The sequence below is a fragment of the Thamnophis sirtalis genome, unplaced genomic scaffold, assembly GCF_051295495.1.
Source record: "Thamnophis sirtalis isolate CommonGarterSnake01/CBP01778 unplaced genomic scaffold, rThaSir2_p1.2 scaffold_5, whole genome shotgun sequence".
Lineage (NCBI taxonomy): Eukaryota > Metazoa > Chordata > Lepidosauria > Squamata > Natricidae > Thamnophis > Thamnophis sirtalis.
In genome coordinates this window covers 127,479,781-127,551,869 of record NW_028261385.1, presented here as the reverse complement: position 1 = coordinate 127,551,869, position 72,089 = coordinate 127,479,781, and positions in this window count along the sequence as shown.

Below are 72,089 nucleotides of genomic sequence, written 5' to 3'. Positions count from 1 at the left end.
ACAACACTTCAATCTGTCCAAAGAGAGGGTCTGTCTAAGAATTAGCAGTTAAAAAAATGCCTCTATTATTTTTATTAACTTAGGCAGGAAGAGGTTGATTATTTTCTCTCATTTTATTCACTTTCCAGAACGAAGAAAGATTTCCTCTTTATGAGAAGTTGCTTCTTTCTGGCCTTCAGTCTGTTTTAAGTAAATGTAGCATTTCAACTTTCTAGTTATTTAAAAATATGTTTTAGGTATAGATATAGGATCAAACCAACGCCCTAAACTGCACTGAGACACTCTCTCAAATTAATTACCCAGGTTGCAGCTGCATGATCTTTCTCAAGAAGTGACTAATAATTTTGTTTAATATTAAATGACTGATGTCTGAAAAATGCTTCCCTGCCTCTGGTATAAATCAGGCGAATGGGAACATGCTTTGGATACAGAGGGAAAGTTCCATAATGGCAAGAAAGAAAATGATTCACACAATCAGGTTGTTGTGTATATATAAGGCAGGCGGGTGGGAAGGTATTACAATGAATTTAATAATGAAATTAGTTGTAATAGAAAGGCTTATTTAGGCTGTCAGCATTTAGAAAATACACATCATTCATGTGGTTAAAAAAAGGTATGAGGATAGAAGTTTTCAAATATTGTGCTGAAGGTTCCTATAATAATCAATAAATTGTTGTCTCCTTGCCCATCTCAATAAATTAACCAGTATGCTTGATACCATATTGGAATATTTCCATATTTTCTCTGTATCCAGAATCTGACATGACCTTGGTTAACTGATGGGGATCCCTTCCCAAAAGGAAGAAATAATAGGGGTGAAAAAAAAGAAAATTTAGGCAAAAATCTCTTCACCGTGACAAAGATTACAGCAGTGGTGGGATTCAATTTTTTTTTATTACTAGTTCTTTGGGCTTGGCATGGCTTGGTGGACGTGGCTTGGTGAGTGTGGCATGGCTTGGTGGGTGTGGCAGGGGAAGGATACTGCAAAATCCCCATTTCTACCCCATCCCACCAACCTGCTTTCCAGCTCTGTTCTCCTGTGCAGGGCAACAGAAGAAGACCCAGCCAATCAGCTGGGACTCGGGAGGCAGTGAATAGATGGGGGTGGAGTCAGCCAGAGGTGGTATGTGCCGGTACTCTGAACTACTCAAAATTTCTGCCAGCGATTCACCAGAACCGGTCAGAACTGGCTGAATACCACCTCTGGATTACAGGATCACTTCTTCTACCATCCTCTACATCTATCTGCATCTATTATTATCTCTATTACCATTATGATATTTAGAGCCAAGGTGGCGCAATGGTTAAATGCAGCATTGCAGGCTACTTCAGCTGACTGCAGTTCTGCAGTTCGGCTGTTCAAATCTCACCGGCTCAGGGTTGACTCAGCCTTCCATCCTTCCGAGGTGGGTAAAATGAGAACCCAGATTGTTGTTGGGGGCAATATGCTGACTCTATAAACTGCTCAGAGAGGGCTGAAAGCCCTATGAAGCGGTATAAGTCTAACTGCTATTGCTATTGCTATACCTTAAATAGATTGATTTAAAGCTGTGACTCGCAAAACAGAGTCAGTACAATGGAATTCTGGCAGTTTAATGGCCTTTGGAAACCATCCGTGGGACCTTATATTTGCTAATTGTTTTCTTGCTGTCCGTGCACTTTGCTTTGCGTGACTCCCTCATGGTGAGTAACACGTCTTTCACCAGACCATGCCATTATTCCCTTCTTATCTCTTACTTGTCACAGATGCGTGCCTAGTGATGTGAAGCAGCTCTCACTTTCCAGTAAGGACGTTGTTGTTACTGAACACACTTGACTCAGAACTCTGTGGCTTCATTATAAAAACTTGGCTGTAAAAGTGCTGACAGAAGAATAAACCACAGATATTTAAACCATCTAAGAGAGACATCTGTAGTATGATGCCATGTGAAATCACCCAATGGAATTGGAGAAGGCTGTGGTTCTGATGTAGTGATATTAGGATGCTCAAAAGTTTTCCTCTCAGACCAGCTCCAACTGAAGACTCAGGTAAGCATCTCGGCTTTGAGTAAACAGAGTGGGTGGGACTGAATCAAGTCAACCAATCTAGTCTGCTCCAGTTATCCCAATGGGATCTCAAATGAAATTGCAGGGCCAGCTGATCTAAGATGTAACCAAGCACTGTCTCTTTCTTTCACTGTCACTCTCTCCTGAATATAAAATGACTTGTACAAATGCTGAATTATCAGATGAAGGACAGGATGAGCCCGAGCAAAGAATCCCTGAGGAGAAGAAGACAACCTGTAAGTTTGTCACACAGCATTTAGTCTATCCTAAATGGAGTTGCAGAGATTCTCCAGCTGAACAGACATAGGGGATGAAGTGAATTCCAAAGAGCCTCACATGAACCCTGTCTGATAAACCAATTCCGAGATCCTTTTTGGATCAGAACGCCCCCTGGAAAGGGGGGGGGCAAGAAGGGGCAGCATCTCATCAGATCCAGAGGAAGGCAACAGGTTCCTCGCAGGTCAGAGATTTGCTTTCTGAATCGGAGTCGGGGTGGCAGCATGGCAATATGGCTGCACAAGAAGCTGGCTTCCAGCCAAAGCAACTGAACAGGAATGTCCAGGACGAGATAAAATACTGGTAAGAAAACCCAATTAACCCATAGTCATAAATCAAGCTTGGAAAAGGCAAAGAATCTTGAGAGTATAAATAATATTAATGGACAGCTCTGGATTTTGGCAAAAAGAAAGAAAGAAAGGGAAAAATGGAGAGTTGAAATCAGTAGCCCCCCCCCCAAAAGCCATTTGTTTGAAACAATTTGGACTGAAAGGAGAAAATAGAGAAGTGACAAACCCACTCAAATACAAACTCTAAATCTGGTTTTGGATTTGAAATAGAAACCAAACATACCGAGGAAGTTTGCTTCATCCAAATCTCTTCTAACTAATATATCTTAAGCAACTCCAATTAATGAGAGGTGGAATGTAACAAGGGAAAAAAATCAAGAAAAAAGCACTATTTTCTCATTGATAACTGATAACCTAATCTTGCCTGTGCGGGAAGATTTAATTAATCAACTGCCATAAATCAGAACTTGGAAAAGCAGGAGGCGAAGAGAAACATAACTGAGTTTGGCTGTATGCAAGTTTGTTCCAATTAATATATTTTGAGGAACTATAGCCAAGAAGAGGTGGAAGGTAACAAGGGAAAAAATAAAATAAAATCAAGAATTGTGAAAATACAAAGTTTTTTTTCTCCGCAAAAGATCAAGATGGTTCCTTCTCTTCCATTTCACTTTAGCTGAATTAGCTAAATTTAAAGTGGACCAGAACTTTGAAATAATAACTGTATAATTAACTGCAATTTTGGAACTGGGTATTAAGGAGGAACAAAAGACTAAGATGGTTCCCAAGGCTCCTCTTCTCCACATCAGTTGAACTAGTTAAATGTAAGGTGAACCAGAACTCTGGAATAAAAACTATATAATTAACTGTAACTTTGGACGTTATGGAAAGGTGGGAATTTAAAGAACTACGTGAAATTATAAAAAATATGCATAAATCATTAAAATCAAGTCTAAATAGAATTCTGAACTCAGAAAAGCAGGAACTGAAGGAAGAAATGAAGGAAGAAGAGGGAAGGATAATGAAGGGGTAGAAACGGTGGGAAATAAAAAGCAGACAAAAAACTTCATTGGGTTCGACAATGGAACAGGGAAAATTGAAAAGGGGGGATGTATCCCAACAAAAGAAAATAAAAAGCAGACAAAAGACTTTATGGAGGTTGACAGTGGCATTGGAAAAACTGAAGAAGGGAGTTACGCCCCAACAAAGGGAATTATAAAAGATTTCTTTGGGTTTGACAGTGGTTTGAGGAAAATTGAAGAGGGTGGACATGTCAAAACAAAGAAAAGAGGGAAGACAGGAATAGAGAAGTGGGACAAAAGATTTACTAGGAAAAAAATCAGACAATTAGAAATATAAACCTGAGATATGTGGTTTACTCCTAAACATGACAATAAAATCAAGTTGCTAACTCTTTGAATAGGATAATGGAAAGATAATTAAATAAAGGTTAAAACATATGGAATATGGACAGATATGAAACTGTTATGGGGAGATTGTAAAGCAGAGGTCTGTGATTCTCTTTTATACATGATAATTAAATTGAGTTGCTAATTGATTGAATATGACAATGGAAGGACAACTAAGCATGGGTTAAAATATACGAAACATGAACATATATAGAAATTTTAAGATGATGAACAAAGTGAGATGTGTACCACTTGTTATTCTATATAATAGATTAAGGAAATTGTAATGAACATTGAACAGTAAGGATTTTTATTTAAAGACAATTAAGAGTAACCTAATCTAAGATATGGAAAAATGGAGAGGGAACATGAAATATACTTGCAATGGGAAATTATAGAGATTTAAAGACAGAATCACAAATTTGGGGCAGGTAAGGATGCATAATTATATAAATAAAATGATGAGAATAGCTGGGAATTGTAACCAGGTCTACTTCTCGCCCAAAAATAGGCTGGTGTGCGTGTGTGTTTAAAAATACAATTAATATATATATGTATACTTTTTTCTTTTAAAAAAAGGAGGAGGAAGATATATGTTAAAATTAAATACATATATTAAAAAGGAATTATAAATACCATCAGCATAAAATGGAGCTCGCTCAGAAGCTGAAATACACCAGGTAAATGAGATGAAGAGTGTGAAATAGAGGAGAGAGGTAAGGGAAGAAGAGAGGGATAGGAGAGAGGATGGCGGGGGGAAGAGGAGGAGAAAAAGAAGGAGAGGAAAGGGAAGAGAGAAGGAGAGAGGAGGGGGAAGTAGAGAAGAGAAGGATGACAGAGGGAAGAAAGGAGGTGGAGAGGAGAAGGAGAGAAGGAGAAGAAAGTGATGGATAAGGTACAAATATGACGTATGGAGAGCAGAACAGCCAATAATTGTTTAATTGTTTTCGGGAGTTGGTGGTAAGACAAATTGATGTAAACATTTAATAATATAAAACAATGTTGGCTATGTAATAGTATGCATGTGATTATATGTTATGAAATGAAAAAATAAAAAAAACCTTATAAAAAAATTAAAAAATGGAGTTGCAGAGAAGAAACCAGTCCTGGGGTGGCCTTGAATCCATATTTGCAACTTGGTAGGCATCAGCAGCAACCTCTTTGCTAGAGGGATAAACTAACCATGGTTATTCATGCTTCCAGTAAAACCTGAGATTGATTGCAGTTGGGGAAAGAAACTGGTAGTTTTCTAAATATTATTTAACTACCCATTTCATCAGATTCAATCAGTGTTGCCAGTGATGCTCAACAACACCTGAAGAGCTGCAAGTTCCTTAGCATGGATTACATTTGTGTATTATAATATTTTTCCTCTTGGGGTATCTGTGAGTCTGTAACTATATTGAAGGGGTAGCGTTAGCCAGCGCAACATCACCACCATGTATGTAATTGCTTTGCACATGCTTGGAATGCATATATGCATAATATTGTGTTAAATTCCTTTCAGGGCTGGGTTCCAGCAGGCACTACTGCTGGTTCACTTGTGTGCGTGCTGTGTGCGCACGCTTTGCGTGTGCTTATATGCGTGCATGTGCAGTGCAATTAAAATTGTTAAATTGAATTAAAAATTGAAATTGAAAAAAGATGGCGGTACCGATGGTGTTGACTGGGGAACTGGTTCAGGGCATGGCAGGCCTGGGTGGCTGCTGGTTCCAATGACCTAGGCCGCCAATCCATTACCGGTTCGGCCGAACTGGTGCAAACCTGTAGGAACCCACCACTGATTCCTTCATGTTAACAACTATTACTTCACTGAAAAAAATCCTCAGTCCCTCATGTAACTCTCATTTCAGCTAGTGTTAGAGTTTAGGCTTGGCATTTTCTCTCCCCTGCCCCTCTGACATTCTGAGCTCCTGCAAGAAAAGGAGGGAAGGAAGCCTTTTCATAGTATTCAGTACTTCTGCTGATTGCAACTGGGCCAATACAGTTGTCCACAGAAACAGGATATTCTCTGTGTCTGTCTTCTCCCAAGAAAACATTGAGTTGTGTTCCCTTTATACAACTTATGTTCTTCATTTTTGCAAGGACTGCAGGTTAGGCACAAGGCCAACAGGCATCGTTCTGCCCTTTTCTCCTTGATATAAACACACCATGAACATCTGCACATAATCAAAACAGTTTGCATGGGAACAATTATTTAGTCCAAATTCTCAGATAAGATGAAACCTGGGGATTTCCCAATTTAATGTTTACTCTCATGGCTACTTATGCTACATAATGTTGCCCATTCTCTTCTGCACATGTTGCATATTTTATGCTAGCAAATGAAAGTACATTTATTGGTTATGGCCTGTACAGATCTTTAGTCAGACCCTTTCAAATGGGTCCCATGCATAAAGGAACATGTAATGCCAAAGACACATCTAATAACTCATCATAGTTTAATAAATGTAACGGCTACCTAGAAAACGGAGATGAGTTAGTATGTCTCATTTGCATGTTTTGCCTCGAGGGAAAACATTCTGCTGTATTAAATAGAAAGTTGCCTCAATGTAATATGCATACATACTATATGTACATCTGTACACACATAAACAAGCATAGGGCTACAAGCAACTTAAAGGAGAAGTTGGTTACTTTTGAACAGTTGTACATATTAAAGGAAGCAGGTGTAGGGGACGTGGGATTTATTTTGAAATTCTGACTCTTGATAACATCCGCATGGCTCAAAACCCACATATTTAAGCTATTTGAATTATATGAAGTTTCTTCATGGGAACTGTAGGATCTCATTCACCTCAACGCTGCAAAATGTGCAGATTGGCCATTTGCAAGTTGAGTTTCACCAATAGCACTTCCTGCTAAATCTGAACTTGTTTGGAAAATTCTTCCAAGTACCATTGTTGGAAGGCCCTAAAATCTGCTGGTACCCTTAAGTGAACATCTGGAATGCAACCCTCCCTAATGTAAGCCCACTGAATGGCTGGGAATTTAGGGGGTTATAGTTCTAAGACATTTGGAGGGCATTTTTATATCAGCAGCAGAAGGATGACTGATTCTATTAAAAACAAAACACAAAACTTCAAGGCCTCAGCTTCTTTGGAAATGTATAATGTTCCATATTAATTCCTCTTTTCTCTGTTGGGAAACAATAGAAACATTTTCTCTTCAACTTGACTTCAAGAAATCATGTGGTTCTTGGAGTACCACACCCATGTACATTCTTCCCTTTTCAGAAAATAGAGTTTAAAAGCTTCATCCATGAAGCATGTGTTAGATTATTGAATGGCTCATTGTTGGAAACCCAATGTTTTGATTTAGCGGGGCTTTATAATTAATGTATGCTTAATGCAACCATTCAGCGTATCTGTAGATGCCATCCCAGCCCCAGTTAAAAACAATTCTCTTGTCATGCGAGAAATAAATGAATTGCAGTTATTCTGAAGAGGGCTGTTACTGCCTTTTAGGTACGTATCAGCAGAATGTATTTTGATCTTTTCCAAAACTGTGGCACAGTTTCGGTCCCTCCCCCTATATACCCAAGAAGCTAGAATGGTTTTGAGGGAGAGATGCCTTGCAAGGCCCATGGTTTGCTCTGCTCCAGGCCATGTTTCATATTCTGTAGTTGGTTCCTTTGGGAAAATATAATTTATTGGAAGAGAACTGTGTATCAGGCCTGCAGCCAGTTCCTTTTGGGATCTTTAGCCTGCCACACTAATATTCTATCCTACTATGCTGTTTCATTAGTGGGGAATTGGGAGGGGAAATAGTAAGGAGTAGAATGTTATGTTGTCAAAATAAAATTCCTTTCTAGAATCCAAGATCATTATTTCTCTCTACACCTCTGCACCTGACTGGAACTGGATGGGTGGAACTGCCAACATGGCAGTGGAAGATTGGACCATGTGATGTACTTGTGGGTGTGGGGGCAAGATCATGAATTCTCAACTGGGTGGGGAAAACCCAGGAAGCTCAGATTCGGGTTTTCCCAGATGTGCCAACATGACTCTCTTAATAATTTGGAACTTAGAGCAATACTTTACCTTGGACTCTGATTTAATTTTGGATGTTATTTGGAACCCTGATACTGAGATTAAAGCAAATAATTCCAGGGCTAATTCCTAACAGTTTCACTCTAATAATACCTTGGGTACTGGGTCTCAAAGAAGATCTGGGAGAAGGATCTCGGTATCCTAGTGGATCATCACTTAAGTATGAACTAGCAGCATGCTGCAGCTGCAAAAATTCCAATCAATGGAGGGATAGCATTAAGATCACAAGAAATGATAGGACTGTTTTATGCTGCATTAGTGAGGCCATACTTAGAACATTGCACCAGTTCTAGTCACCATGATACAAAGAGTTGCTGCGACCCTGAAAACAGCACAGAGAAGAGCAACAAAGATGATTTGGGGTCTGGAGGTTAAAGTATAGGATGGCTGGTTGAGGGAGCTAGATATGTCTAGCCTACTGAAGAGAAGTTTTAGGGAGGGCCATCAAATGAGGACCAATATTTCCAATACTTGAGGGGTTATCACAGAAAAGAGGGGATTGACTTATTTTCCAAAGCACCTGAGGGCAGGACAAGAAGTAACAGTTGGAAGATCATTAAAGAGAGATCCAACCTGGTACTAAGGAGAAATTTTTTGACAGTGAAACAATTAATCAGAGGAACAACTTGCCTCTTGGAGCTGTGGGTGTTTCATCACTAGAGAGTTTCAAGAATTGGACAACCATTTGACCAAGGTGATATAAATCTCCTGCCTTGAGCAGAGAGGAGACTTCCAAGGTCTCTTCCACCCCCATGGTTCTATGTTCTTCTGGGAGCCCAACATGTCCTGAATTCAGATTATTGTGTAAAAATATAGTAGGGTAATATGATTAAATAAGCTGTGTACACAAGGAGGTGGCACATTTATGAGATGCTCAAACCCATCTGATTGTAGCAATTCACCATTTTAGCCAGGCACAGAACTCCTAAGTATATTTTAGCAACATTAAGATCTCACCATGCTGGGTGGGGGAACTTTGGGAGTTGAAGTCCACAAGGCTTAAAGTTGCCAAAGTTGGATATCCATGTTTTAGAGCTTTCTCAGTTTATGAGTGCTGCAGAACAGCTATGCAATGTTGGGTTCGATATGGGCTAATGGCATGTTGTTCTGCCACAGGACAGCCTCAGAAGTCTTGCTTTGAATTTTCTTTGAAAGTGAGTCTCTGGCTGATCGTGACAGCAGGACCAACAGCCCAGGTAGCAGCAGGAACAATTCAGAGCAATTCAGGCTTTACTTGAAAATTGAACTTCAAAAACCTTTAGAAGGATCGTTTGTTCTAATCCTCTGTGTGTGGCCATCTTCGCTTTAGTTTTTCAGCTTTTCCCAAAATAATAATAGTAATAGCTTCCTGAATTAATCTGGAATTGACCTTTCCCATCCCCCAAGATGGTCATCATTTGACTTTGTGTGCCGCTAGTGCTTCTGCTACTGTACTTCAGGATCTTATCTCCGATCTTCTTTTTCCTGATTAGATCTCTGTAGAGACATTAATCAGTGTCATCCAAACGGCAACGCCCTGCCTCAAAGCACATCCCACTCAGTATCTACTGGGAAGTTGGCACAGCCCCATTCAGCTGTAAGGTCAGGCTTACATGTGAAGCATAAATGCCATATGTTACGAATTTACTCTTGGCATGCCTTCTCCTACATACACATGTGTCAGGAGAGCAAAACTCCAAGGTTCAGGTTGTTACGCTTTGGGAAGATTGAAACTAGAGTTACAGACAGTTGCCTGCAGTAGATTCAGCTTCCTTTGTCTTTTTACTTTATTTGTTTAATTTAACTGCTCATGTTGCCTTCATAGAAATGAAGATAGACTTAGATTTAAAATAGCTTTATTGTCACTGAATGTACACTAATCGGCATACATTATAATGAAATTTCATTGTCTACAGCTCTTGTTCTGACCTAAGCTTCCCAAGAGCATGAAGCAAACTCTTTGCCCCAACAAAAACCCCTTTTATTAATTTACTGTGAATTCTGCTCATTCACATGCAGCCTTTCAAGGGAGGATTTACAGTCACAGATCTTATCTGGCTTGGAGAGCTGACAGACTGATATCTGCAAAACTTGGCAAGGAGTCTCAGAGAGCCATCAACCAATTAAGCGAACTAATTGTCTCCTGCAAATTCCACTCCCCTTTGGCTCCTCTTTTATTGCCTTTGGGAGGAGCTATTCATCACCCACCTGTGGCCTTACTCCCAAGTTGATCCCTGTACTTTAGCTGTTCCCTTCATCTGGCAACTCTCCGCATGCTCACACTGAGAACAGGTTCCAGCTGTTCATCTGCCTCACTGATGTCTGACTCTGAAGGCAGCTGATAACTGGCATGTGGCTCTGGCCCCCACTCTGCCTCCAACACATTGACTTATATACTGCCTCATAGTTGCTACAACTCTCTCTAAGAGGCTTTACAGAGTCAACCCTCAACAATCTGGGTTCTCATTTTACCAACCTCAGAAGGATGGAAGGCTGAGTCAACCTTGAGCTGATCAGTATCGAATTCCTGGAGTGAGCAGTGAGCAGTGAGCAGTGAGCACAGATCAAATAACTATCTTGTCAGGGTACCAGGTCTGACATACCTTGGTCAAAGCCTGTTGTGATGTATAGAACAATTCTGGAATCCTAGAGTTCTGGCAGCCATTTGTAAGGGCTTATTTACTACCATTCAAATTCTTCCTTGTTTATCAGGTTACTTTTTGAAGTCATTTCTTGTAGAAATGTATAATTTCCAGTGCAAATAATCGATATTATTTCTACTGGAAACTATGAAGCATTTCATTTGGGTTACCAGGAGTCTTTGACTGCACAGTATGTGCTATATTATTTTTCTTGTTTTCATGTATTGTAGAAAAGCTTGTAATTAGACTCTGTGGGTTCTACATAGAACAAATATTTTTTATCGCTAAGCTACGGTGCATAACTGTGTCTTCTTCAGAATACATTACAGCTTTATCACTCTATCGAAGATTGCTTTCAAGAACAATGCCGTTTTGATATCTTGCCATCATTTCTAGAGGAAATGTACAAATCTGATTATGGATCTAAATGAGAAGTATTTTTTTTTAATGTCGGTGAAAAGGAAAGATACTGGTAAATCTACTCTGTGCATCCAATCCCTATAACCAGTGACAATCAGAAGGACTGAACTCCACACGGGATTCTGTTTATTGATTACCCTAAAGTAGGAATAGACAACCTGTTGCTCTCTAAAGTGTAGGACTTTGATTCCCATCAGTCATGGACTTCATGGCCGGTGTCCAGGACTCAAGGTATTATAGTGTAAAACATCTGAAGGACACCAGGTTGCTTGCTAGTGAACTACAATGAGTGATGGAATATAGGGTATATGTGCATGGTTTCTGGTTCTCCTAGAAGGAATGCTCCACATATGATAACTTATCACAGGACCTACAGCATAGCAGGTCAGAGCAAGAGACTCTGTACGCCAGTGGTGGGTTTCAAATTTTTTTAGAACCTCTTCTGTAGGTGTGGCCTGCTTTGTGGGAGTGGCTTGCCAGCCATGTGACTGGGTGGGAGTGGCTTGCCGGCCATGTGACTGGGTGGGCATGGCCAACTTGTAAAATGTGGTGAGACTCACTTAACAACGCTCTTGCTTAGCTACCAAAATGTTGGCTCAGGAACTCTGGCATTGACATGTGCAAGTCTTAAAGCTATTAAGTTACAAGATCCTTGCATCCCTAACCCTTTAGAAAAAAAACCCCAGGGGTGTTCAAACTTGACAGCTTTAAGACTTGTGGACTTCAACTCCCAGAATTCCTCCTTTCGCTCTTCATCTTGATGATGTGCGGACGGGCAGGGGGGAGGGAGCCGGAACCGGTTCTAAACACCACTGTAGAACTGTAGAACTGTAGCACTGGCAGGAACACACCCCTGCTGTACACCCAACAAAAAAAGGGCTGAATGTGGATTTTGGGAAGCCAATTAATTATCAGCTCGGCTCCTGTCTTTGTTCTAGTGAAAATGCTTTGGAGATAGTTTCGCAGCATTTCCTCTGGAGATACAGAATTTGCAATTGGTAAGAACTCCAGCTTTATCCTACTCGCTGACTTCTCCTTTCCTTCTGCAGTCAAAGTGTTGGGATGGTTTGCCACCATCTCTACAACATACAGAGAGCTGAGGTGGTGCAGTGGTTAGAGTGCAGGCTACTTCAGCTGACTGCTAGGTTCAACCTTAAGTCAACCAGCTCAAGGTTGATTCAGCCTTCCATCCTTCTGAGGTGGATAAAATGAGGACCCTGATTGTTGGGGGCAATAGGTTGACTCTGTAAAACGCTTAGAGAGGGCTGTAAAAGGACTGTGAAGCGGTATATAAGTCTATTGCTATACCCAATTGACCTGAAGAGTAGTTTTCTCCTTACCACTACTTTGACTGGTTGAGATTTTATTAAACTTGAGAGACCGCCTCCTGCCAATTACCTCCCTTCGACCTATTAGATCGCACAGATTAGGCCTCCTCTGAGTTCCATCCACCAGTCAGTGCCGACTGGCGACTACGCGGAGGAGAGCCTTTTCAGTAGTAGCTCCGACCCTTTGGAACGATCTCCCCGTGGAGATTCGCACCCTCACCACCGTCCAGACCTTCCGCACAGCCCTTAAGATCTGGCTATCCCGTCAGGCCTGGGGATAAAGATTTTAATCCGCCCCACCCGAAGGTTGAATGAAAGTTGTGTTTTATTGTTTATTTTTGGGAAAGCACCTTTGTGAATGTTTTTTTAAAAACTTTTCTTTTCTTTTCTTGCAATGAAAACTAAATATTGTGCATTGAAGGAAGAGCAAGACAGGAAGATACCAATTGGCTGCTACTGGAGCCTTCTTGTTGACCAGTTTCAGAAACATAGAGAGATGGAACACAACAACCTTGCTTGCACTGCATAACTAGTAAAGAGAGTAAGAGGGGAATAACAATGGTTGCGTTAGTGAAAGTGCCCTAATTATATTTACTTATTAACAGAAGTGTGACAGCTGATGAAAGAAGTGTTGCAATGCAAATGTATCTGTCATACTTGTGAGTGACTTTGTGACACAAGAAGAAAGAGCAGAGTCTCACGATGCAGATTTCATCAGGTTGGTATTATTTAGGCTATTTGTGGTGGCTTACACATAACTCACTAGAACCATGTATACATTTAAAGTAATGCTCAGCTAAAAGTTGTGTTTATTTAATGGAGTCAGGGAGTTCGTGGCCATAATAAATCTGCTGTGATGTGGTGATGGTGCTGAATACTGATAAACATAATGATGAAACTGTCAACAGCAGAACATTCGCACCAGTTATGCAGAGTGAGCAGAGCCATGCTATGTATGTAACCTCTCAATTAGACAAAGTCAAGCACCCACCTCAGGCCTCAGATCAGGTGGGTGGATTGTAGCAGGACTGCAATTAGCACTCTAGTCACTGCTGGTAAAGAGGAGCTGTTTTTGCCACAGGCAGCAAAATATCTTGCAGTATTTCAATGTAAAGAAAAGGGACCTGTGAACAAGTCGCCTCTTAAATCAGGATTTTTGAAACAATGGCATATAGTCTACTAGTGGCCTGTAGAGGTCCACAAGGTGGTACATTGCAGCCACACAATTGCAATCTGCTTGCCAGACCTTGATCTGCCATTCAGTTCCCACTTCCCTAAATTGACCACCAGTCATCTAACAATGACCAGTCCCTGAAAATTAGTTCGCTGAAATGTACAGAGCCGAGGTGGCATGGTAGTTAGAGTGCAGTACTGCAGGCTACTTCTCCTGCCTACCTGCTGCCTGCAATTTGGCAGTTCAAATCTCACCAGGCTCAAGGCTGACTCAGCCTTCCATCCAGAGGTGGGTTGCTCCCAGTTTGGCCCAGATCGGGCAAACTGGTAGTAGTGGTGGCAGCAGGCTCCGCCCATCCACCCGGATGCTTCTGCACAAGCGCGCATGCGTGTGCCCAAACCAGAAGTAAAAACATTGGCAACCCACCACCGCTTCCATGGTGGGTAAAATGACGACCCAAATTGTAGGGGGCAATAGACTGATTCTGTAAACTGCTTAGAGAGGGCTGTAAAGCACTGTGAAGTGGTATATAAGTCTAAGTGCTATTGCTACAGATGGCAAAGCAAGTAGCAACGGGTGTACCAAAATTCAGAAAAAGAACAATGATGAACAGATCTTGTGTGCCATCACTGGTTACAAGTCTGCTAAGCATCTCACACAAGCAACACAAAACGGAACACCATACTAGGAAAGGTGATGATGAAAAGCTAAAAGTGGGGTTTTATTAGGCTGGAGATAGTTGCTTCGGTTGTTGTAGCCAGAGTGCTGTATAAGAAAGTTCTTGACCAGCAAATTTGTGATAAGAGTGATTATCATGTATAAGATGCATACCATGATTGAATAAACATTTACTTCTGAAGTTATTCAATTTTGGTGCAAAAATTAGTTTTAGAAGGCCTTTAAATATGGGTTCCACCACAAATGCGCGCACAACAAAAGCGCGCCTGACTAAACCGCGGTGTCTAAAGCGCGGTGACAAAACCGTGCGACGAATGAGCGACTAATTAGCCCTGAAGCGCGCCGACAAAAGCGCGCCGACAGAAGCGCGCTGTAATGTAACCCTCAACCTAACCCTCAACCTAACCCTCAACCTAACCCTAAACCTAACCCTAAACCTAACCCTAAACCTAACCCTAAACCTAACCCTAAACCTAACCCTAAACCTAACCCTAAACCTAACCCTAAACCTAACCCTAAACCTAACCCTTAACCTAACTGTAAATCTTACCTTAAATGAAATCACGCTTCTGTCGGCGCGCTGTAGTTGGCGCGCTGTTGTCGGCGCGCTTTTGAAATCGCGGTTTTAGCGCCGCGGTGTTGTCGGTGCGCTTATGACGTTCGTGCTTTTGACGGGTCACGTAAATATGAAGGGCTAGGAAGGCAAAAAGAAAAATGCTGGGAAAGAGTATTTATGTTATGGAGTAGTTTCTGGACTTCCTGAACACATATTTAATGTCAGCAATTGCAGAAAGTTAGATAAACACTCATTTAAGTACAGGTGACGCTTGAAGAATTTGGAAAGAAATGAATTCTGTTTCCCACTTCTACCAAGAGGATGGTGAAACTTTATTAGTTGTATTGTGATGATGTTGGCCTACATGGAGGACAGGACAAAGAAAAACCAGGAATGTGTGGAGTTATTCTCTACTCTGAGACTGCATGCGTTGGCTCAACATTATGTTATTTATTTCCCTTCACTACATAATAGCAAGTGAAGAAGGATATAATGTATTCAGTGTAAAAGCTTTGCATCTAGACACTTATTGAAAGCAATGTCAATTGCTCATTAATCTGAAGATGCATTACTATTGATTTTATACCATGCTTCTTTCTGGACATCCATCATATATCCATTAAACAACAACCTAGATGCAGACTGTAATGTTTTACCTACTTAACTAGAAATTCACTAAGGAGCAAGCCTCTACATCTGAGTAGACATGCTCAGCAAGTTATGAAGTAAGTTGACCCCATTTTGATGAGAATTCTGGCACTTCTGCTTGTTCTTCTGGCATGCTATCTGTTGTCACCAGCATCCTCTTCTTTCTGCCCAGACCGCTCCATCTGATTCAATTCCTGACACCTTCTTGAGCTGCAGCTTTGGTTCACTTGGGAAGCTGCCAGTGAATGACAGGGAAAATCAATTCCCAACTAGTCATGATCAGAGCAACCTAAGAATAAAGGGGAATTGCCACATCCAGTGCAGGGCCAATTGCTGTACTGACAGAAATGTGGACCTCCAAAACAAGGCTAGTAGTAAGGGAGACCAGCAGCACTATTAACTTCATTCCTACGGGACATTCAGACGAATACTGGTGGAGACAGCAGTTTTGGAAACGACAAGGATCTCAAGCACATCCTTAGGGTTGTATGTATGAGCTCTTACTGAATGACCAGATTCTACGGATATGTCTGCCTTTGAATGATTCATAATTCTTTCTGACTACAATCTGGAAGGGCCAGGTTTCACTAAAATCCTGATGGAAAAATTCTGAAATTTGCTCAATGTTCTTTTACTTCACAAACTACCCCTCAACCTAAATCAACTAGTAACTTGTTTTCTTCTAAGAAGAACTGATTTTTTAAAAAAATAATATGTTTCTTCCCTAAAACTTGTGGGTGTTGCAAAATTATCCTTAGGTCATTGCTGCCAATTTATTTTTTTGATGTTTGCTTGGTGGATAGTCTTATCCCATTTTTTCCCTGTCCTCAGTTTTTAATTATTTTTATTGCAAGTGATCAAATGTGGAAAGTAAAAAAAAAAGATAATTACAGACACCAAAATTTCTAACTGTCTCCAATTATAAAGTTTGAGTACACATGCATCTAATTCATAATCAGACATGATGTTTCCTACTGTTTGACTTCAGTAGATTTATTCAGATGTACAAAATCCTTAGCTCTGTTCTTTGACTCCCCAGCCTTTAGATTTTCAAAGCAATCTGATTGTCTAAGTTAGTAGCCAACAGTGATAATGATAATGAGATTTGATTTGATCTAGTTAATTTAATTAACTAAATGAATAAATTTGGTCTTATCTGCTCTTAGTAATATCAACATAGAATGAAATCAGATTAGCCATATTTGTGATCATAACAAATGTGGATTTCTTGATTAACTGTAATTACTTCAGATAAGCAAGTGGAAAAATTCAGGGTTGGAATAATGCAACAAATGTCAGAAAAACAACTGAAACAGTGAAGCCACAAAGAGTTCAAAAAAGTCTGCTTCAAAAATACATATTCCAGTAACATCATAATGAGCATAGCACCAAAGGATATATTATATTAGGACAGAGGAAGGGAAGGGAGGATTGCTTTTACATCAAAAAGGAAACCTGGAACATTTACCTCAATGCTGACCTGGCCCTCAACCAACTCATGAAATTCCTTGAATATCTTTCAGTTTTTCTCAGTGTAAATAAAACCCTAGACCTGTCAAATCAAACACTGATCTAATGTGCATTTTATTTTTCTTGTTCTATCCCGATCTTTTCCAACCAGAATTTGCAATAGGACCCCATCTGATATGAAGTATGATTGAATTTTAATTTAAGGAGCCTCATCAAAAAGGTAGAAAGCAAAATAAAATTATTTCCTGAATTCCCCATTGACTCTTTCGGCCAAACACAACTTGCTAGGATAGATATTTAGAAAGAGAACCTAGATGCCTAAGAAATAGACATGTCTAGTGAAATGAAGCATATATGAATTGGAAGAATTTTTGAGGAATTTGTCACTGAAAATTATGTTTCTTTTTGCAAAATAAAAAGGCAATTCTTGAGATCAACATTAACAAAGGAGCTGCCGTCACTGTTTTCTTTAGAATAGATTTCTGAATGCTACTGGGTGATTTGCTATGATAGCCTGTATTGTTAACTACCTGAATGATCTTAAATAATAACTGGCACCATTTTCTTGTGCCTAATAATTCCTGATATTACACAGTGTTGATATAATAATGCCTAGAGGAGACTCAGCATGGTATTTCAATAACATACTACTATTGAGTTTTGCAACACTTTCTTCCAGCAGATTTGGCTGCTCATGCAGACACTGAGAACAACATAGATCAAGATAGACCAAAGCTGTGTGTGTGTGTGTGTGTGTGTGTGTGAAATTTGTTTAATTTTTAAATTTATTTTATTATTTATTATTGTTTTTTATTATTATATATTATAGTTTTATTTATATTGATCGTTTCCTGATTGCTTATTTGTACCCTATGACTATCATTAAGTGTTGTACCTTATGATTCTTGACAAATGTATCTTGTCTTTTTATGTACCCTGGGAGCATACGCACCAAATACAAATTCCTTGTGTGTCCAATCACACTTGGCCAATAAATGATTCTATTCTATTCTATTCTATTCTATTCTATTCTATTCTATTCTATTCTATTCTATTCTATTCTATTCTATTCTATTCTAAGCTAGGAAAAGAACTGTTATATCCACTCCACCCCCAATCCCTCATCTACAAATACAGAACTGGATGCAGTTTTGTCCTTAGTTAGTAATATCTTAGTAAGAATACTGCATCCAGTTCTGGTCACCACAATATAAAAAAGATGTTGAGACTCTGGAAAGAGTGTAGAGAAGAGCAATAAGAATGATTAGGAGGCTGGAGGCTAAAGCATGTGAAGAACAGTTACAGGAATTGGGTATGTCTAATCCAGGGGGATCAAACTCAAGGGTCAGGGGCCAGATCTGGCCCACGGGGTGCTTAGAATTGACCCTTGGGGCCTCCCTGGAAAAAACAAAGGATTGGCCCATGGTGCCTCTACCATTGAAAATGGAGCTCACAAGGGCCCCGCATGTCCCCCCCATCCTGAGCTCCATTTTTTTGCTGTCACAGGGTTTCAGAAGGCTGCAGCAGCAAAAAATGGAGCTTGGAAGCCCATTTTTACAGGCCGAGTGCTTGTGCCATTCCAGACGCCCCCCAAGTGATAACACGAGTGATATCCTGCTGGCCACACCTCTTGGCCATGCCCCCTCTGAGGTCAAAAACAACCCTGATGTGGCCCTCAGTGAAATTGAGTTTTACACCCTTGGTTTAATCTAATGAAAAGAAGGACTATGGGAGACATGATACCAGTGTTTCGATATTTGAGGAGCAACTACAAAGATGAGAAGGTCAAACTATTTTCCGAAGGACCAAAAGGCAAAACAAGAAACAATGACTGGAAACTAACCAAGGAGAGAAGCAAACTAGAACTAAGGAGAAATTTCCTAATAGTGAAGGCAATCAACCAAGGGAATAGCTCCATCATTGGTGCTTATTAAAAAGTGACTGGATGACCATTTGTCTGAAATGGTATAAGGGCAGTGAACCCTTTTTCACCTCGTGTGCCAAAAGCACAAGTGTGCATGCTATTGCACTTACTCACGTGCCCACCCCATAACAATGCCTCCCACGCATGCCCCTTGCATATGTGCCCATGACACACATACACCCCGCTGTCCCGCACATGCACACACAGCTTTCTAGGAGCTTGGGGAGGGTGAAAAAGGCCTTCCCCACCCTCAGAGGCCTCCCAGAGGCTGGAAATGCTCTGTTTTCTGATTTCCGGTTTGTGTGTTGGGCCGTTTTTCGCCCTCCGGAGCTTTCAGGGAAGCTTCTGGAGGGCAAAAAATGGCCAAAAATGAAGGCAGAAATCAGCTGGCCAGATCGTGTATACACGCTGGAACTGACGGGGAAACGCCTCACGTGCCCTAGGAAATGGCTCTGTGTGCCACCTGTGGCAAGCCTGTCATAGGTTTGCCATCACTGGTATAGGGCCTCCTGTTTGAGCGGGGGCTGGACTAGAAGACCTCTGAAGTCCCTTCCAACTCTATTACTCTATGTTCTATGTTTAGTGTTTTTTTTTAAAAGCTTGTAATCAAACACACATGGAAGCTATTCAGAGAAACAGAGGACCAAAGGACCACTTCACCTTCATTCCTCCCAAAAGGCAAGTTTGCACTAATTTTGCTCTGATTTTCATTTTTGGAATTGAATTCATAAAACGCTAGTCATGTGTGTGCTCTCAATAGTTTGTTTACTGTGGCTTTGCATGAGAACCAGAGATAATTCATTCAAAGGGCTATGTGAAATGTTACATTTGCTTTGAATGCTTATTTTGGCTTCCCAGAGTAAACTGATGGCAAAATCCTGTGTACAAGCCCCGCCTTAGTTATATTTGTGGAATTTCAATATTTAACCACAAAATATTCTACGATTATACCCATGCTATGTTGTTTTATTGTCAACAAACACATCAACAAAACTCAGCTTTGGTGGGTAGCTTGAAACAAGACATTGGTTTCACAGAGTCTTCTAGCTTTTCTGTATAATCAACTGGCAGTGAGGCTGGTTGGGTGTTTAGTGCCTGAAACAAAGCAGTCGGTGTGTTCTTCCTACTTCCTCTCTTTGATAGTTAGTGGTTGGCTTGTTGATGGATTGAATCATATAAATGTATATGCTTTGTTTATGCTTTTCCCTCTTCTGCATTCTTAACCACAGGCTGACTGTCCTAAGCATGCAATGGGTTGACAACTAAAGTAGAACTAGAAACAGTAGTGAATGCACAAGAGGGATACTATTTATTAAATTGTGTAGCAGATCTAATGGATATATTGCTGTTTAAAAAAACAGAAGATGGGCCATACATCTTCAAAGAATGGTTTGTGTTGATAGTTGAAAGATTTCTGCATATTCATTTCCTACTAAATTGGACCTAAAATTGTAAGTCTCACTTTCTTGGGTCAATTCTGGTTTTTTGTGTGTGTGTGTGCACCTGACCCACTGCCCACACAGTTTCAGGAAACATGAAATCATAAATCACAGTTTTTCCACTGTTAAAACAATGAAAATTGCAAACATCTGAAAAACAAAAAAGTAAAAAGAGCTGAAAATAATTAAGTTTACTTTCTCCAAATGTCAACAGGAGAATAGAAAATATACTATACTATTCCAAACTGGATAGTGACACGGGCAACATATTCCAATATCTTAAGAGAACATCTCTTAAAATATTTTGTTTATTATATCTGTATTCTGTCTTTTCTTGGGAACTCAAGTCAACACACGCAGAAATCTCATTTCACCTGCAAACAGGATGATTTATTAATATAAAATAGGACTGAAAGGTATTAGTTGGTGCAGAAAGGTTCATGATCTAGTAGGAATTTGAATTTGTCTAATTATTCCATCAGACACACAGAAGGCGGCTAATGTGGAACATACATTAGCCGCCTTCTGCAATTTGCAAAGTAAAGATTCCATTGACAACTTTCCACAATAACCAAGATAGGGGTGAAAAGAGCTTAATAAATGGTGTTGTGGAAGGCGTGAAGTTCCCATGATCTAAAAGAAAAAGGAAAGCATCCCTCCCAGGAAATTGACCTCTGCTGATTACGTCTAGCTTAAGGAAATTAACCAACTAAACTGGAAAGGATCAAGTGATTAAAATTGGGAAATTGCCACTGGACTGGGGTGTATGCTCCAAGATATCTCCAACCACATGGCAATTGCAGGATAGGAAGCAATTGCTCCAGAATTTGTCCTTATTTCTCTGTTTAATTTTGGCTGAGACAGAGCAGAGGCTAACAACAAGCCCCTGACTGAGGAATACACCAAGTACCTTTGTATCAAACTTGATAATGTCAGAGAGCCCCTTAGCAGTCTGAACACCAAAAGCCACGCAAGGCAGATGACTGTCACAAGGAAAAGCAGCCTTTGCCTCTTCAGGTTCTGATGACTTTTGATTGACTTTTGAAGAGATTTGCTCCCCTGGTTTCCTGTGTATTTTTGTTGGTTTCTGGAGCCTATGTATTGTCATTCTTTTGTAAAGAGACCAGATTTAAAATTTATCAATAAACAAGCAAGCTAATTGGATGGCTTGTTAATTTACAGCCTTATATTTACCATAAACAAGAAGATGGCATCATTGTTTTAGAAAATCGCATGCATTTTAGTAAAACAGACAATCAAGTGACAGAAAATATATTTGTGTGCCACAAAATAAAATCCTTTGTGTTGGTTCAGCACTCTAAACTAGGTTTATATGGCTCTCATTCACCATTTTATTTTATTGCCTACTCATTCATTTTTTTATGATATCTTTTCTGAGATTATCACAGTTTTTTCCTGGGATTTTGAATATATATATAATGTATAATTTGCTGTTATCCTTAGACTTGGGGATCATAGAGATGTCCATCCATTCTATGCTTATGAATAAATTAAATAGTTTCAATTTTAATATAGACCCTTTGGGGATCTATAGCTTTACTGCCCCTCATTATTAAAACTATTTCTATCATCTGTTCCAAAATTATTCCTGCTCTAAATGCTTGCTTAGGTGTCTTGCCCAAGGGTAGAATATCTAAAGCAGAAATCTAACTGGATGAAACATAGTATTAGCAAATCTTGAGGCTATATGTAGCTTTAGGCAAAAGTCACCTTATAGGTGTTGGTTAATCCTGAAGATTGCTTACAGTTAGGTGGCTGGTCATATTCATACAATTGGATCTTGAATTCTTTTGATTGAATTTAAATTCAAGTCCCAAGAAGCCCCTAGAATTACCATAAATATATTGCTTGCTTGTTTGATTTCACCATGTAACAAAAACAAAAATGCTTTCTCCTCTTTTTATTAAATATATTTATTATATATTTAGAGACCATTACGAAACTGACTTCTAAGCCAATTATTGGTTTTGACCAATATTGTTGATAGTGAACTGCAGTGGCTGTTCAGGGTTTCATCTTGAGCTTTAGACAAATCTTCAGATGTTCATACATCCAGGATGTCCTGGCTGATGAAACAACAAGTTGGTTAGTCTTTGTAAAGTTATAACATATAGCAAATGCTATCACTGGCTATACCATTTCAAACTGTAGTATGGGAGGAATACCAAGACAAAAACTTTTCTACTATTAAGGTCATCAAGAAAGCCACTTGGTTTCCCAGTGGTTCTATCCAGGTTGGCTTGATCTCAAGATGGCTTTTCATGGGATTTACCGGTTCATTTTCATTTTTATTTCCCAATAGTCTTTGATGTTAACCTAATGCTGACCCAGCACAGACATGTGCCTGAGTATATGTAGAGTAACAGAATAAACTGATTTTTGCCAACCAGGTGCACTTCAGATGTGTTGGATGATGGCTCCCCAAATTCCAGCTTTGCAAATTGCTAAAAAATTCTGTCCAATCTTTGCAAATACCTGTAGAGCAATATTCCAGTTTAGAGGCTTTTCCCCCAGAGAATAGGTGATATAATCTTTGTGACTGTTGATATTTGCAACTTCTGATATCTTTATATATTTCTCTCAATTCTACAACTTTTCAAAAACATCAGCACTGTAATCTCTTATTTAAAAAAGTTTTTTTTTGTATACAATTTACAACAGGCCACCATTCACACTACTCTGAATTTGAGTGGCAAGTGGAATGACCAAATTCACTTCAGATAGAAGTAACAGAAGGAACATGTTTGCATCCAAAATGCAAATATTACCTAGGTATTCTGGGAGTTATAATCCAGTACTTCTGATAGGCACAGTGGTGGGTTTCAAATCCCGTTCCAACCGGTATGGTTGGAACAGGCCTGGCGGCGTCCTCATTGACACGCGCAGTGCGTGCATGCGTCTTAGCACCTCTGCGATGCTCTAGTTGCTCCTCAGAGGATTGCGCAGGTGCTGTATGCACCATGCGCGTGCACAGAAGTGCAGAAGCCTTAAAACACAGGTAAGGAGCTCGGGCGGGCAGGTGGGCCCTCCGGAGCACTGTACCGGAATGGTATCCAGTGCTCCGGGCTGGTTCCTGTATGCTCGTACCAGCGCATACCACCTGCAACCCACCACTGCATAGGCATCTGATAGGGAAGACTGAATTTGGCAATACCAGTTTTTCTATAGGCCTTTGAGTACACTTCTTACTGACCACAAAGCCATGGAAAGACAGCTGCTAGATGTCAAGGCTTGTTTGCTCTTTAGTTATTTGACCATTTCCATTGTGCCGGTCTTCAAAAAATTGAAGGCATTGTATAATTACGGTAACTAAAAGTAAATCCATTCTCAAATCAACATAGAAAAATATTCAGTCACAAAAACAGTTGGAGTGTCCCATCTACATCAATATGACCTTCCTAGCCTTGCAAAAATCACAAGTGCTTGATTCCATAGACTTTCACAGTATCATATATAGGCTATCACAGAGAAGCTGGGCCTCTGGGCCACCACTCACATGAACGTGGTGCTTTTAGCAGACTTTGGAAAAGGACAAAGTTGGATCAAAGCAATAATATAAATTGGATAATATTTAAGCAAACCTCAACTGGAGGAACAAAAATGTTAAAGGTAATCAACACATTCAGCTTCTTTTAGCTACTAGGCCAGGGGTGTCAAACTCACGTCGTCACATTGTCATCACGTGACATACCATGACTTTCCCCCTTCGCTAAAATGGGGGTGGGCATGGCCAACACATGATGCATCCAGCCCACGGGACATGGGATTGACACCCCTATACTAGGCTATTGTGATTGGCTTGATGGGTCCAAAGCCGTTAAAGGCACAGTTGCTTAGATTAAAAAAAAAAAAATCATAAAATGACTTTTAGTATGCAATTGAGTGCCCAATGTTCAAGGGTGTCTCTGTGTATAAGGCATTCACTAGTTTATTGTATTTGTAAGGAATTAGTTACTGTATAGTTATCAGATTGATAGGCCATTGGATTGGTGATTTAAAGTGAAAACTAAATAAGAAGGAAAAAATGAAAGCAAAATTTGTTGATTGTATCTTGCATTTTAGGGTACCCATGTTCTAAGATAATTTTAAATGAATTAAAAGCTTTAAAAAAAAAAAGAAATGCAATGAGGTATTGTTTCAAAACCACCAAGTCACAACAAATGCTAGAATCCTTCCTACAGAGCAGGTGATGATAATGGCCCTGAGCTTCAGGAGTGCCCTTAGCTGCTTTCCTATGCATAAGGACACAAGAGACATTCCTCTTAAAGAAACTGCTAAAAAAAAGAAAATAAAAAAAATTAATTACCTTGAAATTAAAAGCAAAGTGTGGTATGAAACAGCAAAGGAATGTTTGTTCTATAATCTTTAAATTATAGTGTTAGATTTAGATAACAATCTCTACGTTTTTGTTCTCCCCTTGAGAGATTTCTAAGGTTTTTCTTTCTCTCTACAGAATGGAAAACACCACTTGGCAGAATTCTCTTCAGATATTCCTGTTTTCCTGCCAATACCTCAAAGAACACATGCCTGGAAGAACTGCAGAGAATTCAAAATAGTGATGGGGCAGAAAACGCAGGCAGGCAGGCAGGCAGAGAGAAATGTTATTCCAAAATCTCTGCCCACAAATAGGTAAGGGAATTTTGAGAGATGGCACACAGACAACTTTGCAATGCTGACTATCGAGCTGGAAAACACTCCTTTGCATTTTATTTTTCACAATCCGAATCGTCATAATGCCATTAGATGTTGGATAATCGTTCTAGCCTAGCCCATTTTCTTTCTTTCTATGCTAGAGTTTTAGCCAAAGGGTTTTTTTAAAAAAAGAAATCAATGTCATGAATGTTTTAAAAATGGAACATTGTAAATGAACAAACAAAGATATGAATGCATAAATAAAGGCAAGCTCTACATTGAAAAAATTCTTCATGTATGATGCGGATTCTTAAACATTATGATAACACAAGGCTTACAACAGTACATCAATTTGTATGAACTCACTATACCTCAAATAAAACATTTGAGTTAATTTGAGTTAAGATTTCATGAGAAATGTATACACTGCTTTTTTTAAAAGGTATAATTTTTATCATACTTTCTAGGGTTACCTATAGAATAGAATAGAATAGAATAGAATAGAATTCTTTATTGGCCAAGTGTGATTGGACGCACAAGGAATTTGTCTTTGGTGCATATGCACTCAATGTACATAAAAAGACAAGATACATTCATCAAGAATCATAAGATACAATACTTGATGATTGCCATAGGGTACAAATAAGCAGTCAGGAAACAATCAATAGCAATATAAATCATAAGGATACAAGCAACAAAGTTACCGTCCTGCAATCAAAAGTGGGAGGAGATGGGTGATAGGAATGATGAGAAGACTAATAGTAATAGTAATGCAGCCTTAGTGAATAGTTTGACAGTGATGAGGGAATTATTTGTTTAGCAGAGTGATGACATTTGGGGAAAAAACGTTCTTGTCTTCTAGTGCGCAGTTTAGATTGATCATCTTCAGTTTTTTCCTTACCATCTAACAAAAACATTTCATCTGAAAGACTATTCATACTATCCAGTGGATAAAAATACTGAATCTCAAGTATACATACACTGTTACTGCCATTCAAAGAACTACAAATTTACTAAAGCAAATCTCCATGGAAGTCACCAACAGAAAGGGAAAAAACCATGCTAATCACAGTGGTTCTCCAATAAGATGGATGAGTTCAGCAGATGGCCAAGACTACAGTATATCCAGACTTCCTCAGGAAAAGTGAGTGTGAGGTTTTTGACTGCAAAATCAAACCAGCTACTTTTAAATAATTGTAATCTCTCAGTTACTGGGGAAACTCTGGGTTCATGACCCTCAGTTTGAGAATCTCTGACTTCTGACATTGCCATGTATGCTGCATTTTGTCCCTCAATTCATTTTGCTTATAGACCATGATTATGATTTTATTAAGACAATATGGTATATTTTTAAGAGTAGCTTTTCATTTTTTTCTAATCAAATATATCAAATATTTGACCTGGGGTTAAAGATTATAATCCGTCCCCGCCCGAATGATGAATGTTGCTCTATTTTTTTAATTATGTATTGTTCTATACGTCATTGTATGTATCCCCTCCTACATAAGTTGTAAGCCGCCCTGAGTCCCCTCAGGGAAAAGGGCGGCCTATAAATAAACTTATACTAATACTACTAATACTAATACTAATATGCAGCAGACTTCCAGAGGCAGTCTTTTGGTTCTTACTGAAGATATTTTGCTAGGCAATTAAACTGTGATAGGATAAGGAATTAAATATTTTAATTGCAAAAGAAGGACCTCCCCAATCTACTAAAATGTTTCTAATATACAGTTGTACATTTCAGCTTTAATTTAAAAACAAATGAAACTGGATTTGGAAAAAAAGACTCAAAAGGCAATATAAAATTAGCTAAAGCTGCAGCTGGTGCCTTAAAAATATTTGGCAGAACTCCCTGGAAAGCCACATTTGAACATGTTTTAATATATATTACAATGCAGACAAGAATAATTATCTACTCGAAGTTCTCCAAGAGAGAGAAGCATATTGCTAATGCCTTTTGAAAGAAAACATCATGAACTGCCAGATAAGAATATTATGACATTTTCCGATTTCTGTTCCATGCCCTATTTGATGGCTTCAAGTGAAGGACCCAAACAACGTTACAAATAACTCTACATTTTGACACATTCATAGGTTAACACATAAACTGGGAATCCAATGCATTTTCACTGGAATGTATGTCCCACCGAGTTTAAAAAGATGGCTTCCCTTATAAATGGGTATATCAGCCTTCCCCATCTGGCAGCTTAATTATGAAGCAGCCTTCCTCAAGCAACTTACCCTTGCAATTATTTCAAATAAGCTGATTGGACTTGTGCAGACAAAGTGGGAGTGCTCCCTCCTTGCCTAGGCAAGCCTGGCTCAATCCAAGGGTCAATCCATCTGAAGGATACCAGGTAGGGGGAAGGCTGGCATGTGTGGCTTATGAGACAGATTTGCTTGATGGGAAAATCTGAGTCATTCTGGCAAAATGAGTACCCATTTTTTAAAATATCCATTGGATGATGTCAAGCTCCTCTTGGCTTGTGTTCTGTTGGAAGAAATGTCCTTCTGGGTTCAGTTCCAAGTGGGGAAAAAGACACTGGAAACATGGAGGCTACTTGGAAAGATGGTTTTAATGGTGGATAGGACCACATGGTTTGAGGTCCTGGGGAAAAAGGTGATCACATGCTTCAAGATGTTGGGTGAAGAAGAAAAAAGGAAAAGGGTCTTTGCGGAAAGTCCCTGAGTTTTTATACCTTCTGTTGGGCCCCACCTTGAGAGTTTCCTGTTCCTGTGTAAGAAATGTGTCCCATTGGCTGCCAGGCTCCCAAGGGGGAGGGGGGTCTTAGCTAACTTGGTAGGTTGTCTGTGTCCCAAGCTTGCTTGAGCCATTGCTGGCTGATGTAATCTTCCCAGGTGCCTTGTGGTTAGATGGGTAGAGGGCTAATCCTACCTTTGTTGAATCTTGGGCGGGGGCATTTCTCTATGAATAGACCTAGCTATCTCTTTCTCTCTTAAGGACATCTGCTGTGGGCTATTGAGGAAGGTGGGGGCTAGTAAGAGTGAGTCTGCTTCCTGCCAAAAAAAGCATGTTTCTCCACTTCTCATCCAGGGAAACATAACACTCTGCCTCTTCAATATTTCCCAGGATATTTCATTTTTCTAGGCGAGGGGTGGGTGCTAACTTCCTTCAGCTCCAAAAACAAACAGAAGCAAGACCTGCTCTCATGTCATCAGTTTCAGTTTGCAGAAAATCTTATAGTACATAATTCGATAAACACTATGCTGCTTTCCAGATTCCCCACCTTTCACTCTGTTTGGTCAGATTTAAAGAAGATGAGCTTGAACACACAGCCATGTAATGGAACATGAAAATATAAAGGGGAGAGCATAAAATATTCAGTATTTATTCACATTCCACCTTGAGTCCAATGCCAGAAGAAAAAACACCTGCGAGACCTGAGCCCAAAATTGAACCCAAATCTCCATTGTATCTCATAGATTGTAATAGCAACTATAGATGCAGAATACTAAGGAGTCAACACATTCTTAGGAAGCTGGATAAAGTGCCGATGTTCTGGAGGATACAAAGGATCTGTTTCTGTTCCTTCTTTGTCAATTTTAGCATTCGTTGTAGCATATCGGCTCTTAAACATTCGCTCATTAAATGGCTAGCAATCCATTTACATGCCAAAGTATTCATGTTAGATTCCCCAGTCTCAATGATTTTTTTGATAATAACCAATGACAGTAGTGTACTCAATTTTTCTTTTATTTTCAGAAGACAATATTCAAAATGTGACCTTCAAGTAAAAGAGGCCATCAATATCCTATTTCCCTGAAAATAAGACCTCCCTGGATCTTTTGAGGGCATGTATTAAAATAAGCCCTCCCCTGAAAATATTGCAACACAGCAGCAGCCATGAGGTGATCACTGCCTCCTGCACCTCAAAAATAATAAAACCTCCCCCAAAATAAGGCAAAGTGCTTATTTCAGGGGTCAAAATCCCTTAATTTGGGATAGAGTCAGGGCGACTGGATGGAGCCATTTACCGGCCAGATGCCCTTCTTGATACCACATGGAGTTCACAACAGTTATTTTTTCTTTGCACCCTAGGAGAGAAACATCTGCCACTATGTGGGATTGAACTCCCAATGTTCCTAGTGGGAGGCACGTATCTTCACCATTAGGCTACCATGCCGCTCTTGTCAAAGAAGAAACAACAGGTGAAAACAGAAGCTCACTTTCTAGTATCTTTCTTTCTCTGGGACAAGACAGACTGGCTCAATTACTAACATTTAATTGGGTATTTATTCATAAACATTTTAATTTATTCATAAACATTTTAATCCACCAAGGACATCAGTCCAAGAGAAGAAAGAGACAGTCATGCAGATGGTGATTTGGCAAAGACACCAAAATGTCACCTATAGACAAGGATAGTCATTTCTGCAACTCATTTTACATTATTCATTGCTACTATTCCATTGGTTGATTAACCATCCAACCATACTTTTGGATATGTTTCATTTATGCATTTTTATCCAGTACTTATTTTGAGTGCTAATGAAGGTAGAATTTCATTGATAGAAACATTTCACTGCTAGTGGTATATTAATGGTATGTTTCCGTGAAAGTATCCCCTTTCAAGATAGAATTACATGGGGGGAGGGGAAATGAGTGGAAGGGGGAGGAAGGCAAAGAAGATCAAGGGACAAAGCACATTTCAGAACTTTCTGAGGCAAACACTTCTAGCTAACATTAAAACACAGGTATGGAAGCAGAGTGTCATTATTGTTGTTGTTATTTTAATTTTGTATAATGACATTTATATCTTTGGGTCTATACCTAATAACCAGTGGTGGGTTCTGGATCCTGTTTCAACCGGTATGGTTGGAACGTGCCTGGTGGCATCCACTTGGACGTGCACAGCACATGCATGCGTGTTAGCACCTCCGTGATGCTCCAGCTGTTCTGCGATGCTCCAGCTGCTCCGCGGAGCATCTCACAGGCGCTGTATGCACCATATGCGTGTGTGGAAGCACGGAAGCCTTAAAACACAGGTAAGGAGCTCGGACGGACGGGTGGACCCTCCGCAGCACCATACTGGAATGGTATTCGGTGCTCCGGGCTGGCTCCGATAAGCCCATATTGGGGCGTACCGCTTGCAACCCACCACTGCTATTAACCTTCTTGTTGCTTCCTAAGTAGGTTGGGACTTAAATATCCAGAATACCTGACCAATATGGCCATGGAGGAAGGTTACTTCTTTTTACTGCATTTCAGTGTGGTACTATGCTAGAACCAGAAGACATCACCACTTGAAAGGATCATTGTGGCTGGAAGAGTTATTATACCTTATAATTTTGCAGACAGATGGCAATTATTATTTCAAAATATTATGAATTGCCTTATTATGGAGCAGGGGAAAGCCTCAAATGCTACTTCTACTACTACTACTTTTGACAACTCATTGCATGTTTTGCTGTCCTATCTGAGATCTTTTTCTTTTCATTAATGGGCAGTCTTTTTACTCCCATACTATGGAGCAGAGTTATTATAAAAATCTTTGGCATAAGCTAGAAAGTGAATAGATATTTTAGAAAATACGACTAGTGTGAGATGCGGGATTCATTTTGGAGTTCTTACTTTCTACTTACAGCAGTTTGACAGGAACAGTAGATTTCCGGCCTGAAATTATGTAGTGCATCAGAATGCACAAAAACTGAGTAGGAATAATACAGAAAGAAATCCTTGTATTCATTAAAGAAAGCATGAATTTGAGCACCCATTTTGATCACTCTTACTGTTCCATGTGGTATGTGTTGGAGGAGGTAACTTGAATTAGGACCAACACCAGATGTTTCAATGCAGCAGCTAACTCAGCTGCTTGAGAAAATATGCACTAAGGGATGAACAGGTTTTTCAAATTTCTCCTTAGATTAATCTGGCAACAATCATGAGTTTTTCAGGGGAGGGGGGAGCTTGGTGTTGGGGTTGGGAAAGATGATGAAAAACAACAAAGAGACTCTTTAGTTTGTTTTTCAAGGCCAAATTGATAATTTGGGAATGTGTCCCTGGTTACCTGCTGCTTTATTAACACAGTTTCTCTACTTTTGTTCATTTACCTGACAAAAAGTTGCAATGGAAGGACGATAGGACTTGAGCCATATTTCCCTCTCACACACCTTTTCCATTTCACTGGCTTGATGAAAATATACAGAGGTTTTCAGAACGGCTACTTCTTCTGTGGTTCTCTGGGACTTGTAGATGAGCTTATTGTTGTCAGCACTTCAGGGATATGACAGCTGGTGTTCCTTTTACCATCATTTTTCAGGCCAAGGAAGGGAAAAGAGGAACTATGTCTCTGGGCTGAGGAGTTGGCAGTGAGACCTCTGGTTGTGGGTTTCTGTGTGGGGAATTTACAGATCCTTGCCATCTTTTTGCAGCCTAATGAAAAAAACCCAAAGGTGTCTATTCATTTTCAGATAGGAAATATACGAAAGCAACCATGAAATGGTTGAAAAATAAGACAGACTATCCATCAGAATAAAAGGGATGAAACTTGTCTAGCTCAATAAGCTTTACTTATAGCTAGGAACACAAATACATCTTAGGCCTCCCACTGCATCAAAACAGTGTGAATCTGCCTCTAGAAAAAAAGAGCAAACTCTTCTCCTTTCTTCAACCTGGGATAAATTTAATCTCCATGACTTTAATCCTACGGAAGGTGGAAGCTTGTGAGCATTTGATCCTCCTTGTGGTGAAATCAATCCAATTGGTCCCACCTATTAACACCGTGCATCCTTTGCTTTCTGAGCTTTAAGGAAACTAGAAAGCTGCATTTCAGAAGTGCCTCCTCCCTTCTTTTTCTGCCAGAGGCAGAAAAAGTTCTAGGGCATTCTGAGGGAGAATACAAGTCGAGTCACACTGTCTTGCCCCAACCCTTTAATGAGAAATCAGAGATTCTCTGTCATTTTGGATCCTCTGAACTTGCTGAGCTGTGGTGGTGCCAGTCCGTCGGCTACTATAAAATTCTTCCCTCTCTCTTCTTTTTAATATGACAAATCAGGCTGGAAAAGCAGGGCATTCTGAAATGTAAACTAGATGAAAATAAGCTACAATGAATATGAAAAAAAATTGGCGTGTCATTTTACAGTCAATGGAAAATTAGGACCAGATGAAACTTTGGAGGCCTTGGGCCTTTTTTTTTTTTTGCTAGAGTTGGTCAGTCCTTTGTAGAAGTGGAATTGTGCTACGTTTCCTTGATGATTGGTAAGCAACAGGATGTTTGTGCATCCTGGTGAAGAAAAAAGTAAGCAGTCAGATGTTTGGGGTTTCTTTTTTTATTTGCAGAAATGTTTCATCCCAGGAAATAACTCCAAGGAAGGATTTACTTGCTAGTCCACAATGGCAAAAGGTTTGTGGGTAGGGGGGAGGCAGTGAAGGATGGATCACACACAGTCAGGTCCCTTTCAGCCAGGAAGGTTGTTTTTTGGCCTTTCCTTTCCTTTCCTTTCTGCAACACGTTAACAAAAATTTAGAATGGGATTAGCTTGAGCTGTGGCCATAGGTCCACATACAACTCTAGGCTTAGATTCAGGCTTGCTATACGAGAGATCAGGTGAAGACGCTGGTAAGAATTATTTCTCTTTTTATCCAGCTGGGGAGGGCAGCACACAAAGGATTATACTATCTCAGAGGAAATGTGACAGAAACAAGGTTGCCTTTTCCTGGAATTTTAGACCAATAGGTTAGCGTATTGGTCTATGTCAGATTAGGGCGTATCCTCTCTTGGGTCATAGTGGCTTGACTGGAAGCTGGCTATGAAAATCCTATCGGCAAAAGTTTACAAAGTGTTCACATTGGATTGTAGGTTGCACATCTTCTCATTAGACCGTTACACTGCTGCTTTGTCCTTCCACCTCCCTGTTCCTTGGAAGGGATGGCTAATTCTTTTATTGCCTATGGCTTCAAAGCAGGAGAGAGTGAGTTCTACTCCTGTTTTAGGCACAAAGCCAGCTGGATGATTCTGAAGTAATCACTCTCAGCCATAAAAAGCAGTGGCAAAGTGCCCCCCCTCTCATTCACTCTATCTATCTATCTATCTATCTATCTATCTATCTATCTATCTATCTATCTATCTATCATCTATCTATCTATCTATCTATCTATCTATCTATCTATCTATCTATCTATCATCTATCTCTATCTCTCTATCTCTCCCTCCCTCCTTCCCTCCCCCTCTCCCCCTCTCCCTCCTTCTGCACACACATGCAAAAGTTAAATTAAAATTATATAGCTAAGGTTAAAGCGTCAAAACACAAAGACAAATGTTTTCAGAATGTACTGTAATGTTTCTATGCCTGTTTTTACTAATGGTACTGTAATAACATAATAGTTAAAATCCTTGATTAGCATGAACAAGATTACTGGGTGGGGTGGAATCATGATTTTTATTTTCCTGGGTATGTAGTTTTCTTCTAATCCATTATTTGTTTGTTAAATCAATAACATGCGTACTCTGAATCTGTATTTCCCTACATTAATTCTTTCCGGGGGCTTATTTAGCATTGTACCTGGTAATGACTATTTTTATTTTATTTTAAAATAATTCACATGCCTGACCCATATACTTCCTTGGCCGGGCTTGGTTGGAAGGATCAGTGTAGCACAATCAATTGAGAAGTTTAGCTTGTTAGTACCAGTACTCACATAAATACTTTTTTGTGGGGTCTCATCACAGAATTTTCCTACCAAAACAGAGTATGTAAAAACATAGTGGTTGATGATGATTTACCAGATCTGCCGCTTAGGAAATCTTAGAAGATGATATCATCAAACAGTTACCAAAGGTACAATAGTACTGGTGTTACTGGCATTGTGCATGGATGTTCATGTGTGCGTATACATGAGCCTTTGGGTTATTGTTGACTATCTGAACAAGCCTCCGCAGTTTTCTTGGCAAGATTTTCAGAAGTGGTTGCCACTGCTTCCTTCGTAGGGTTGAGCGAGAGTGACTGGACCAAGATCACCTGACTGGCTTTATGCCTAAGGTGGAACTATAATTCATGGTCTCCTTGTTTCTAACCCAGTGCCTTATGACTATACCAAACTATACCAACAGATTCTTGTTATTGGCATGGAACTGCTTTTTTTATATTAGTATTCTTTACCCGTGGCACGACAAAACCGCGGTCCACTAAAGCGCGCCCGATTAAAGCGCGTACCTGACGTCATCAGCAGCGCGACAAATACGACCGCGGAGAAAAAAGGGCGCTTTAAAAAGCGCTTTTAAAGCAAGCTGCTTCACGTAAAGGTAAGGGTTAGGTTTAGGTTTAGGGTTAGGGTTAGGTTAAGGGTTAGGGTTAGGTTTAGGGTTACGTTAAGCGTTAGGGTTAGGTTTAGGGTTAGGTTTAGGGTTAGCGTTAGGTTTAGCGTTAGGTTAAGGGTTAGGTTTAGGGTAAGTTTTAGGGTTAGGTTTAGGGTTAGCGTTAGGTTTAGCCTTAGGTTAAGGGTTAGGTTTAGGGTTAGGTTAAGGGTTAGGTTTAGGGTTAGATTTAGGGTTAGGTTTGGGGGGGTTAGGGTAAGGTTTTCATGTTAATTTTAACTTTACCGTTCACAGCGTGATGTTTTCGTCGCGCTGTGATGATGTCAGGTACGCGCTTTCGTCGAGCGCGCTTTAGTCTACCGCAGTTTTGTGGTGGAACCTTCTTTACCACTTGGGACAATGACCCTATATTCTTTTAGATCTTTGTAGTCTGCTAACTGTCAGAGAATCCATGATACTGGCTAGTAACCTGAATGCTTTTCCTTGCTTCAGTCTTTTAGTTTTTTTTATAATCAAAATAAGCCACCAAAGAAAATGAGGGCTAGCATCCAAGGCCAAACAGATGTACTGTCTGGTTTCAAAAAAGACTTGATGAGGGAATCCAAACTTTTGTTTCTGACTCAGCTCCCTCTGTAAGATTTAAACTGGGATTCCATCTTGGCCCAGCTGTGGCTAAGAGAAGCCACCAGAAGAACAGTCAAAAGTTTTGACAAAGGAATGTGTGTCCCAACCCCAGCAGAATGTTTCAGTTATATACATAAATTCCTCCAGCATCTTGTTTTAGGTTTGTCAGTGGAGGCCAATATAATCAGCAGCTTTGGATTTTCTGTTTAGCTGGAAGACCCACTGAAGAAATATTGTCGAGAAAGAGAATGTTCAGGCTTTAATTGTTCTTCATCTACTGGACCAGGTGAGGAGATCAAGGCATGCTCAACTTCATAAATCCTCTGGTTGCCAAGGAATGCTAAGCTGAAAAATGAGAAGTTAGTTTTTTGGCCCTTTTGGGGAACATTACTGTGTTCACAAATAATGGGTTGGGCTGCAAGCAGCTGGGCTATGCCAAATTCCTGTGCTAGATAGAGCCAGCATTAAGCTTCAAATTTGCCCCCTCCACCAATATGACTTACAAGCTGGCTGCACATGAGATGACATTTTTTTGGAAATGTTCTTGGGAGTCAGGTGGGTATACAGATTTTGGGACCAGCAAACGCATTTAGTCTCTCCTGAGGCTACCAGGAAATGGCTGTAATGGGAGTATATGTCCACCAAGTATGCAAATAAATAATCAAATGAGCAAAATACTTCCCAACTTTCTCCAAGGGCACAACAGGTAGTGCCATCCTTGTGGGCACTATGTTGCCTGCCCCTGCTTTACATAAATAAGTACAGAAGGTGACAACAACATTTTATAATCTGAATTTCTTTAACTTGCAGACCTACAGTGCCTTTAGATTATTCTATATCTGTCTGCAGAGTAATTCCAGTGGCATGGTTGTGAGACAACCCTAACTGGCTACTCCCTTACAAACTACAAAAATATAGTTGGGGGAATGTCAGCAGTTTCTAATCATGGTTCTGGCATAGCTTTCTAGCAATGGAGCTAGAAGATTTCTATCTTCCATTCCTAAGGTGCAGGTAGTCCTAGACTTACAACCGGTTGGTTAGTAACCATTCAAATTCATGCCAAGCCCCCCCCCCCTAAAAAGCTACTTAAGACCTGATTCCAGAATTCCAATGGCTGTGCACATCTGCCTGGTTACATGATTGCATTTTGGGTGTTTGACAACTGGCTCAATGCACTTCATGGGCACAATTGTGGTCACAATTTACTATGTTTTTGGCCTGTTTCTAGCCTTTTTGGCCAATTCCTTGCAAAAAAAAATTACACTCATAGGATTATATTGATTTGAATTAACTACCACTGCAAAAAAAAAGTTGTAAAAGTGGATCTGGTCATGTAGGTGCATCAATGTATGACCATCATGATTTTTGATTGAAATTCCAGGCTCCATTGTGGCCATAAGTTGAGAACTATTATATACAGAACTACCTTTTACTCTTTTAAAACTATAAAGTTGTCACAAAGAAGAGGGAGTCAAACTATTCTCCAAAGCACCTCAGGGTAGAACAAGAAGCAATGGGTGGAAACTAATCAAGGAGAGAAACTTAGAACTAAGGAAAAATTTCCTGACAGAACAATTAATCAGTGGAACAGCTTGTCTCCAGAAGCTGTGAATTCTCCAACACTGGAAGTTTTAAAGAAGATGTTGGATAGCCATTTGTCTGAAGTGGTGTAGGGTTTCCTGCCTAAGTAGGTGGTTGGACTAGAAAACCCCCAAGGTCCCTTCCAACTCTGTTATTCTATTCTGCTCTTGCTGTTGTAAGCACATTGCCTGTGGCACAGATGCCACAGCTTTTACTTCTGTACAAATGTGCTTATAACTGCATTATAGATATCTTGCAGTGTGTTAAAATTATTCTCCAAGTCATAGTTTTATTTCTTGGAGTGAAATGACACACAGTAGTAGAAAACATGATAGAATATTCAGGGGTTGAAATGCTTGCAGTCACTCAGAAGAATGAGTCAGTGTGGAAAAACCATTCCTTGGGTTCCAGCTTGGAAACTGAAATTTTCTTTATCTAATGTCTTGATCTGCATTACATAAACAGAAACATACGAGCCAATTAGGAGTACAAGAAATTAGTGCTAAAGCTTGTCCAAGTTTACTTATCCAAGTAACATGTATTTTGCATGAGACTCTTTCCAACATGTATTTTGCATGAGACTCTTTCCATATCTTCAACAAAGCATTACATTACATAATTTGGTAAGGATAATGGGATCCCACTATTCTTGGCAGTATCCAATGTCTATTAACCATACCAAACAAAAAGGCATTGGTAAGTGCAAGATAAAAGCTTCACCAAACGAGTCTCCTGTAAGTCATTAATCAAAACAACATCCCTATCATTGGGCAAAGTGATCAGAGGCCTTGAGCACCAAACACGTGAAGCAGCAAGGAGCTTTGTAAGGAGAGAGCTATCTGGCACTTATCTGGGTGTGCGTCCTGGAACACTTTAAGGAACAGCTGAAGATGCTACTTTATGGTTGCTACCGAAAAAGTCTCTCCATTGGTCTTTTGCACACACATAGGAAAAGGTACTGTGTACATCTTTCATGACAGGCAGCAAAATACCTGAGTTGACACCAGTGGTGGGTTTCCATTTTTTTTACTACCAGTGCATGCACAGAAGCGTCCGGGCGGGTGGGCAGAGCCTCCCATCACCACCACTACCCGTTCATCCCATCTGGCAGAAACCCACCTCTGGTTGACACTGAGCAAAAGAAAAAATGGGATACATGTTGGGATTTTGCTAAAATTTTCAAGTTGTAGCCTTTTGCTCACGTTTTCCTTGAAGGGTTGTAAAGGAAGCACCCAGGGGGAAGACTCCAGTCCCCCCTCTCCCTCCCTCCCTCCCTCCCTCCCTCCCTCCCTCCCTCCCTCTCTCTCTCTCTTCCCTCCCTCCCCCTCTCTCTTTTACAGTTTAACAAATTAAATAGTACCTTGGTACTCAACTGCTTTGAAATTCATCAAATTTGGTACTCAATGCATTTTGACAGGAACATTTTGTCCTGGTACTCATTGTTTGTTTTGGTACTCAACACACAAGCTAGAACTGGTTGGTGTCAACTGCCTTGTGACTCACTACATTATTCCTTATGGGAAAAGTTTTGGTACTCATTGTTTTTAGTACTCTTTGCACCTCCTGGAACCAATTTACAATGAGTATCGAGGTATCCCTGTAAGCACAAACCAGCGGGGCCCTATTTTGGCCATAGAAGGTTAATGCTAGCTATGTTTCAACCACTGTTATCCCTGCCATGTATCTATTCTGGATCACCTGGCTGTGAGAGATTCAAGTTGATTTCCAGATAGACCAAGGGCCTTCATTCACATGATTTCCTAAATCACTGTTTTGCCACTACAAGAAGTGTCTAAGATTTACCCTATCTTACCCATAACTTTCCCCATTCCTCAGATTCTGCTAGATTCTGCTTCCATGTATTGTGATCTGATTGTCAGGAACTTTGGCTAAATTTAAGTTAGGCATTTTATCCCTTTGCAGCAGAATATCAGGAAATCTCCATTTTGTGCATGGAAATTAATACTAATACATTTTATGGGAGACAAATGAAATTAGATGGACATTATTTTGTACTAGGGCTGGTGGTATGCTCATAAAATACTTTTATAATAATTTTTTGTCTCTACGTACAAGTTTTAAATAAGGAACGCTCCTTTCATTTAGCCCCAGCTTGGGTAAGATGAATGTGGTTCTTCAAAAAGAAAAGAAAATGAGTTTAGCAAAACTCAGTTGCTCAAAGCTTCCAAGAGACTGTGCTCCATTAAATGATTAGAAAATCTGTGATGATCGCACACATAGATCTAAAGGATCAGAGGCACACAGCTGCAGTTTCACAATGTTGACTAGATTTTGCCCTCTGCCTGCAAGAAAGCACGTTTTTTGGCTTGGGATGTTCTCAGAGCTATTCTCCTCCTCCTCCTCCTCATCCCATCCACACTGAATTTTCTAAGAGAATTATTTCAACATTGAAATAAACTTTCTTCCTTCCCAAATGTGCAGCGTAAATAACTACTAGCAGATCATTAGTGCAGAGGGAATATTTCTGTGTGGTTCAGTCAGAGCTTAGTCTGAAAACCAGAGAGTTGCAGTGAAAATTCAGTGTAATTGTGTCATTTGAGACAGAGAAAAGGAGGAGAAAAAAGCTGATTAAAAAAACCTTGGCTGGTAATATGGTACTTTTGGAAGCTTGTAAACTTCCAAAAATGTATGATGGTTAATCATATATTCCTTGTTTGGTCTCCTGTCTTTGCTTATGGGTCATAGGAATGTGTGCTGCGTTGGACAAAAAGAGAAACTCATGGTTTTCATTATAAGTTGTAAACATCCATTGCAGAAGGTCTCAAAAGTATGATCATCTTCTCTCTCTCTCACTACTAACTTATTTTATAGAAACATTAAATTATACTGAGAAAAAAATTATGTGACCAAGCATATAGGAATGTTTAGGCAGGGGGCTATATCTGAGACTTATTAGAATCAATAGAATTTTAGTTAATCATCACTAAAGCATCAAGAATGTCAAGAACTTAGGCTAATATTTTTTTCATCTCCAATTTAAAAAGTTACATGAGGTGATCTGATATTGGAGTGAATAATGTTGGACTAAATGGAACAGTTTCATATGCTGCTATAAATCCAATGGCTTTATTAGCTTTTAACTGTTTATTAGCTTTTAACTAGATCTAGCTACTAGATCTAGCTGTCAAAAATGGAGAAGACCAGTGGATGGCAACAAAGAGATGTTCGCTTGCATCTAGGGGTTGTCCATGGTTTTGCAGCCCAGATCTAGAAATCCTAAATGTATATATTTTATTCGTATTACTGGTTTCACTGATATTATAATTATGTAAGAAATATTTCATGTGCCTCAGGTTAGGCTGAAGAAGAATAACTCTTCATAATCTCCAGATACATTAGATTTGATATGCAACATGTACACTATCTTTCACATAAAGCACATAGTACAACCAGCAAGTAGAAGCAATAGATGATGGAGTAATGATAATAATTTATTAAACTTGAGTGCCATCCAACTCCCAATGACTCTGGGCAGATCTCAACAATCATACAAAGACATTATAATAAAAGGTTAAAAAAAACTAAAGCTGAAAAGGTCAAGATAGGATATGCCTAAATAATAACAGTAATAATAATGTTTTGCCTTCTTATCATATACAACAGACTCCATTTCCCATTCTTGATTTGCAGAAGAGCAGTAACCCCAAATATGTCAAACATTTTAAACAAGAACAGAAACATGTTGAAAATAAATAACTGATGTTAAAAATGGATAGAGAAGAAAACTTCATGGAGAAAAAGAATAATATAAACTCCTTCATAACAATATATAATAATGTTCTAAATTTATGATTTGAAAACCTTTGTACATGCCCAGTATCTTAAGAAGGTACTCCACATGGTACCTTCCAAATGTGTTAGGTCTCCAGATTTCTGGATGTGGGCTGGAATCTTGCCTTCATCAGCCAACATGGCCACCAGCCCAGCTGTTTGGAGCTGATACAAGTAGCACGACACATCTGGAACACATTAGGGTAGGGAGGGCTTGCTTAAATCTGGTGCTCTTTATTTTGGATTAGAATAGAAACTGGGAGCAACAAAAGCATATTTTCACAGTGCAAGGTCAAATTCCCAAAATGGTAACTCACAGCTAGAAAGAAACACAGAAGAGTAGTCATTAAGATGTTCTACAAGTCAAAAGTCAAACCAGTCTAAGCAAGTGTGCTAAGATCAGAAAGCAGTTGATACAACTAAGGAGAATTTTGGGACAGACAGAATTCAAGGTAAAAAAGGTGATCGGCATTACTGAATCATGAGTGACAGGTATTCCTTTTAAGCAATTATCTATTCTAAGATAGATAATTTGCACTGAAAGCAGTAGTTATTTCTTAGTTGGTTGGTGCTCATTGAGTCTGAGCAGGTCAGAGGTGGCGCAGTGATTAGGGTGCAGTACTGCAGGCCACTTCAGCTGACTATTATCAGCAGTTCAGCGGTTCAAATCTCACCGGCTCAAGGTTGACTTAGCCTTCCATCCTTCCGAGGTGGGTGAAATGAGGACCCAGACTATGGGGGCGATATGCTGACTCTGTAAACCGCTTAGAGAGGGCTGAAAGCCCTATGGAGCGGTATATAAGTCTAACTGCTATTGCTATTGCTATTGCTATGAGGTCTTTCAGGTGTAGTTAGCAAGATTCTTAAGCAGGCCCCCTATGGTGAGCTGATTTCAAGTGAACATTTCAATTTTTTCCACCTAATGATATTTTTGTAGGTCTCACCATCAATGGTAGGACTTTTACCTGGCAATTACAGTTCTAAGTCATGATGGTGGTAAAGCAGGACATTACAAGATTGGATCCTATTTTATGATATTTTTCACTCTGGTTGTTAAGCAAACTCAGTTGTTGTAAAGCAACCCCATTATTGCTATGGGGCAGTTTTAGTTAAAACTGTTAAAAAACAGAAATAAAGGCTGACAAACATTGTCATGAATTATGGTGATGTGACCACTGAGTGCTGCAAGTATCTGTAAATGTGGACCAGTTGCAGTCATGCAGTCATGTGACTGGTGGGAAGTGATATTGGAACATTGAAACTGGGTTATAAATAGCTTTTGAGCCGTGGTAATGCAGTGGTTAGAATGCAGCATTGTAGCCTAATTCTGCTGACTGCTGTTTGCCAGCAGTTTGACAGTTCGATTCTCACTCATGGGCTGACGGTTGACTTCCATCCTTCTGAGGTCGGTAAAGATTGTTGGGGGAAATAGGCTGACTCTATAAGCTGCTTAGAGAGGACTGTAAAGCACAGTCTAAGAACCAAGTCTAAGTTCTAGTGCTACTGCTATTTTGGAGATCTGTCTTAACTTTGAACAGTCACTAAGCAATTGGTCATATGTCAAGGACTACCTGTTTTGATAAATCTAGAGCAGGATGCAGGATTCTGGGCAAGTGTCCCCCCCCAATCCTATGCCAAAGCCAACCTCAACAGAAAGCATATTGCCTTTCTAAGATGAGGCCTTAGTAATACAGGGGCTAAGTAAATGAAAAGAAAATTTGCTGTATTAGAAATAGTTGTAGATGTTTTTACAGAAAAAAGGAGAATGTGGATAAATCACACACATATGGCTGAAGCAATTTGTTTCTCACAGCAGAAATTCAAAAATCTTTGATGACCCAAGCTGATGCCACATGGGGAAAATGCTGTGCTCAAATGAGTAACTCAGCATAACCACACTAGCAACATCCCACTATGAATTCAACATGAATTTAATTCTTCACGATTAATTTAATCTTTTAGCACTTGTCAGTCCACCAGCCTTCTCATTCCTTGCTAAGAACATCTATGCCAAAAGAAAAAGAATGCATAAAATCATTGTTCTTTTTCTCTTTATGTATTTTTTTAAAAAAATATATGAACTTTCTGTTCATTTAAACTACAGTTTGATATATTTGATATTGATTAAACTTACTGCTTGTGTTATTGCTCTGCAACAGTTGTTTTATTGCTATGTCACTATGCTTAGGAATTATGATATTATTTCTTAGGTTATTGTTACGGTGTTTAATATGGAGCTTTGTAACGTCAAAACACAACAAGCGGATGGATAACACAACTTCTTTATCTGCAGAAAATGTGATCGTATGGCAATTGACCATGCTGTCTATACTGATTCAGGAGAAGGGCTTGGTGATTTTTGCATCCATGACCAAAGTTAAGAATGAAAAGATTTACATCCAGGGCTGACTATAAGAATATACTGTCTTCATTGCCAAAGCTTAGGAGGATGTTATTGCTGCCTCTTCTGAATTTTTGCATCGTCCCATGAGTGGGAGGTGGCACCATAAGTCATTGCATTCCAGTGGTGAAATTCGGTTCCACCACAAATCCGCGAAGCCCTTATCCGCGGAGACATAAGCGCGAAGACTAATTTGCGCCGTTCTAAGCGCTAAGGAAAAACATGACCCTACCGCCATGACATAATCGCGGAGGGCAAATCCGCGCATTCCCAAGCACTCAGTACCCTAACCCTAACCCTAACCCTAACCCTAACCCTAACCCTAACCCTAACCCTAACCCTAAACCTAACCCTAACCCTAACCCTAAACCTAACCCTAAACCTAACGCTAATCCTAACGCTAAACCTAACGCTAAACCTAACGCTAAACCTAAACCTAACCCTAAACCTAACCCTAAACCTAACCCTAAACCTAACCCTAAACCTAACCCTAAACCTAACCCTAAACCTAACCCTAAAACAAACCCCTAAACCTAACCCTAAAACAAACCCCTAAACCTAATCCTAACCCTTACCTTAATTGAAATCGGCTTTCTGCCGCGGCGCCGTTTTAAAACGCCCTTCTGTTGCCGCGCTGTTGTCATGGCGGTGATGATGCACAGTGATGATGTCGTGGCTTTAGCACCGCGATTTTATCACCGTGATTTTGACGAGCGCGGTTTTGTCGTGCCACGGTGAAATTCAGCCAGTTCCAATTGGTTCAGGTGAACCGGTAGTGCTGGTGGTGGGAGGCTCAGCCCACCCATCCGGACATCATCACATCCTGTTTTTTACGCTCTGGGCATGTGTGGAAGGTCCTGCACATGTGTGGAGATGTCATGTGCATTCACATTTGCGAACCAGTAGCGAAGGTAAGTTGATTTCACCCCTGATGTGTCTGTATGTCCTTGAGCCAGCACTGACTACCTCCAATGTTATGCAGATGAACTATCCAGGATGGCACTTTAATCCTTTGATGATTTTTATCCCAATATCCTCTGTGTCCCCTTTATGCAAGAGAATAGGGATTCTCGCTCACCAGACATTGCAGAGAGACATAATTGAATACAGCTTGTAAGTAAACAGTGCAATTGATTTGTTGTCAACATTTGGTCTCTTCTTTCAATATTCAGGATCAGTTTGATTCAGGGAAGATGCAAATTGAGCGGAGATGCATTGGCTACACGAAGTCAAGGGTTGAGTACAAAAAAAACACTGCAGAGTTGTTGATATTTTAGTGCAGATTTTCTATGGCTTTAGCTGAGTTTGAAGGACTGGCATGCTGGCATTTATGTGCATAAGGACAATCATTGCTGTATTGTTATCTTCTTTTTACCAACATTTTAAACAATAATGTAATTGCAACAAGAAAAGGAGCATTTGCATCAGAGGATTTGAAGCAGTAATTTCCAAGATATATTGTTCTGGATCAAGGATGAACACCACCCCTAGGTGTGTCCAGCAATGTAATTTCAAGCTTTTATCACCAATTTTTTTCTGTTATAAAAATCAGGATTTTTTTTTCATAAAGAAAAAATGCCTGCTAGGTGGATTGTATATATTCATGATTATATGCAGCATTATTTAAACTTGGTATCGAAACATCATTTGAGAGTATTGTTTAAAAAAAGAAGCAATATCCTTACCTTTCTGCTCAGAACAGAAATATTTGTGGGAGGAGGAAGATTATGTCAACAGATGCAAAAGATCTCTTTAAGCATTGCTGGCTTGTATAGTTTATGCCTCTTCTCCTTTATTATGTCACTCTAATGAGATCCTCTTCAGAAAAAATCTTGGAACTTTCCCCCAAATAGTAAAGATACTTTGCCTTTTGGATAACAACAAAGAAAGAATGATAACTGAGCAGAGGACACATAAGCTACATCATAATTGTAATAGGGAATGTGGTACGTTTGAGCCTATAGGACAGTGATGGGTAACCTTTTCTGGACAGAATACCCAAAGAGCACATGTATGTGCATGTGTGAAGGTGCATGCGCACCCCCAAACTTCCAAAATTCAATGCGCATACAGCCCCCGTGCCTCTGCCCCACTCCCATGTATGCACCCACCCATATGCCCCCCTGCATATGCTCCCGTTCATGCACGTGTGCCCCCACATGCTCCCTGTTCCCTGCGCATGTGCGACAGAGACCTGAAGACAAGCTGGCCAGCGGGATGGCATGCGCACATGCATGGCGGAGCTGAACTGGGGCGATGGGTCACATGCTTACAGAGAGGCACACGTGCCATAGGTTCACCATTACGGCTATAGGACAATCATAATAATAATATTAAAAAGGGTTATCTAATTAAGGACTCATAATATACTTATCTTCAGTGGGAGAAGAAGTTTAAACATGGAATATCCTAATCCTTTCCTTCTACAGGTCAATTTGTTCATTGTCATGATGGCATAAGTAACCCTGAGCCAAAAGTAAGATGTTTCTCATTAACAAATTAGTTTCGGTTAAGCTACAGCTTTCGCTTTTCATATAGATATATATATAAAAAACAGCCAAAAATATAATTCTATCATAACTTTTAGAGATAATTGTGAGGTTAGGTATTCCAATTTAGAGCAGAGCTCATTGAGAAACCATTGCCTTCACTCTGAATTGGCTTCATCTAGCATCCTCAGTGCTTGGTCATTTTCAGAAGACGTGCAGTGCCATGTTATAGATTTATATGATTAATTAAAATACAACAGAAGCTATTAAATCTGTTAAATCTCATCTAGATCAATACAAAAACAGAGGAATATTTATGTATCCATTTCACTTTTCCAAAATAATTTATGTTCTAGTCAAGGGTGGGTTCCGGCAGTCGATACTGCCGGTTCGCTTGTGGGCGCGCCACGCATACGTGCTCGATGCGCTGTGCAACACAAATGTCTGTGTGCATGCGCAGAAGCAAAAAACAAGATGGCGGCGCCTATGGCACCCCCCCGAAGAACCAGTTCGGGGGTGTGGCCGGCCTGGGTCGCTGCCAGTTCCAGTGACCCAGGCTGCCACACTGCTATCTGTTTGGCCAAACTGGGCCGAACCAGTAGAAACCCACCACTGGCTCTAGTTCCAAATAAAGGTAATGCTCAATGTATCTGTTGCAATTATAGCTTCTAAAAATGGGAACTATGTAGGATGGGCTAATGACCTCTTCCATTGCCAGTGTTTCTATTTCGACCAACATTGTTCCAAATAAGCCAAATGGTCACTGTACATCTGCAGAAATTAAGCTGTTACTATTACATGAAGATTCATGACAATTGTGAATGGCAACAGATGTTTGGGCCATTGATCCATGGATGCCCAAATAATGAATTTTGAACCACATGCTGAGGCCTACTGCCACTTTTATTATCTGATGTATGATTAGAAAAACAGTAAAATACAGTAGATGTATAAATATACAGTATGTAGTCATCCAAATCACATTTCTAAACAAATGCCTAAGATAAATAACAGTGACTTTTCAATAATTGTATTTAAAGACTGAACAGTAGGTTAAAATCTAAACATTTAAACCTAGGCACCTGTTTAGATTGTTGACTATTGATTCAAGCAATGATTTTTGGTGTGAAAAAGCTCAGATCTAAAGTTTTCAAGATATTTTTATGCCAACATCCTGCAAGATTAGCGGCATATTCTGCACATGTCTATTCAGAATTGCCCTTCTGAGTTCAGTAGAGCTTACTCTCAGCTAAGTAGATAGATGGTTGTAGCTTTGGTTGGCTGATCTGGCCTATGTTTTCTGCATGGCTACATAGCAAATGATGTGTCACCACTGGGAGCATGTGAAGGTGAGAACAGGTTGTGCTTTCACTACTGATAATATCCTAAGAGGTGAGATTGTCTCTTGGTATCAATTACTCAGAATTCATAACCTGGAACTTAATGATTTACTGCTCTGCATATACTCTATTAAAGTTTAAGCTCTTTTTCTTGCTATCATCTTGTTCTGAAGACAGGGTAATACTTTGTCAAAAGTAAATAATGTAACAGTACAGGATTTTAAAACATCTTACAAATTAAATATTAAACTTTCAAGGTTTACTTGATCTGAAGGTCCCAAGTTGCTTTCAGTCTTGGCTGATCCCTGGCAGTTCTACCTGTCCATCACATATGTTAGCCAACTCATGATAATAGAATGCAATATAAAAAAGGGGATGATTATCTCTCTTTCAAAATATCATGGAATTTAACGAGTAATTTCCCACCATTTTTCTCAACAGAAAAAAAACCCATGCCAATATTTTCTTCTGAATTTTCAAAACCATCATTAATTAGCCTCAAAGGTGCTTTTTCAAGAGGCAACTGGACTTTTTGGTTTATTTTCTTTGAAGATGTTTCACTTCTCATCCAAGAAGCTTCTTCGGCTCTGACCTTTGCGACAACAATCTTCATAGACATTGTTTAAGAGCCGAGGTGGCGCAGTAGTTAGAGTGCAGCACTGCAGGCTACTTGAGCTGACTGCAGTTCTGCAGTTCGGCTGTTCAAATCTCACCGGCTCAAGGTTGACTCAGCCTTCCATCCTTCTGAGGTGGGTAAAATGAGGACCCGGATTGTTGTTGGGGGCAATATGCTGACTCTGTAACCCACTTAGAGAGGGCTGAAAGCCCTATGAAGCGGTATATAAGTCTAACTGCTATTGCTATTGCTATTAATTAGCAAATAAATTCCTTTGCTGTGTTTTTTTACCTCAAAGGCAACCAAAAACATTGATGAAATCTGCAAACATCAATGGTACTTGCTTGGGTGGGGGCAATGTTCTTGCACTTACCTTCTCCCATAGCATTTTTCAAACAGAATGGGCACCGGGCAAGCAGAGAGGTTATAGGATGATGAAGAGACTTGTATCAAGCACACTAAACCCCTTGAAACTTTAGGGCAAGAAAAAAAATACATAAAGGCACCATATAAAGAAATTCAGAACTCTAAGAATGCAAGGGAAAGAAATGGAGGGGAGAGAGAGAGAGAAAGAGTGAGAGAGAGAGATTTTGGCAGAGAATTAGGGAAAGTAGAAAGTAAAAATATCCATTTCGTTTCTCCACATTAACTATGAGTATTTTTGCCCTGGTTTTTATTAGATGAAACTTACACAAAAGCTGGACCAAGATGTAGGGAAGGCAAATTGCAAATGTTACAGAATTCAATGCAAGGATTTCTGAGATACATAGTTTGTTGACCGCAGTCTACAGCTTATAGTGTTTGAAAGCTCACAGTAGTTCTTTACCAACATCGCTTAAAAGAAAAAAAAAGTCATCTGCATTTGACATCCCATCTTCCTTGTCTCCAGCCCACATCCACATCCACAATCCTTCCTATCAGTAATCCTGCGATGGGATGGGGAATTACTGCTTACAAGGTGAAAAGACAGGAAGAAGACACAAAATGGTATTGTTTATAATATTACACAGTGAAAAAAGAAGCTCACAGAGTAAATGATTTGCAGATGGGATATATGAACGAGGGAGGAGGACTTAAGTAAAAACATGCAGTTGAAAAATATTGTCTTTTGACAAAAGAAAAGATGAGAATATATTGCGCCACAAAGGAAGGAAGGAAGGATGGGAAAGGAGAGGAGTGGGAAGCTGAATAAACAAACTCACGGGAAGATAAAAAAAAGTATTCAGCACTTTACAAGAGAGTTCTATCACACATAGAACCACTCATAAAGAACCTAATGATTGCAGAGAAAATGATCTCCACCTACATCCCCATCTCTCTCTCTCTATTTCCACTTTCCTCCTATGAACCTGTCACCCATCCAAAGAGATGTCATGATCTCATACAATGGACAAATCAGCCACTGAATCTAATACGATTTCTCTTTCATCCTTCCTTCTTTTCCCTCCCAAGAAACTGTATAAGCAATTCACCCAAAGCACTATTGTAAAACTTTGATTTAATGGACAATGTACTGTATTGGAATGGGGAGGGAGCAGAAAGAAAGTCTGTTAAATCTGACTATCTGTTAAATCCAAATGTATGCCATTCATGGTATGTCATTTGCATCCATTTAACACTTTGCATGATTACATAATTGACATTTAACATCCTAATTGCCAGTTGGTTGTGGAAGGGATGAGCATATATGGAAATGACATTAGTATGTCAATTATGCAAGTATGCAAATGAGGTAAATTGATGCAAGTGATGCCTACTATGTCAGTTGTGTAGACAGCATCAGAAACAATGGATTGTATCCATTCTTTGTGGTTACAGTCTATTATATCTTAAGTCCAATGAATAGAGATCTGGATCTTATTCCTTTTTCCTGTTTGGGTACACAGTTCTATCTTTTCCAGGTTGCAGAATTCCCAACCTGGCTAAGATGCTGACCTTGTCAATCAAAAGGTCAGCAGTTCAGCGGTTCAAATCCCAAGCTCCCATTACGTGTTCCAGCTTCTGCCAATCTTGTAGTTTGAAAGCACGTAAAAAATGCAAGTAGAAAATAGGGACCACCTTTGGTGGGAAGGTAACAGCGTTCTGTGCACCTTTGGTGTTTAGTCATGCCAGCCACATGACCACGGAGATGTCTTTGGACAGCGCTGGCTCTTCGGCTTTGAAATGGAGATGAGCACCGCCCCCTAGAGTCGGGAACGACTAGCACATATGTGCGAAGGGAACCTTTACCTTTATATTGGAAGTAGAATCCTTGTGGGAGTTTGACTTGAAGCCCAGGTGAGCTAGAGATGCTTGACCTACTTCAAGTGAGCTAAAATCCCATACTTTTTAATCCTGTGCCAGATTCAAGTTCCACTCTGTATTGGAGCACAGACCTGTGTGTCATATCAACTGTACCTTGTATTTGTTTATGTGAACACATTCATCTGATTCTTCCTAATCTATATCCCTATGAATCTTGATTGGATCCATATAAACAAAATGTAGTAATAAGTGGGCTCATCTGACCAAAAAATGGTTATAAATATACACATAAAATAAAAAGATAATAACCGTGATAGTAAAATATCTCATCAACTTTATCTTTCAATGATGAATTCTGAGTATAGCTACCGGATAAATAAAGGAAACCTCATGGGAATTGTATAAGATGCACCACCGCTGATGCCAAGACTGTTATTATTACTGCTTCGATTAGCAAGTAAACACTGGTGAATAAAAAGCCTCCTGTATGAGAAAGAAGGACATGGCAAACAATAGACATGGCAGGCAAAAGTATGTTCTCCTTAAACTTCCTGGCTAATTGTAAATTGAGATCAGGTTTAACTAAATATTGACTGAAAAAGAGCTGTGTGTAAAGAAATCCAGGTCCTGAAGCCATAAGCTGATTCATATAAACTCCAGCTGTGCCCAAATAGAGTCCATCTGAATTTAAACATTTGTTTTAGAATGTTGAGACAAAGGCACATGATCCCGGATTTTGGAAACTGAGCATGCATTTCAGTGATGTGACATTCTATGGTTGGGAAAGGGGGATGAAACCATAAAATTTCTGCTTCTTATATCACCTCACAACCCTCTCCAACCCCTTCCCATCCCTGACATTCTGAGACGAAAGAGGAAGATATTTCTCACAAGACCTCCTGGATGTGTCATCGCAACAATTACAAAAAGCACTTTACATTAAAAAATGCATATATATATCCCAGTAAGAGTATGGCTAGTTGATGAGAGCTAAATAGCTTGAAATCGATCTATACTAGTCTCCCTTTATTTATTTATCAGCACAAATATAACACAATATATATATATATTGATAAGGAGTCGAGCTCTGTGGCTCAGTGGTTAACACATCTGCCTAAGATGCAACACAGCACAGGTTCGATTCCCAGTAAGGGTATGGCTAGCTGATGAGAGCTAAATAGCTTGAAATAGATCTATACTAGTCTCCCTTTATTTATTTATCAGCACAAATACAACATATATATATTTAAAATGGTTAGTACCTATAGTTCTACCAATAGTTCTACCAGAACTATTGCCAAGGCTGAACATTTTAACAATAGAATAATCAGAGAAGCTATCGAGATAGAAAAACGTCCACACAGCCAGCCATTTGGAAGCCCGCCCTTATTGACAAACGAGTCCCTAACATGAGGAATGACACCAGGCCCACACTCACAATAGCCACACAGGATGTCACCACCAAACAGCCACAAAGAAAGCAGACAAAAACCCACACTGATGATGAGGCACGACCAAGGACCAGAAGCCAGACCTCAACTGCACCAGTAGCCACTTTAAACCCCTCCTATCCTTACATGAAACACAACCCCCCAACCAATCAGAACACACCTCCCCCCAATCAGAACACAGCCAAGCTCCCACCCAATCAGCTCAAACCCCCACTGGCAGTTAAAAGGAAGAAACAGCCGAGATCTCACATTGCTCCTGGAAGCACCAAGCCGAGCAAACAAGCCTGAAGATGATGAATGAGACTTTGTCGAAACGTCGCCAAGACACTTCCAATTTTACGCGGGAGAAAACCCGAATAACCAAAGACCTACATATATACATATACATATACATATACATATACATATACATATACATATACATATACATATACATATACATATACATATACATATACATATACATATACATATACATATACATATACATATACAGGCACAGGCACAGGCACAGGCACAGGCACAGGCACAGGCACAGGCACAGGCACAGACACAGACACAGACACACATATATATCATAGAACTATTGGACAAAGGAAGACTTTCCTTTATGCCAATAATAATCTCTCTCCATAGCATTAAATATTTTAACTGATCTTAAAAAACAACAACAACTTGGGTAACAAATGATGAATTATTGTCTATCAATTGACATTTTGGTCAAAAGAGGCGTTTTCTGAAAACCTTTCCATGGACATACTTTCATATTTTTTTAGCAATCTTTCTCTTTGTTTTGTGGCATCCCCTGTTGTTTCCAGGCTGAGAAAAAGTTTGCAGTCCATTATGTGCAGTGGATCCCTTGTTGGTCATGGTATTCTAGGACTGTCATCCATAGAATTTGCTACTATCTTATATCTATATAGTAAGTAAGAGAATATTTGCTTTCTTCTGAATTGGGACACCACTTATTAGGGCAAAAACCAGAAAATATATAAGCCTCTAATATGAATGTAAAATTTGATCAGACTGAGGTAGAATCTCTCTTGCATGTCCTATTAAAATGTCCAATGGTGATCAGGTTTAATACTTCCTATTGTTAGTAACTCAATTATCATTGGCACCAGAAGCTATTTTATTGTTCTCCAAGAGGATCATTCTTCAGAAATTTCTAAGATGGTTGCAAAATTCTTATCAACAGCTGTAGCTGTTAGAAATCATCTGGTTCTACCCCCATACTACATTGACTAATAGCTTTAGGATTTTAACACAATTTTAAAATTTCTTTTTAGAGTTATTATATTGTATGTTGGTCCTTTATAGTATTTGGTCTTGGACTGTAATAAATTTTGATTGATCTTATGTACCCACACATGGTAGTCTATGACCATAATAAAGATTTGCTTTGCTTTGCTTTGCTTTGATATATCCCCATACCTAAACACTCGCACACTCAGGGCCATCTCCAGGTGGAGGGTAAGAAAATATCAACATGGTGGCTGTGATCATGAGATTGAAACCCCACCCTTTTTTTCCTGTGCATTTGTACACATGACACAACTTAAAATGGGTGTTATTTTGATGTCATGATTGCAGCCGCCATTTTTTACTCCTTCTATGGATGTCTTTGCATAGATTTAATACTTGGTTTTAAATAATATTTCTGATATAAACCCCTGCCTGATTTGATTCATTTGTTCCCTCTAATTTGGTTTTTCCCATCTATCCCTGGAGTTTGTGATAGGATGGAAGGAGCGAAAGGAAATGAAAATAGCTTGATGAGCTGACAGAAATGGAGAGTTACAGTTGTGGAGAGGAAGAAAAAATAGCCAGTGAACTAAAACGAAGGTGGGAAGCTTTTGGCTATTGAAGAGACTTGGCGATTCCAAGTGATCCAGTGAGCTGGATCCATAGGAACCATAGGAAGATCACAAAGATGAGAAGGCTCAGACTTTGATGGATCATGCCGACCTGAACAAATGGGGAAGAAGAAGAGATCTGAAGAAGACCCAGAAAAAGATCAAGAGAGAGACTGCCAGTTGAGGGACATTAATATTAAGGTTAAGTCAAAGTGGCTGAGGGATTTAGAATAGCCACATGCATATCTATGTTTTAATACAGACATACACACACACACACACACACACACACACAGAGGGGGAGAGAGAGAGAGAGAGAGAGAGAGAGAGAGAGAGAGAGAGAGAGAGAGAGAGAGAGAGAGAGAGAGAGAGAGAGAGAGAGAGAGAGAGAGAGATGAAGCAGTATGTGAAAGATGTGGAAATAGATGAAGACAAAGCAATTGGAGCTTTAAAATGATTAACTGCTTTTCACAGCTTACCATACCCTCTTTACAGCCGATGCTTAAGGAGAAAGTGGGCACAGGGGAATTCTTAAATGACTAGCCTTGTGTGGCTAAAAAGCAAACCAAACTTTCCTATCTATGTTATGAATAAAAAGAAGAGGGGGTAAATTTTATAAGAAGGTCTCTACATGCTGTCAAACCCAGCAGGTCACCAGATTAGAAAAAAGCATCTCGGTAGGAAAGATTTGACCTACCTTTATTGAAACTGGCTATAGTAACAAAATCTTGCAAGCCTGATTGTCCTGCACCTCTTAGGGAGGCATCTCTCTGAGTCTCTTCCAAATGTTATTTGGCTGTTTTAGACTTAAAAATGTTTCTGTCCCTTTTGCCTAGGCCAGGGGTCCCCAATTCCCAGTCTGTGGGCTGGCACCAGACCATGGCATGCCAAAAACCGGGCTGCGCAAACAAGTGAAGCCCCAACCGCGGGATGCAGGCAGCACGTGAACCCCCACCCCCTTTGTGGCCTAGCAAGCCTAAGGGAAGCTGCTAGGAGCAAAAACGGAGTCGTTCCACCCCCCCCCGTTTTTGGCTATGCGATGTGCGATCGTCGGGACTTTTTTTTAAATTTTACTTTTGTTGGTATTTTTTACTACAGGTTCGGGCGAACTGGCCCGAACTGGTAGCATATCACCCCTGAACCACACCTTCTCAAGGCTATGGAAAAACCTCTCTTCACAGAAGCAGTGCCTGGTGCCCAAAAGGTTGGAGGCTACTGGCCTAATTAATGGGTCCTAAATAATTTCATTGAGGTCATCTTATTTACTCTCTACAAATGATAGAATTTGGTCAATTTTCAGAACACAGCCATCACATGACTTTTGTTTCCTAGAATTTCAATTGGAACCTATTTATTCCCCAAATTATTCTTGAACTAAAAGGTTTCAGTTTCAGTTGACATAGCATACCTCTTATGGACACATCCATCTTGTTTTTTGACAACCGTGTGGGTTGCCATTGATTTCTCCAGGGACGTTTTCCGATTCCCCATGCAGTCTACAGCTCTGATATAACCTGGTGGTCTTTCATCCAAACAGTGATCAGGCTCAACCTTGATTAGCTTCAAAGCTCAGTTGTCATTTTCTGTAACTTTCTTAAAGACTGCTTAAAAAAACAAGAGAACTGACTATAACCCAAGCAAACAAAAAAGCTATTTTAATAAAAATGGTACCTTTACAATCATACAGCAGGAGCATCACTTTATAATTTTACCTTCCCCTTGAATTGCGACTGAAGAGGCAGGAGAAATTACAGTCCTTCTCTGAGAGAAGAAAGATTTTTAAGCATGCTCTGAAATGTTTTATGCCATTCAAATTGCTGTCTAGGATTCAATTTCATTGCCTTCTTGCCAGTTTCTCAAATAAAACTTAGTCACATTTGTCACAAATGTTTTTTCAGTCCAGCAGTCAGTTTGTTTTTTCAGACAAGCCTCAGCTTCATTCCTCATTTTCTCAAGCAGCCTTCGTTGAGGTGTGTTGTATAAATTCTGCAAAGTCAATTGATTGAAGAGGTTAAATGATTTAGATGAGGGAATAGGAGTCATCAAATTTTCAGATGACACTAAGCTGGCAGGAATAACTAACATCCCAGAAGACAAGCCTAGGATCCAAACTTGAACAATGGGCTCTATCCAACAACATAAAATTTAATGTGGAGAAAAGCATGTTTTTACACTTAGGCAGGAAAAATCAAAGGTACAAGTACAGGTTAGGCGAAACCTGGCTGAAAAACAGTAACTGTGAGATGGAGCTTGGAGTCCTAGTGGACAATTACTTAAACATGAGCCAGCAGTGTGCAGCAGCAGCAGCCAAAAAAAGCTAATACAATTCTTGATTGTATAAAGAGAGGCATAGAATAAAAATCACATATTAGTACTGCTTTATAAAGCCTTAGTAAGGCCACACCTGGAATACTGCATTCAATTTTGGTCACCACATTACAAAAAAGATGTTGAGACTTTGAAAAAAAGTGCAAAGTAGAGCAACTAAGACGATTAAAGGCCTGGAGACTAAAACATATGAAGGAATTGGGTATGTCCAGTCTGGAGAAAAGAAGGACCAGGGGGTGACATGATAACATTATTTCAATATTTGAGGGGTTGCCACAAAAGGGAGTGGGTCAACTTATTTTTCAAAGCACCAGAAGGCAAGACAAGAATCAATAGGTGGAAGGACAGAAGCAACCTGGAATTAAGGAGAAACTTAATTGCCCTCACTGTCCTAACAGGGAGGACAATTAACCAGTGGAACAGCTTGCTTTCAGAAGTTGTAGGTGCTTCATTACTGGGGTTTTTAAAAGAAAAGACTGGACAGTCACCTTTATGAAACGGTAAAGGGTCTCCTGCTTGAACAGGGGGTTGGACTAGAAGACCTCCAAGGTCACTTCCAACTCTATTCTGATTGATTGAATAAGGTTCTTCCCACCCACTCCCAACCCCAAAGGGATTGGGAGGTAAATCAATAGTTCTTTTTATTGTTAGTTATTTCAGTGTCAATTGTGGGAAAAGGCAAGTCCTGAAACCTATAAATTATCATCTGTATTTAAGCTCCCAGTATTGGAATTTCTTGCAGAAATATTATTGTTTTTGTTCTCTGATTGTTTATTCACCCATATTTATCATAGAAATTGTCAGCTCATGTATTTATTAAAAAATCAAAACCAGAACTTTGATGGTTAACTTGATATCATGGCTGTCAACACAAAGATGAGGTATAATTGCAGGGTCATGACACACCAAATGTTGCAAAAAGTGCCCTATGCGTTGTCTCCAAGGTACATTTTTCATGTCTTGTGTTTGATTTTGGTTTGGCTTGCCATGGAGCAGCTCACTATCTCTCGAGACTAATCAGTTTATTCTACATACCAATCCTCTCCTGATGCATTTCATAACGATCTGTAAGAGGTGGAATTGATTTTTGAGCTTGTCCTCCTTATGAATTCATCTCCATTTGCTGTCATGCCTAACCACCTTTGTAAAAGACATGAGGCCAGAGGTAACATGTATGCTTCCATTTAATCTCTCAAAGATGGCAGGTTATTTATGAACGTCATTTTCCTTGTGTGTCATGCTCCCACTGCTAAACAGTTGCATCAGCAGTTGGGTTTTGCACATCATCAGCGTTACATCTGGACTCCAGATGCAAGGAAGGGTGGGATAGATTGGAACAAGGTTATCTTAACATAGTTATTTAGGATTGATGGACAACCTGGCTACTTAAAACATTCATCCTTTAAACAATTGCCACAGATTACTAATCTTACTTGAGAACTTTAAAAAGACAGAGAAGACATGAACCATCTTTTTCTGCTCATTTTTTATTTATATAGATGGGTCCCCCTAGACGGGAAAGCAGATTTTCCTCATTCTTATTAGCAGCTGTAATAGGTTTAGAACTGGGAGGCCCAACATAGAGCATAGCTGGTGCTTCAGAAGTCCAAAAGAAAAGTGATTTTAAATTGGGTTATACGCATTGGCTCAGTGGCTAAAATGCTGAGCTTGTCAATCAGAAAGGTCAGCAATTCGGCGATTCGAATCCCTAGCCCCGCATAACAGAGTGAGCTCCCATTTCTTGTCCCAGCTTCTGCCAACCTAGCAGTTCAAAAGCATGTAAAAATGCAAGTAGAAAAAATAGGAACCACCTTTGGTGGGAAGGTAACAACGTTCTGTGTTAGTCATGCCGGCCACATGACCACGGAGATGTCTTTGGACAGCATTGGCTCTTTGGCTTTGAAATGGAGATGAATACAGCTCCCTAGAGTCAGGAACAACTAGCCCATATGTGTGAGGGGAACCTTTACCTTTATCTTTTGTACCTCATAATGTCTTCAAACAATTTGCCGTTATGACCCCAAACCTAATGAGATTTCAAAAACATGTTTGTTATCCCACCTTTTCCTTCAGGAGTTCCAGGCAATATATAAAGTTTTCCCAACTTCTTCCTTTTCCCTACTACAAAAACTGGGCACAGAGTTGTCACCTATTTTTTTTTTTACCAAACTATGAAATGTTAGGAGACGTAGTCCTCTTACAAAACTTCTATCATTTTTGTTTTTTTTAAATGATTTTTTAATATCGTTTTGGAATTTTGCAAATGCCATCTCAAAGGATCTAAGAACTCCCAAAGCCATTCCTTTGCTAATAGGATATCTACAACATACACTCCCATTTCAAATCTATAACATTGGCCATCTTTGACAACTGGCTTTGCAACCTTTAAAACTTTATTACCACCATTCTACATGCATACATATAGTATTTAGCATTTCATGGTATATATCAGTGGTGGGATTGAAATAATTCAACAACCGGTTCTCTGCCCTAATGATTTCTTCCAACAACCAGTTCACCAAACTGCTCAGAAAATTAACAACTAGTATATATTGTTATCTTCCCAAAGTCATGGATTTGAGATGGCCAATTATATAAATCCAAATAAATAAATAAATCTCCCTGTTATTTAAAAAGTGCACCCTTATTAACAGATGAGTAACCTTACTTAAGATCCAACTTATTCCTATGGTGACTCCTTCAGCAAATTTTCCACACTAAGCAGGAAGTATCCTCATGCTTTATCCCTTTTCTTATATTATTGTAAGGATCAAGGAGAAACCAACATGTGCAAGAAGTGTAAGCTACAGGGCTTATTTATTTGTGGTGAAAAGATTAGGAGAACAGGAAACTATACACAGAAAACCAGGAATGACAAATGATCAGTTAAAAAAAAAAACCGATTTCTTCAGTGTTTCAGGCAGGTCACAATTACTCTGTATAGATATGAAACTACATCTGTGTGTGTGTGTGTGTGTGTGTGTGTGTGTGTGTATGAGAATTATTATGGCTACAGATATGAACATCATTCAGGCCTATAAAGTAATATAGTTTACATAGATATGTGTTTGTGTGTGTGTGTGTGTGTGTGTTTTATATTTATAAACAAATTATATTACTTTATAGACCTGAAGTGCAGTACATTTTGTTACCAATAATAATTCTCATGCTTGTAAGTCTTTGTCTTTAAATTCTGCTGCAGGCTTTTCTCATCTACTTAATAGTACATAGCAACTCAAATAGTAATAACCCCTCTCTCATTTTAAGAGCTCCTTAATCTATCTGATGAAAACATAAATATAATTATTATAAATGTTTCAAACACTTGGAGGCCATTTAGTTCTCTTCCCTTGCAGTTTAACAGACAGTGTTTGCTTTTTCTCCCATTGAGGATTTGACCAAGTTTCCTTTGATTGGGGCCCAATGTCTCAAATTTAATCCTTGGACTAAGACAAAAATAAAACAAACATATGCCATAGAAGGGGGGGGGGCAGTGGAACTGCCACCAAACTCCTTGATCTTTTTTGTATTGTTATTGTTGGTGGGAGAATTAATAAATGTTGGAGTAACACAGATCTGGAGCAAAGATTTTATATCCTTGAACCAGGGGTTGATTGCTGCTGGTTTTACTGCCGATTCGGAACCCATGCGCAACACAGTGCGTGCGTGCACTGTTCAATGTAAATTGTTCTTTGTGCATGCGCAGAACAATTTACCGTGAACTGCACATACGCTGTCATTAAAAACAAAATGGTCGCGGCCCAGTGGCGGCGAGGGAACCGGTTCAGGGGCGTGGCAGTTCTGGGTTGCTGCCGGTTCTGCGAACCAGGTCTGAATTCCACTACTGGTTTGACCGAACCGGGCTGAACTGGAAGCAACGCACCTCTACCTTGAACCCTTGTTCAGTTTCCATGCAGATTTTTAATGTCAAAGGAAAGAGAAAAAGTGGGCAACATTTTTCTTCTTGATTTCAATGTTGCCAGCCAGCTCCTTTCTTCTTCTTTTTTCGTTTATCACAGGCGGGCAAACTTTCCGGGGCCGGGCTGATATTTTTGAGGGAGTGTGTGGAGGGAGTCTGTCTCTGTCTCCTTTGTTGGTGGAGCATTTGAAGGCTAGCACAATTGATTTTGTGTATTTTCACTCTCAGAATGATAGGAAATCAATCCATTCTGTTTTTGGAACTGTGAATGGAGTTCCGAAGGCCTCGGTGATGTAGTGGTTAGAGTGCAGTACTGCAGGCTACTTCTGCTGACTGCCAGCTGCCTGCAATTTGGCAATTCAAATCTCACCAGGCTCAAGGTTGACTCAGCCATCCATCCTTCGAAGGACATTAAAATGAGGACCCAAATTGTTGTGGGAAATAAGCTGACTCTGTAAACCACTTAGAGAGGGCTATAAATGAAGCGGTATATAAGTGCATTGCTATCCATGAAGAACTTGATGGGTTTTGTGAAGCTTTCAGGCTTCAATAGTTCCCCTCCAACCACAATCTACAACCATGAAGTCAAAACATGAGGATGGCAGTGGATGACAAGAGATTCACACATGGACAACAGGCCATTTTGGCTACATGGACAGAGATGACTTGTAATTCTACCTCGGTATTTTGTGTCAATGTAACCCAACATACAGAGCATTTCCAGCTTTGGATTATTTGAATATTTTGGATCTCTCGTGGGAAATGAGATAAATTAATGGGCTTTATTTCAGTTGGCAAATTCTCAAATATGAGTTGATATCGACTGGGATCCGTCATCTTTGCTTACTATCAGATTGGCCATTTGGCCCAAACCAGAAGAAATGTTTTGTTTACAGGGCTCCAGGATACTAGATGTCTAGGTTAAAGAGCCGGGGTTAAGAATGATGATTTGCCCTTTCATTAATAATGACTAGTCAATTTTAAAGGGGCCAGATGAGAGCAAAGGGGATGCTGCATTAGGTCCTGAGAATAAATACATTATTTTTCATGTGACTGAGCAAATGTTGCTACTGCTGCTATGATGGTGATGATGCTTATTATTACAGCATTTTTTAAAGTACACATTTTGGTGGTGTTCACAGATGTAACAACATGGTTCCCAGCTCTGCTATAAATCCCAAATCTCTAAGAATGTCCATTTTCAACAAAGTAGATATTAAAAAAAGTTTATTTTGAGAAGACATAGTCGGATGTGTATATTTAAATTCAAGCTGAGGTCAAATTACTTTCTGAAATCCTTGACCAAATTTGTTGGAATGGACATTCTAGGTTGGACATATCTTCCAGAGAAAAGCTTTCATGGCTTCCCAATAGTAGGGCTTCCCTTTTGTTCTGACAGTAGCAGACTATTGAAAAAAAAGCCCCTCAAGAGGAATTCCGTAATGATGCTGTTCCTCAGGATTTAAATGGAGAGCCAGAAGGGCTGCAGATTGCTGGAGAAATGTTTGTTCAATGAAAGATGGTCTCTTCATGCACAATCCTTGGCTACTCAGCAGCTAAATTAAGGCAAGAGCACCACATTCCACCCATGAGAATTCCTCCAGAATTCTTCTTTCAGATAATTTCCAGAACAAATTCTGTTTAATCAAATTGAAAGAGAACTGTTAAGAAAAATTGCCAGGGAATTTCTCTGCCTGGCACAAATTTAAATGCAGATTTTCACGTAGCTTCAAATATGGAGATTCCTGTGGAAAGAGACCAGCTAGATTTATGAGCAAACGCATTCAAACAAGAGACAGAAACAGACTGATTTGTCATAACTAAGGTCCTTTGGCTGAAGGTTCGGTTTAATGAGAGCGGTTTCAGGGGGACCATAACAGCAAGGAGTCCGCCATGTAGATTTGGAAAGTAATTACAAGTCATGTTTTCAAGAAGACGAAAAAGAGGTGTTGATGAATGCAGCAGCGCACACGGCAAATTGTTTCTCATTGGATAGGTGTGAAATTTGTAGTATGCCTTTATTAATCTTCTGATATTCATCAACCTGTGTCTTTCTGCGTGCACATATATTTGCTCAATCCATTTAATTTAAGGTACCTTCTCACATTTATTTCTTTATTAGATTTTTATCCCGCTTTTATTACTTTATAAGTAACTCTTGACAGCAAACATATATAATATACTCCTTCCTCCTCCTATTTTTCCAGCAATAACAAACTTGTGAAGTGACTTGGGCTGAGAGAGAGTGATTGGCCTAAAGTCACCCAGCTGGCTTTCATTTCCAAGGCAGAAATAGAACTCACAGTCTCCTGGTTTCTAGACTGAAGTCTCCGTCACCAGACCAAGCTGGGTTTCTCTCTCTGTTGATCCCAAAAGTTCAAGCTTGGTTATTTCTATGAGCTACAATCATAAGGGAATCAGATCAGAGGTGGGTTGCTGCCGGTTCGGCCCACTTTGGCTGAATCGGTAGTGGAATTCAGGCCTGAATCGCAGAACTGGCAGCGACCCCGGTCTGCCATGCCCCTGAACCGGTTCCCTCCTTGCCGCTAGGCAGATGCCATTTTGGATTTAAGTGACTAAGCATGCACAGTTCACTGTAAATTGTTCCCCGCATGCGCAAAGAACAATTTACATTGAACAGTGCATGCGCACATGGTGTGCGTCTGGCACTCACACACGGGTTGCACACAGGTTGCGAAATGGCAGTAACGCTGGCATCAACCCACTCCCGGATCGGATTATTCTATTTTTTATTTTATTTATTGAAATTTGTCAAACAAAAACGAGAACAAGAATAAGAGAATAAAAATACAACCACAGGGACGATGAGCACGTCAGTGCACTTATGCACTCTCCCTCTACTGACCACTTAAGTATGAAGTAAGGTCCACGGAAGTCAATTTGTGACTGAAACTGTGAAAATTTGTAGCTGAGACAACTGAATCGGTTAGGGCATTCCAGATTTTGACAACTCTATTACAGAAATTGTATTTTTTACAGCCAACTTTAGAACAATTTACACTGAGTTTAAAGCGGTTGTTCGTGCGGATATTATTGCGATTAAAACAGAAAAAGTCATTCTAATTCCCAATCCCATTCCAAGTTTCAAACTCTTGGCCTGGAAAAGCTCAAAAGGGTACAGAGGATTTAGAATCCCACAGATTAAGTATTGGGCTAGTAATTTTCTCCCTCCGGAGGCAGTTTAAAAGTACAAACAAACTTAGTAGGGAACTTTGCAATTGTCACATTTTAATTTTATTTCTCCCAGATTCTCACTGGCATGCATCTGGATTCAAACGGGTGCTCCAACTTTGAAATGCTCCAGCTAAGCGCTAAGTTTAATTTCATTTGTGTGCTTTAGCAAACTAATATATATATATTTCTCTACAATGTGGTAATTGTTAAGATTCAGGAATTTTAAAAAAGGAAAGCCATAATAATATGAATGTAGCCTTGTGGAAACTGTTCAGATATGTGTGCCTTGGCGTATATGTGTGAATGTATATATGTGTGTGTATGTGTGTATATGTATGTATATATATATATTATTTATCAGCACAAATACAACATATATATATGTGTGTGTGTGTGTGTGTTGTGTTGTGTTGTGTTGTGTTTGTGCTGATGAATAAATAAAGGGAGACTAGTATAGATCTATTTCAAGCTATTTAGCTCTCATCAGCTAGCCATACCCTTACTGGGATTCGAACCGAGCCTGTATTGCATATTAGGCAGATGTATTAACCACTAAGCCACAGGCTGTCTTCTGTTATCAGCTAAGCCAGGGAGAAAGGTATATATTTAAAGTCACAACATATACATACATACATACATACATACATACATACATACATACATACATACATACATACATACACACACACATACATACACACACACACACACACTTATATATACATACACACACACACATATATATATATACACAAACATATATACATACATACATACACACACATACATACATACACATATATGCGCATATGCACACACATATGTGTGTACACACAGACACACAGACACACACATTTGATCTTCAAATCCTAAGTATTTTTCCTGGAGGCAAAATGAAGTCCTGTGGAATTATTTCTAAACAATGTAGAACTGCACAGCACATCAGTGAGTGCTTTGCAACTGCTGATATATCTGGATTGACTTTTGTTTAGTGTATTACACATCATTGACTCCGTGTTAAATTATACAGATATTGATAGCTTCTCTTAGCTTCTAATGTGTTTAGAATTAAGGCAATCCCCTATTCATTTTGACCCTTTATTCCATTCCAGTAACATCTTTTTCATCTCCTTTATTTACGCTGACGGTTTGTCAAGTGGAATCTTCATAATAATGGCAGGAAGTCCCATGGAGCATCATGCTCTCTATCAGGACAGATGGTGAGGACTGAACCTTGCTTGAATTTGTTATTGACCTAATTGGAATCACATTTGTACATTGTTCTCATGCTATGCTGTGGCAAGGGAGGATGGGGGGGGGGGGGAAACAGAACTCTGCCAGTACAAAAATGTGGAACTGCAAAAATCCTACAGAAGGAGAAGAAGTGAAGGGACGGGGGGGGGGGTACCAGACCCCCTTGGGTCATTCTTGCTATCTGAGCAGACCACTGTTGACCTAAGGTCAGACATGGGGAAGGACCTTCCAGCTGCAGTTATTCCCCTTTATTTCCCAGTGGAGATTCTTGCAGGGAGGGATCAGCCTCAAATAGGATATCCAACCCTGGGAAAAGCCACACAGATTCTGAGCAATTTACAAGACAGTAATTAGGGAGGCTATACAGTCTCATTGAACTGAGGGAATAAAGGCTGTGAAGTCTGGCCCTGGCTTCATTATTGTTGCTCCATGGGAGCTGCCAATAGAAAACATATTTGGTGCAAAAAGCGATCAGTAGCCAGGGAGGGATTTTCAGATTTCAACCCCCCCCCCATCCCGGAAAGCAAGATGTTAAAGCTTTTTTGGGGGGGGGGTATGTGAAAATACAGCTCAGCCAACTATTTAAAATGTCTTATTTTTCAGGTCCGCATTGGTCTTTCCAGAGGAATAAATCATTTTTTCTGAAATAAGATCCTGTCCTTTTTCTGAGGCAGTGTTTTGCTTAAATGCTGTTGCTTCTACCTAATGTCCCAGCTGTATGTCTTTATGGTCCTCCTGAATTAATCACTTGAGGGATTCAGGGATCAGGGTAGGGAATTGCGGCCTAGCTTGGGCCTGAACCTGAGATGACGATGGAAACTGACTCCAGGAAACATAAATGTGATGGCTTTCAGGTGGACATCACTCTAGCAAAGAAGAACAAGTGATCTGACAGGCAAATGGTGGTAACCTATTGCAGTGTTTCTCAACCTTGGCAACTTGAAGATGTCCGGAACTTGAAGCATTCGCTGGCTGGGGAATTCTGGGAGTTGAAGTCCGGACATCTTCAAGTTGCCAAGGTTGAGAAACACTGACCTATTGGACTCAATGAACACTTTCCTGGGAAATACAAAAAATACTCTTTTTTTCTTACTTAATCAAAACTATTCTTGAAAAAAACATTATGTGTGTGCTTTTTGTTACCGATGGGCAGAGAAATTCACCCAGTTTTGCAATAAGGTTCCCTATAAGAAGGTTTTTTTTTTCTTTTTTCTTTTAGTTTTCAATACCAATTCCTAATGCTGGCTGCCTGACCGTGATTACACATCCTTCTGAACATACCAGACTGAAAACCATTCCAAGAAATGCTCTATGTGGTTGGAAGATGACAGCTCTCATATGCCCACCCACCCACAATGGTGGGCAAATGTTGGAGGCAATTATGCAAAATGGTCTTCTTTTCCTAACGAGCAAGTGAAAGAATAATCAACTTATAATTTCGTCTGCCAGCTGATTCATAGCCACCACTTGCATATTATTTTTTTTTGAAAGTATGCTTGGGAAAAAAGTTAGCTCATCATGTTAAGGGGGAAAAATAAGAAGGAAAACTTAACGCAAGGAGGAAAAGTAAGGAGCTTTGCTTGCTGCCCTTGTCAGCTTCCTCCCTTCCTAATTTCCAAGATTGTTTGGGGAATCCTTTTAGAAAGAATGGAAACAGACTTGGAGGGTTGACCCACTTTATCTCCTGAATATGCAGAAGTTGAAACGAGGGCAGATTTTTGGGCCCATTTTGAGCATTGATATACATATTTATTTAGGTAGCCAAAAACTGCATCAGAAGATTTGGTAAATGGAAAAGCCAGCAGATAGCTTTCAGCCACACACTAATCTAGGAGATCCTAAGTAGAAATTTGCCTGCAGTATGAGTGGATTAAATCTGGGAAGGAAAATGGGGGTATGTGCCAAGCATTCCCTGGTATCTCCATGACTTCTGCCAGCAAAAATCTGAAAAGAATTTCTATGTTCAATTAAATTTGTCTACCAAGTTCCCAGCATTCAGGAATCCTGCTTTATCAATGTTCCCCAATGTGAACAGATAAACATGTTAATCTTAAAGCGCCTTCCTGCATTTCTACTCAATCCAAAGATTTCTAAAGCAACCAGGCACAAAATGACATTGCGGCTACACTCACACAATATTTTTAAATTCCTTGTGGACTTTAATAATTTCCTTAGTTCATACAGTGCATTAAACCATGAACAGTCAACTGGGCTTGTTTCACACAATATTTTAAGATACAAAAAAAATAATAATTGTACTCCATACTTAGCATGTTGTGTAAATGCATTTGTTAGAGTTTTATGCAACTGAGCCAGTGTGGTGTACTTATTAAAATGTTGGATTAAGACTAGGGAAACACATTCAGATGTTTTCTCTTGCTGGCTGATTTTGGATGGGACACTTACTTTTGGCTCATTCTACCTTGCAGAATTATTGTTGGTTTGGGGATAGAAGAAATTTGCCTTGAGCTCCTGGAGGGAAGGTAGAAAATAAATATAATAAATTTACCTGACCTGCATAACTAGGTAATATGAGCTTGATATGCATGTGCTCCTATGTCCTTCTAGGTTGGTATACCCAAATTATTGGGAAATATCTGCTACAAATAGCTTAGAAATTTCCTTTGGAAGAGATGGTTACCCTGGAAAAATTGCTAAACTGGAAAATAATGTAGAGTTCCCAACAACAGAGAGCTGGTGAGGTAGAAAACAGGTCTAGCTTGCTGAAGAAAACCTGCATTGTAAAGCGAGACAGATTTGGGTGCTGTTAAAAAAAAAAGGACCTTAGCTAAAGATAAGGAAATACAGACAGATACTTTTTTTTTATAAGGACTTTGCAGAATTCTTCTTAGTTGGGATGAAACAGATTTGGATTTTCTATAAACAAACTAACAGCTGTACCCATTCAGGCAGAGGGAAGGGTCACCTGCAAAAATTGCATCTCTGTGAATGTCTATGGCAGGGTTGCCAAACTCGCGGCCCAAAGCCGGATGCATCATGCGCTGGTCACGCCCATGCCTGTTTTAGTGAACGGGAAAAAGTCAAAATACGTCATGTGACACTGCTGTGATGACATAAGTTTGACACTCCTGGTCTCTGGAGATTCTCAATAATCAGTCATGATTTTCCCAAAGGTGCTTTTTCAAAAGGCAACTGGATTTTCTTGGTTATTTCCCTTGAACATGTTGTGCTGCTCATCCTTGAAGCTCCTTCAACAGAACTGAAGCTTCTTGTATGAGAAGCGAAACATTTTTAAGGGAAATAACCAAGAAAGTCCAGTTGCCTTTTGAAAAAGCACCTTTGGAAATCTCTGTGAACTATATTGATGAATATCTCTTTTATTTTTAGATGAATTTCTTCTCTTTAAGACCTTCTTGGTAATAGGTACAGTGTTGGTCTATTCCATGCTGGAAAAAACACATCTACAGAATTCACTAATACCAATTTAATTTAATTTTTGTTCCCTAATAGCTTACTAACATTTATATATTTCTTTATAAAGAAAATAAGAACTTGAGGGCATGTTTTTTTTTAAAAGGCAAATTTGGTGATGGTGCTAGTGAAGTCATTTCGGATATTCCCCTCTTTTCTAAAAAGCTACACTTATTCCTTGTGAAGGGGAATTGGTACCTAGAAGTGTATCCCAATCTAATTGAGCTTAAATCCCAGCAAAATTATTGGCAATATCTGATGGCTGTATTTCAAATAAGAGGAAACGACCCATTCTTTTTCTTATTTTAGTATGTTCCAGAAGAGATCGCCAGTCACAACAAGCGTTGTCAAAGAATATTTAAAACAACTGCAACGATGGAATATTAGGTTATAAAATATACTCAGCGGAAGAATTAAGTTGCTGTTTTCATTCCCTGGCATGCAGAAAGTATGTTTTAATTTCTTTAGGCAACACAGTTCACATGTCCCTTGGAGAGACATCTTGATTCTGGGATTGGACAAGAAAAATGTTGGCCCTAGCAAGCTCTCCTGGGGGACCCTTTAATTTATATACCCCGCCGTGTTGCTATCTGTCTAAAAAATATGGAATGCACAGCAGTGGTCTAAAAACACAAAAGCTTTCTTAGCGGGAGTACATTTAAGGATATTTCTGCTTCTATATGAAACCTGGGCTGAGGAAACAGCCAAGAAACTTGGCATTCTTCCATAACTAGATGGGATTGAATGATATTTTCCTCCTCCTTTAAAAGCAAATCATGCTGGGGGAGGAGTGGGGGTGGAGTTTTTTTGTGTCAAATGAGGCATTCTGATGAAAACTAAATTCTAAGTATGCAATGAATCTGATTTGACAGATTCCATTTGAATGTGAACATTCTAATATATATATATATGTGTGTGTGTGTGTGTGTGTGTGTGTGTGTGTGTGTGTGTGTGTGTTTCTTTTTTATTTGTGCTGATAAATAAATAAAGGGAGACTAGTATAGATCTATTTCAAGCTATTTAGCTCTCATCAGCTAGCCATACCCTTACTGGGATTTGAACCTGGGCTATATTACATACTAGGCAGACTTCTTAGCCATTAGGCCACAGGCTCTTATCCGTTATCAGCGAATATATATATATTTTACAACCCCTGGTAAGCCCCAATTATGGGAGGAAGCTAACTGCTTCCATCATCTGTCAATCGGCTCGTCACAAGAGTCCATCACGACAGAAACCCAATATTTTTACTGTTGCCTTTGTTATATTTTGTGTTTTTTTTTTAAAAAAAAACACATATATATAGAGAGACTGAAACCTTTAGAAGCATAGGTTTATTACAGGTAGCAATGGAGCAAGAAACACAATTTCTAGGAATTTGTCCCTTCAACTTTTTTTCTTGAGATTCCCCAAGAAATACCAAAATAATTGCCATAAATTATTATAGTTAAAATCTATAATGTAAAGATTTAGAAAACTAAATTTAGAATTATTTTTATTCATTGCAGCTTAATATTTTCATATGTGGATTCAAAGAATTCATACCACTATGGAAGCCAAGAGTCTTATATTTCTGGAAAATTGTCTTGTTTTATTTTGTTTTTGTTTATTTGTTTGGCAGCATCATTGGTATTTATTTAAATGCTATATTTTCACATTTCTTTCTACTCCTTTTTGTTAATATAGTGTCTAGGAATAAACAGGGAGTTAAGAATTTGAACAGGTTTGAGAACAAGTCTGCCCACTGATAAGTCAAGATCAAACTTGCTAGACTCTTCAAATGTCTGAGAACCACAACTCTCAGAGTTCCACCTTCTAGATGGCCTTCTGGAAATTACAATATTAGAGAAGAATATGTTAGGCCTTAAGAAAATACACAGTGCTTACTTGTTTCTGGTGCCCAGAGTACCACATGGCTGACTAAAATATGGGCTATTCCCATCCTCACTTGCCCCAAGACTAGCAAGTTATCCTTGTTTATAATAAATTTGTGGCAAGAGAAGAAAAGATATATCCTGCTGAAACTCTATTTGAACATTATTTCAGTTTGGAAACTTCTAGTTGCAAAAGTTAAACGTGTTTTTCTGGGATAGGTAGCTTTTCCGAGCCAAATCCCAAAGGACATTCCATCTGCTCGTATACAATAAATCCTGGGACTGCATTCTGAATCAATTAAAAATGAAATTACCTTTCATTTGTTTCTATGGTTACAGATTATGGGATGTTCAGTCAGCCCATCGCGAGAAATTGCTTCAGAGACATTTGCCTCCCTGGTTTGGTTATTTTAAAGTATTAGAATCTGGAGCCCCTGCCAACACTTGATGTGTCATATCTGGCTGCTAACTTCCAAATACCAAATTACACTCTCTGATACATGCCAAAATCCAGGGAATGACAAACATCTCCAACATAATTACCTCAAAACTGTATCCAAAGTTAAGAATAAAGATCATTGGCCTAAATCTATGTTTTAGCTTTGGAAGAAGAATTGAGTTCTTTGGCATTGCCATTTTACTTTCCAAGTGAAATATACAAGTCATAATGTTGCACACTGTGTGTGTGTGTGTAAAAGCAGTTCTATCCCATCAATCTATTTCGATCAGTATCAATCTATACGGATATGCCTCACATGCTGAAATGATTAAAGAAGCATTTTAACAGGAAAAGAGCCAAATCCTAGCCCGCAGGTTAGCTTCTGTTTCAGCCACAAGACTTAATCTTGGGAAAAGTATCCTTTTTCTAATTTCTTATCATTGTCCTGACACATTCTACTTCTCCTCTCATAGGTGTTTGATTATCACAATAATAGTTGTCCATACACATTTCTAAAAGCACAGGTAGACTAATATGCTTGCTTTAGCTAGTACATAAAAATCTCGGAAGTCCAATTTTATTGATCCTTTTAAATTGAAAGCCCATATTTAATGTCTACATCCACTATCAGGTTTTTAGATAGGTTGCGTGATCGCACATGTTAGAAGATGATTTCTATATCTTAATGCTGGAAGTATTTGATACACCGAGCTCACATTTCTTCCTCTCTTTCTCTACAGTTTATGAATTTAATCTCATTTTTAACTTTCTGTGGTACAGATTGTAAAAGGTGAACTCACATGTTTCTCCTATCTCTGGCTCTATCTCTTACCATAGGGGCAAATGTTCTTTTTTAAGCCAGGAAAAGCTGGTTTCCTTCATCATTGGCCCTGCTTCCTACATACGCAAGGAAGATGTACAGCAAGATCCAGAATGCCAAAGGTTGCCTATCATGATTTAAAGGCAAACTTTTGATGTCAGAGGTAAGAGTGTTTCCGTGTGCTTCCTACCTAAACACAATTTTATTTGCCTCAACTGACAGCATTTTTTCCTGGATAACTGCCAGGAATATAGTCATGAAAGGACAGGATTGGGGGTAGGGTGGGATCTGTCTAAGGGCAGATCTTGGCCAATCGGCCCTTCCTGAACGTGGTAACAGATGACGTCACCTTCCTCCCTCTCCCAGCTTATTGCAAATGCACCCCACACCCAAATTTTCCATTTTTCATGCAAAACTGCTGTTTTCTGACCCAAGTCTCTTAAGCCCTTCAGAGTAGATGGTCTCCACTGTGTCATGCCATTGGAGTAGCAATCCCAGCTCCAAATGCCTATAGTGTTTTCTCCATTCTAGTGACTGGTGGCTGTCTTAGGTAGGCATTTTACCAATGCTATGTTCTCTTCCTTTTTAGTAATCTTGCAATTAATCCAATAACAGCCAATACAGTCAATGAGCTAACCTCAACCCTAGAAACTTGCACTCCATCCAACTCTGATATAGTTGATTCTTGTTATTCACAGATTCTATATTTGTGTATTCCCCTGCTTGCTAAAAACTACTTGCAAAAAAACCCCCAAATCCATACTTGTGGCACTTTCACAGTCATTCATGAACATGCACAATGATGAAAAATGTGAGTCCTGCGTGCACACGTTCCTAGCTGAGGTTTCAGTATTTGTTAATTCTGTCTTTGTGCTGACTTTATAGACACTGTGGATAATGAGAATTAGCTGCAACCCACAGTGGTCACCCTTTAGGCTGAGTGAAACATGGTCCCCTTGTTTTTCTGCCCCCTGTCCAAAGTATCACAAGTTTCCCCTCCTTTTTCTTTCAATATGAACTTTAAAACATCTTTTCAGTTGCAATTTAGGAGTTTTGTTATTGTGTTTCTATAATGCTGACCTCTCAGTTCTTCCTTACTACAGAATTTCCATGGATGTAACGAGGAGCAAGAGAACAATTTATTCCTTACTGCTTTGATTATTGCAGCATTGGAGCTGCAATGATACCGTGTGGGGATAAAAGAGAAAAGAAAGGGTTTGCATTCATGTCAAAGGGGATCCTATAGATGGAAGGAGTGTGTGAAATGATCCATGTATATCAATAATGTCAATGTTAATGTTAATGTTAATGTTAATGTTAATGTCAATGTCAATGTCAATGTCAATGTCAATGTCAATGTCAAGGCAATGTCAAGGCAAGGCAAGGCAAGGCAAGGCAAGGCAAGGCAAGGCAAGGCAAGGCAAGGCAAGGCAGGGCAGGGCAGGGCAGGGCAGGGCAGGGCAGGGCAGGGCAGGGCAGGGCAGGGCAGGGCAGGGCAGGGCAAGGCAAGGCAAGGCAAGGCAAGGCAAGGCTTGGCTTGGCTTCTGAAAAGAAACAAAATAAAACCAGGTAATGGTAGACTGACCACATAGGATCCAACCCGCAAGGCTTACTTTCCCCGTGTGCATGGGAAGGGCAGGATGCAGGAGAATAACCAGTCAGGTCTTGTAGTGGCCACAGTCTAGAAAAAGCATTAGCATTTTCTGAAATTGGCTTAGGGAAGAGCTGGAGCAGCCCAGGAGATGCAGCTCAAGGCAATTTTCTGCTGCAGCTAAGCTACTTGTCTCCGTTGCTATTATTGCCATTAGCCCTAAATACCCAAATAATCCTACTGTACATAAGCTGCTCTGAGTATTAAGCTCACCCGCAGCCTTCCTCCTCTTTGCTGTTGGAATATAGAAGTACAGAACAACCTCTCCAGAAAACAGATGTTGCATTGGGTCTGAAGATGTTTCAGTACCAGATGGAGTCCCCCCCTCCTCTTTTTTTTTTGGCACAGCTTTTAACTTTTCAACTGTCAGCCTTTAATTCAGTTCTTTGCTGGGAGCTCTACTGCGCTTGCATCTTGTTTTGTTTTATTATCATTCTTAAAGACTTACGAAGACCAGGGCATAAAATGTAATAAATATGTAAAATGAAAACAGATATATCGCTAAAAGATGGCACTGCCAAGAG